At 45.7% G+C, this 71,226-nt stretch overlaps 2 protein-coding genes across 6 annotated transcripts in view; both read left to right on the top strand.

The window, feature by feature from the left end:
- Positions 1-4,208: 4,208 nt before the first annotated feature.
- On the top strand, positions 4,209-40,121 carry WDR74 (WD repeat domain 74). 5 transcript variants are annotated; one of them, XM_033955464.1, is made up of 11 exons: positions 4,209-4,342; positions 22,882-22,988; positions 23,443-23,564; positions 27,321-27,390; positions 32,693-32,836; positions 32,930-33,031; positions 33,241-33,341; positions 33,476-33,531; positions 33,640-33,782; positions 34,465-34,521; positions 39,266-40,121. In XM_033955464.1, exons 1-11 carry the CDS (start codon positions 4,282-4,284, stop codon positions 39,446-39,448), a joined length of 1,146 nt encoding a protein of 381 aa, XP_033811355.1. In that variant the 5' UTR covers positions 4,209-4,281; the 3' UTR covers positions 39,449-40,121. The 5 variants fall into 5 exon arrangements, with proteins under 5 accessions (XP_033811355.1, XP_033811356.1, XP_033811358.1 ...); XM_033955465.1 differs by having other exon boundaries at positions 39,269-40,121; XM_033955466.1 differs by lacking the exon at positions 4,209-4,342 and adding an exon at positions 4,355-4,640.
- Positions 40,122-46,350: 6,229 nt separating this feature from the next.
- STX5 (syntaxin 5) overlaps positions 46,351-71,226 on the top strand; it is a 39,022-nt gene continuing 14,146 nt past the window's right edge. Inside the window, exons 1-4 of the mRNA XM_033955469.1 lie at positions 46,351-46,484; positions 67,083-67,296; positions 67,929-67,999; positions 68,378-68,433. Coding sequence (XP_033811360.1) covers positions 67,102-67,296; positions 67,929-67,999; positions 68,378-68,433 — 322 coding nt within the window. The 5' untranslated portion in view covers positions 46,351-46,484; positions 67,083-67,101. The remainder of the gene's footprint in view (positions 46,485-67,082; positions 67,297-67,928; positions 68,000-68,377; positions 68,434-71,226) is intronic.

Here is a 71,226-nt window from a genome sequence, read left to right on the forward strand (position 1 = left end):
TTAGGACAAATGTCAGGAAATTCTGTTTCACACAGCGCGTGGTGGGTGCTTGGAATGCACTCCCGGAGGAGGTTGTGGAGGAGACTACTATTCTGGGATTCAAACGCAAGTTGGATGCACACCTTCTTGCATATCATATTGAGGGATACGGTAAATCCGGATCTCCAAAAAGGAGTACCTAAATGGGCCGCCGCGTGTGCGGATCACCGGACTAGATGGACCTCGGTCTGATCCGGTGAGGGCGTTTCTTATGTTCTTATGTTTCTTAAGAGCCCTCAGGAGGAGAAGTGGAGCGAGATCGAGGCATTGCTGAATAAGAAGGAGATGTCTCCCTGGAGTACTGGAAAGGGACGTCTGTATTCAACGTAAGAGTCACAGAAGAAGCTCTGATGTGATATAGGCGGAGTCAGAGAGTGCTTACGTTTGAGATGTCTCGATGGAGAGGTCCCAGGAGTATTAGGAACTGAACGTCTCGACTCATGCCTCATAGAAACAGGCGAACAAGCATGCTTCGACAGGAGACCGGGACCTGGACGAGCCTCAAGATGGAGAAGCACGAGGCGTTGACATCTTCGGAGTTCGAGACCTATGCCCGGTTTTGAAGGAGTCTCGATGGGCCTCAAAGAACGAGGTAGAGAAGACTCCTTATCCTTCTTCGAAGACAGGTGCCTCAATGATGAGGAATACTTCAAATGAGACCTCGATCAAGGCTTCTCCACCACCTCTTGAGCAGGTTGAGTAACCGGAGACCTGGACCTGGAAGGATGAGGCAAGGAGTCACTGGAGGACAAAGGCCGAGACCTATGAGGTTTTGCTCATTGTGCCTTGACAGAATGCTCAGACTGGCTTGCAGAAAGCAGGGTTGAGGTCGGGGCAAACTTGGCAAAGACAGAGGTGAGCTGCCTGGTCAATATGGCTTGCAGCATGTCCTCGAAGACAGGCACTGAGATCAATGACTCTGGTCTAGAAGGTACAGCAGTGCGTACCAGTATTCCCTATTTTTGGAGGCACGCTTCAGACGGGGTCTTGTAGAGGCTGGCACGACTGCACTCATTGCCTGGACTGCCCGAGACTCAGCTGGAGGCTTCTTAGCTAGTGTACCTGCGGAGGGAAGAGCAGACTTACCTGAGGACGAGACCTTAGGAGGCATAGCAGACGAGGCATTCATAGACAAGGGCGACTTGCTCGAGGTTGAGGACTTGGCCGAAGACCCTAAACAAAGTTAGATTAAAATATATCTTTAGCAATTAATATATATCAGTTTTTTTAATGTATGAGGCCTGATTGAAAAGTAATGAGATTGTTTTTTATTCAGAATCAGATGACTCCATAGGATCTGAATATTTTTGTTTTTCAAAGTAGTATCCTTCATATTCAGTACATTTTTTGCAGCATTTCAAAAACAATCCAAAGACATGCAGTGGACTGTTTTGCAACATCACTTTTAACATTATAGTAACATAGTAGATGACGGCAGATATAGACCCAAATGGTCCATCTAGTCTGCCCAACCTGATTCAATCTAAAAATTTGTTGAGTTTTTTTTTCTTCTTCTTAGCTATTTCTGGGCAAGAATCCAAAGCTCTGCCTGGTACTGTTCTTAGGTTCCAACTACTGAAGTCTCCATCAAAGTTCACTCCAGTCCATCTACACCCTCACTGCCATTGAAACCCTCCCCAGCCAATCCTCCACCATGCAGCTGTGGTGCTTTTCACTTTATCATCAGTTAATTGTTTTACCACTTTATGCTTGCCGTAACATTTCAAGAGTTTCATTACCACTCTTTCCAAGTTTAACACAAAATTCAATCATACACTTCTGGTGTTCTCTCACATACATTTCATCCTTATCTGCATGATGAAATGTACAAAGTTCTTCCTCTCACTGTGACCCAACAATGAAGACTACTGCTGTCCAACTGCAGGTTTAGAAAAGTCAATGTGTCAGCTTCACAAGAACCAGCACAACATTGCATGGTTCTTGGAAAAACAACAACAACATTACTTTCCTTTCCTCGTACATTTGTTAGAGATGATGTTAGACATGGCTGGGGTCTAGGGCAGAAATTTGGGAATGGGAAAGGACCCCAAAGCCTACTACCAAACAGTGCATTCTTCAGGTTCAAGCAGGCTTGAGGCCTTCTTTGGTCAGAGATTGTGTTAGGACAAAATTTTTATATATGTATATATTTTATCTTTATGGATTCTTGGATAACATGGGAATAGTGAATTAGATGCTGACTTTAAAATGGAAGAAAGTGGAAGTTGTCTTTCTCTGAGATGGCTGACAGGCCCATGTGAAAGTCTAAATGTTGTTGTTGGTTTTTTTAAATGACATTTTCCTTTGATTGCTATTCTGTTGTTGTTGTTTTTCCAAATCACACTATTTGACTAGGAACCTCATTTAATACATGTTCAAGAAGAACTGAGTGAGGCCTAGCCAATGTGGGACACATGTTTCAGAGGGACATGACTTTGTATCTTAAAGTTATAAGCCCAGTGTGACCCAGTTAGGCTACTAACTTCTGGGAAAGGGCAGATGGCCTGTCTGAGCTGGACCAATAAGGTACCCAAAGCCTAGGGGGATTCCAAGGGTAGAACCGGCCTAGGTCAATGAGAAAGGGCCAGGAAGACTGCATTATTAACTGGCCTTAGGACATAAGAACATGAATTTTATGGGGACTTTCCATTCAAATAGCTGTGTGGTTTAAGATATAAAAGACCCTACATTAAGGGATGGGGGGTGGGGGGCACTTTTGTTGGGGTTATTTTTTTCCTTCCCTTTTTTGAGCAGGCTTCCATGAAGCTTGGGTGCCAATCTGAGAGACAGTTTGCTAATACTATTCACAGCTTGTAATCCAGTAATCCAGATATACAGTAACAATTGTACTGTGAAACAATTCATTAATTATTAATTAATACTTCTAAATAAACCATTTACAAATTTCCAGCTAGTGCTTCTGTGTATTGTTATTTTTCAGACCTCTGGGTAAAACATAGCTCGGAGTTGAAAGTTCATTTTTGGCTTAATAGCCAATAAATTCCCATAACAGTTACACTGCCCAGCCCCCACCCCAACACCATCACCAATATCTGCTATCTTTTTATTTTGTGTAGCACCAAGGGAAAATGCATCTCTTTTCCTTTCTCTGGTGTTGTGCTACATATAAAGTTGACTTCATGAGGTTTCAGTTTAATTTTGGTCTACATCTCTTTTCTGGTCAGTTTATCTGTGTTCCTATTTATGTGACTAGGACCAGGCATTCTGTTAGCATGAAGTGATCTGATTAGCATTTAGTGAACTGAAATAACTGGGCTTGTTTAGCTTTCTCAGTCACCAGTGTGGTGTAGTGGTTAGAGCTACAACCTCAGCACCCTGAGGCTATGGGTTCAACCCCATGCTGCTCCCTGTGGACCTGGACAAGTCACTTAATCCTCCACTGCTCCAGGTACGGTATATAAGAAATAAATTACATTACATTACATTACATTAGATAGTCTGTGAGGCCACCAGGACAGATAGTGAAAAGTACCTGTATGTAAACTGCTTTGAGTGTGGTTGTGTAACTACAGAAAGGCAGTATTCAAATCCTTTTTCTAATCAATGGCAATTCTAAACACAGTCAGCTGATAAAATACGCTTTCTCCAAAAAATCTTGTGTTGGTCTATATTGGCCATTATTGTTATTCATTCAATTTTGTCGTTTAAAGGAGGGGGTTTTACATTAATGATCCATCCTGGATGCCAAATATACTGGGTACACCACTGCCACGATCATTTTGTAAAGCTGACTCCTATGCTTTGCTTATTGCCCATGTCCATGAGTAAAAATATGCATGTTGATCACCATACATTCTTTTGCTTGCCTATGGAGAAGTGGAGCAGAGGTCTAGGCATTGCTTAAGTGCCTCTCAAAAAAATTTGCCTTAGCTCCCTCCAAAAAAAGATCAGCACACTTTCAAGCTCAGGTTTTAATCTCTTGCTTCATCACATCTGTGGACTTTTCCTAGAAAATCTGAAACTATGTGGCCTGTGGCGGTAATGAGGCATAAGCAAAACTGGTCAGGCATCAAGGATGACATGAATGAGAGCCGTATACCACCTCCCCCAATTGTTTTTCCTCGCTATTAGTGGTTGACATAGGAACCCAGAAGTACCGCTGGAGTCGGAACTTTGTTACGCCGGAACTTTAAAGGACTTTCTCCTATCTGCACGGACACCGTGACTAGAGAGCCGCCGGAAGTGACGTATGGCCGCTGTCCTGCTTACAGATGCGGAAGCATGGCGTCCCCGGCGCGATGGAACCACGTGTGGGTCGGAACCGAGACTGGTATCTTAAAAGGTGAGGTATGGGGAAAGTACTACCCAGTCTCGGGAGCATTCTTATAACGAGAAGAGAAACGCTCGAGCTGTTGTATTGTTATACATGATAGCCAAATTAAGGTTTGGTTTGGCAGCTAATTGTACTTAAGTAAAGAATAAGGATTCACGTACATGGTTAATAGTGCGACAAGGTGTGGTAACTGTTATTTTAAGATTGGAATTACAATGTAACCAGCAATCAACTCCGAAGCAAGTATATTTAGCGAAATTTCCTACGGATTCGATGGAAAGTAAGAGGAGGCCTGGTAGTGCAATCGGTAGGTCGCTTGCCTACCGCGTCCACTTTCACTTGGGAAGGTAATGGCATGCATAAATTATAAATAACATCCAACTACTAGTCTGCCAAAAGCAGTCATCCACATGGCGGCTCCCAAAAGTAATTTAGAACTTCGTACTACGTTTCAGTCTACTAGAATTCTGTATTTTTAAGACTGCTGTTTAAATTATGTGGTGCTCTGATTATATTATTATTACACATGATCTGTGTTAGGGAAGGGCAAGTTAAGCATTTGTAGCAAGGGGGACCCAGGGCAAGGCTCCTAAGCCTGCCTGCATCTGAAGGTAGAATAGCCTAAAGTAGGTTTTGTGTCCCCTCCCGGTTTCTGCCCTGGGCCTCTATATGTCTTAACACTAGCCCTGTAATAACAATGACGGCAGCAGCTAATATCATCATCACAATAGCTCATGGCCGTTTATAACCAAGAAGTGAAAACAATCTGTTAAGAAAATACAGCAATTAAAATGGTAGCAATAACATAAAACTAGAAATGCAGTAAAATGAGACTAAAAATTTAGTCTATTTATTAAATAACCACGTTTCAATAATTTGCAAAACTTCATATAATCCTACAGTTTTAGGTTGTGTTTTACTATTTGATATTAGTGAATAGATGCACCACTACGTTCTTGCAACTATTCTATGTGTTAGAAATAACTATTTTTGGACAGGGTAATAATGATAGCTGCAATTCAGTCCACTCTACACACACTTGCAAAGTTTTACAGGGTGGCTTTGGTTCCTGAGTATTACGGGCCAGATTTCTAGGACTGCTTTTGTACATCCCACTTGTCTAGAATGACACATCTATTGCACTGGAAAAAGTGATTGTCTTACCTTGATAATATATTTTCCAGAGATAGGTGTGTCATTCTGGTCACTCGCCCTGTCCTTCCTGCACCTGCGTTCTGCCTCATTCTGTTTGTTAGAACTTCTCCAAGTATGTATCTTGGATGCCAGTCAGCCCTTTGGGCCCTGAAGAATGCTGTGTAATACAGGTTGCTAGAATTGACAGGGATCCTCCCTGAGCTCCTTTGATGTCTCTGTTGGCATTTGATTGTTATTTAATTGTTTCAGTGTTATTTGGTTAGAGCAGAACTGTTGTTTGAGAAGTTTCCCATTTTCTTACTTCACCTAATCTCAGAGATGCTCTTGCATGCTTGTGTACTAACTGTAGAGTAGTGCTGCCTGATTCACGATTTGAATCGATTCACCGATTCATTTCGGGTGAATCAGTTCGAATCAATTAAAAAAAAAAAAATCGGCCTCCAGATTCGGCGACTGACCCTCGCCCCTTAAAGCAGGATTGGCAGTGCTACCTCTTGCTGACCAGCCACTGCCACTCCTGCTTTAGATGGCGAGTGGGGAGTGTCAGTCAGGAAGTGCTTCTGTCTGGCTTCCCCCCTGGCCTCCCGGCATCAGTTTACCTAATTTCAGCAGCCTGCATAAGATCGTTAGTGCTAGCGATCTTTGCAAGCTGCTATAGGTCTTCCGAGCTGCCTTTTTCTGCCACGGTCCGCCCCTCCTCTTTGATATACCGTCCATCAAAATTTATCCAGACGGTTTATATTAATAAAAATATTTAAAAACAAGAGTTAAAAAAAAGAAAAAAAATTCCCACCACATGATAATTAAGGGCTCCTTTTACAAAGCCACGCTAGCGGTTTTAGCGCATGCACCGAATTAGCGTGCGCTAGCCGAAAATCTACCGCCTGCTCAAAAGAAGGAGACGGTAGCGGCAAGTGTGTGTGCTATTCCGCGCGTTAAGGCCCTAGTGCGGCTTTGTAAAAGGAGCCCTAAATGTGTAGGTGGGGGAGGTTACATATATTGCTTGAGACTGACATGACGGGAGGAAGGTACAAGAGGTGGTAAAAAATACATTGAGATAAAAATATATATATATATAAAAGAGAGGGGGGATGGATAGAACATAGGAGTTAACTCGTCTCTAAAGAGGTGTTTGGAGTTGAAAACCTGAAATAAAAATTATTCCAGGGAAAGAAAAGGGTTCTTGGATTAGGTATTGTAAGCATCTGTGAATAAAAAAGTTTTGAGGTTTGTCCTGAATAATGTGAAGACTCTTGTTTTATATGCAGAGGAAGAGTGTTCCAGACTAAGCCAGTGGGCATCACGTAGAAGTGAAGTGACATACGTGGTAGATAAGTTTAACGGCAGTATTTTGTAAGATTTGTAGTCTGCGTATCTCTTTTTGATTTATACCCTGGTAGAGGGTATTACAGTAATCGATGTTGGAAATGTTTAGGGAGTGGATGAGAATATTTAGAGGGAGAGTCAAGTAGTGATGTCAAGAGATCAAATGAGTCTTAACTTGTAGAAGCATTTATTGACTACCGAGCTGATTTGCTGGTGAAAAGAGAGATTTTGATCCAAAATGATTCGGAGTATTTTTACCTTAGGCTCCACCATAGTTCAATTAGACATTCTTGATAGGATCACTAGAGCTATCCAATTCAGGAAAAAAAAATTTGATTTCATTTTGCAAATTTTCCTTTCAATACGATTTACTTTCTGTGATATAGCTTTAAAATTAGCTGGCAGTTTATTTTGAAGGCTTTTCACCCAACCCACCCCACCTCCCCTTTGCAATTATTTTTTCTAGCTTTTGTCTGATCATTTTATTATTCAAATCATGTTGGCCCAGGTTCTACTTTCTGTCTTCTGTTATCCTGCTCACCAGATTCTCCTACCCATTTCATATTCTTAGTTCTCCATGCTTACAATCCATCTTCCATCTCTGTACCTTTCCTTCCTGTCCCTTCCTTCTTTCTCTTCTTCCCTTCAGGTCCAACATTCCCCAAGGGTCCAGTCTTAAGAAAACATTTCTGCCTGTCCCCTCTTTTCATATCCTCCTCTGCCCACAGCTATCTCTGGCAGTTTGCGAGGGGCCAGCACCCTCTCTCTTTCCTTCCTTCCAACCCCCCACCCCATGTGGCCAGCACCCTCTTCCCTTCCCACCAGCCTCAACCAGTCAAACCACCCTTCCCTCCGGTGGTCCACCATTCCCTTTCCTTCTGGGCCCCCTTCCAGCTTCCAACTCCCCCTTGCCTGGGTCCATCAGAAGCAGCAACACACACCTCTGCGTGGGTCTAATGGCGGAAGCAGCACATTTAGTACCAGAGGCATAAAATCGAGTCCAATTTTTTTTCCCCAAAACTCATCATATGACCTGGCCGAGCGATATTACCCATCACATAGCCACACTCGGACACCTTTGTTCTCTGCAGTGGCATACCTAGCATATGTGACACAAGGGGCCCATTATTTTTTGGCACCCCCCCTCCATCTGTACGAAAAACATGATTTTTAGTAACAAACCACACGTCACACATGAGTACCTAGGAAAAGGCAGCATCTTACATATTGCAGTGAGCAGTACATCAATACACACATTGTAAAACTAAACAAGCCAGACCAGTACAGATCAATCCTACACCGTCAATCCTAACAGTAAACCATGTCTTTCAAACACACAGAACACAGAAAACACCTTCGCCTAGTATGGAATATGTCATCACAAACTAACCCCTCCCCCTTTTACAAAACTAGTGTGGATTTTAGCCACGCTGGTAACAGCTCTGACGCTCATAGAATTCTGAGCATCAGAGCTGCTATCACCACGGCTGGCGCTAAAAAACGCTCCACAGTTTTGTAAAAGGGGGGATAGAATAGAAATACATAGACAAAAGGTTAAATTGAACCAGCAAGAAGCTGGACTCACCACAGAAACAGTGACATATGTCTCCTAAAGCAATAAATAAAAAGAAAATTTTTGTTCTACCTTTGGTTTCTGCTTTCCTCATCTTCTTGTTACTGTCTTCCTTCCATCCACTGTCTGCCATCTCTCTGCCCCTTCCAGAAACTGTATGCCTCCCCCTTCCATCTCTCCTCTAGACCCCCCCCCCCTTTGGTCTGGCATCCATCATCTTCCCTCTGTTCCCTCATGCCCTGGCATCTTTCTCCTTTCATCTCTCTTTTCCTCCCCCCTTTGGTTTTAGCATCTCTCTCTTCTCATTTCCTCTGCTCAGATCTGATATCTGTCTCCTTCCCCGTTCTCTGGCATCTCTCTCTCTTCCCTTTCCTTCTCTGGTCTTCCTTCTTTATTTTCTGCCTCTGTTTAAATTAAATTCTTTCTTACTATGCAGTCTTCAGTTTCCCTCTTTTCACTATGTCTACCCACAGCGTGCCACCCCTTTCCTTCACCCCTCCACTATCTCACTAACTATCTTCTTCCCCCATCCAGCATATGTCCTTTTTCTTTATCCCTCCTTCCATCCAGTATGTGTTCTCTTTCTCCACTTCCATTCAGCATTTGCTCTCCATTCGCCCCACTTCCATCATCTGACCTCTTCTCTCTCCCCTTTCTACCCACTTCCATCATCTGCCCCCTTCTCTCAATCTCTCCATCCACCACAGGTCCATCTTTCTCCCTTCCTCACCTTTCCGATTTCCCCCCCCCCCCCCCCCCCCGGACAACAGGCCCGGTCCGACAAACCTCCCTGCTCTGTGGCCGGCGATGTAGAAACTGCCTTCTTACAGCAGCCGGAGCGTTGTAGTTGCATATGGCTGCCGTAAAGGTCGTCTCTGATGCAACTTCCGGTTGTGTCAGAGATGACCTTTACGGCAGAAAGACGCAACTTCAACGTTCTAGCTCAGGGGTGCCCATGCTTTTTGGGCTTGCGAGCTACTTTTAAAATGACCAAGTCAAAATGATCTACCAACAATAAAATTTAAAAAAAACACAAAGCACACTGTATGCTGAGAAAATGTTAATTATTATTCCTATTCTGGGTTTTTTCCAAAGAGGTCAAGGCAGATGACTCTATGCACTGTCACCTCAGTAACAACCATACAAAAATAGACAAATATACCCCCTCCCATTTTACTAAACCACAATAGCAGTTTTTAGCGCAGGGAGCTGCGCTGAATGCCCAGGGCTGCTCTCGACGCTCATAGGCTCCCTGCGCTAAAAACCGCTATTGCAAAATATAGACAGCAGATATAAATTCAGACACATTTTGATCACTAAATTGAAAATAAAATCATTTTTCCTACCTTGTCTGGTGATTTCATGAGTCTCTGGTTGCACTTTCTTCTTCTGACTGTGCATCCAATCTTTCTTATCTTCTTTCAGCCTGTATGCTTCCTCTCCTCCAGACCTCATTCTCTCCCCCCCAACTTTTTCTTCCTCTCTCCCTGCCCTTTCTTTCTCCCTGCCTCCCTTTCTTTTTTTTTCTCTCTTCATGCCCCCTTTCTTTTTTTCTGTTTCCTTCTGTCTCCCTGCCTGCCCCTTTCTTTCTCCCTGCCCTCCACCAACCACTGCTGCCGCCATCGGGGAACAGGCCCCAAAGTCGCCGCGGCGGCTGCCCCAAGCTCTCTCTGCTTCCCTGCGTCGAGCCGACCAGCATTCCTCTCCCTGACGTCAATTCTGCCGTCGGAGAGGAAGTTCCGCCCAGCCAGGCAGCGATTGGCTGGCTTGAACTTCCTCTCCAACGGCAGCCTTAGGGGGGGTGCACAGCCAGCCAGGTCCGGAAAATGGTCGATCGCCAAGGCAAAGTGAGTCTATCACAGAGCCCGGGATGGGCTCCGCGATTGACTCATTTTGGCTTGGTGATCGACCATTTTCTGGATCTGGCTGGCTGTGCACCCCCCTAAGGCTGCACCGGGGTGGACTGCCCCCCCCCCTTGGTACGCCACTGGTTCTCTGTAAAACACAATGGGGTTACACACACAGTTCTTAAAACATGTGACCAGGTGTTCCCAACCTGGTTGCCCTGAGGTCCTCTCTGCACTCTTCATTCGCCCGGATCCTCCCTGGACTCCATCTCTCCTAAGGGCTAGATTCACGAACCGGTCCGATCCGGGCAGGTCCGACAAATTCTATAAGCTAAAATATGCAGATGGGGGTGATTGGAGGAATGCCTCCATCTCACAGCACGAATCGCTGTTGTGTGATCCCCACGCATGCGCAGAACATCTGTAGATGGTCTGTGCATGCCCGTCTGAGCCGTAGCCTTTTTTTTTTTTTTTTTTTAAGCAGGAAAGGAACTACATAAAATGCAAAGACAGCAGGGGCAGAACAGAAAGAAAAATAATAAACACTGAACTAGGGTAGACACTAGCAATAATTAGGCTATAGAAATTGAAAGGCCAATTTTAAAAGATGGGTCCTCAAGAAGGTTTTGAAAGACCGCAAAAGATTGTGCAGGAAGGGGAAGAGAGAGGGGGAGCCCTGCGATCCCGTGGTTTTAACCCGCTGGTTAAAACCACAGGCTCGCAGGGCAGGAGAGATTCTGGGAAAGGCAGGAGAAAACCGAGGTGGCAATTCATGGCGAGCAGGCAAGAGAGATCTGGGCAGAGCAGGGCGGCAAGCATGGCAGAGAGCAAGGCTTTCAGTCAGAAAGACGTTTTTGAGTGATCCCCAGCAGTCGCGTCTTGTGTTGATCGGCCAGCCCAGTCGGTTTCAAAAATGTGTTTGGTGAATCGCGTCCCTGTCTACTTTGCATGTGTTCATTTGCGTGCATAGATTGGAAGCAGATTGCAGGAGAGGTAAGTGAATCAGGCCGGAGGGAAATTTGGTTGTAAAGGGGTCGCAAACCGATCAGCACATAAGAATATAAACAATGCCTCCGCTGGGTCAGACCTGAGGTCCATCGTGCCCAACAGTCCGCTCACGCGGCAGCCCAATAGGTCCAGGACCTGTGATGCAATCCTTTATCTGTACCCCTCTATCCCCTTTTCCAGCAGGAAATTGTCCAATCCTTTCTTGAACCCCAGTACTGTACTCTGCCCTATTACGCCCTCTGGAAGCGCATTCCAGGTGTCCACCACACGTTGGGGGTAAAGAAGAACTTCCTAGCATTTGTTTTGAATCTGTCCCCTTTCAACTTTTTTGAATGCCCTCTTTGTGAATCTAGCCCTAAGTCCTTCCTCCGACCTTGTATTGGCCCTGCAGGTCTTCAGCAGCTTCCAATGCTATTCACCGGTCAATCTGCCAGTTGTCTCCAACTTAACCAGTCACTCCACCAGATGCTCCTTAGATCTTGGCCAATACTCCCAGGGTCTCTCAGACTGCTTCACCTGGAGTCCTCTCTGGTGACTTAAGATGCCATCACTGGTCTCTCTGTCGGTTGCCACCGGCTGCACCACTGATCAGCCACCTGACCCCCTCAGCCTAGACTCTGCCAACTCTTCCAGCTGCCTCTTGTGGGGCCACTGCCAATTCTTCACTCCCCGGTCTCTTGAGTCTTTGCCACCTGGATCCTTCTTCACCTGTCCCACCACTGGTCATCAAGCTTGAGTCACTTTCTTGACTCCAGGCTCTCCGACTACTTTTAGCTCTTTCCTGCCAGTATATAGGTCCCCGTGGACCCTCCCACCACAGGCTTCATTCCAGGGCCAGATCTCTTCACCGGTGTATAGAAGCATAGAATATGATGGCAGAAAAGGGCCGACGGCCCAACAAGTCTGCCCACTTGAGAACCCTCCCTCCAACTAGTCTGCCTACTCAAGGACCCTTCCTCCCTGGAGTATCTATCGATTGAGCATAACTCTGTAGTACTCCCACCTGTTTGTCCCATCGACTCTTGAAGTCGAGCACGCTACTGGCCTCGACGACCTGGCGGGGAAGATCATTCCATCGATCAATCACTCGTTCGGTGAAGAAGTATTTCCTGGTGTCGCCATGAAATCTTCTCCCCTTAAGTTTTAGTGGATGCCCTCTTGTCGCTGTGGGACCCTTTAGAAAAAAGATTTCCTCCTCCACTTTGATGTGGCCCATGATGTATTTAAATGTTTCTATCATGTTCCCCCTTTCTCTTCACTCTTCAAGAGAATATAAGCACAGTTTGATCAGGCGTTCTTCATATGGGATGTCTTTAAGTCCTGAGACCATCCTAGTGGCCATTCTCTGTATCGACTCCATTCTCTTCACATCCTTTTGATAATGTGGCCTCCAAAACTGGGCACAGTACTCCAGGTGAGGTCTCACCATGGATCTGTATAACGGTAGTATGATTTTGGCTTTCGGCTGATAAAAAGCCTTCTGATGCAACCCAGCATTTGTCTGGCCTTCGCTGAAGCTTTCTCCACCTGATTAGCAGCTTTCATATCTTCCCAGATGAGAACTCCCAAGTCCCTTTCTGCAGTAGTTCTTGTTAAGTTTTCACCGTTCAAAGTGTATGTTTTGCATGGATTTCCGCTTTCAAGGTGCATTACTTTACATTTCTTGGCATTAAAGTTTAGTTGCCAAGTACTGGACCATTTTTCCAATACAAGCAAGTCTTGCTCAATAGTGTTGGGCCTGGTTTCACTGTCAGGTTTTGAGGCCCTGCCCACAACGCTGCATAGTTTAGCATCGTCGTCAAATAGTGCAATTTTGCCTCGAAGTCCCTGAGTCAGATCCCCAACAAAGATATTAAATAGCATCGGGCCCAAGACCGAGCCCTGCGGCACTCCACTGATCACTCTTTGAAGCCTTCCGCTAAGCCAGTCTTGTACCCATGCTGTCAGTGTTTCTCCTAGTCCTAGCGAGTTCATCTTGTTTAATAACCTTCAGTGTGGAACATAGTATATTTGGACTTACTAAAGTCCAAATATACTATGTCCAGGGACTCACCCTCATCCAGTTTTTTTGTTACCCAATCGAAGAAGCTTATCAGATTGGATTGACAAGACCTTCCCGTTGTAAAGCCATGCTGATGGGGATCCCTTAATCTTTCATCATCCAGGAACGTGTCTAATATATTCTTAATCAATTTTTCCATGAGTTTACTCACTATTGATGTGAGACTCACTGGTCTATAATTTTAGCCTCCGACCTACCTCCCTTTTTGTGGAGCGGGATAACGTTGGCAGTTTTCCAGTCCAGGGGCACTTTTCCCTTTCTCAGGGAAAGATTGAAGAGCACGGCCAATGGCTCTGCCAGGACATCGCACAATTCTCGAAGTACTCTAGGGTGTAGATTGTCCGGGCCCATAGCTTTGTTCACTTTTATTTTTGATAGCTCATGGTAGACTTCGCTTGCAGTAAATTTCATGTCCCGGAATGGGTCTTCAGAATCCCCCCCTTGTTTGTAGCTGAGGACCGGATCCTGGCGCTTCGCAGGTGAAGACTGAGTAGAAGTAGTTATTAAGTATTTCTGTTTTATCTGCATCTGATTCTGTAAAGTTACCGTCGGGTTTCTTTAGGTGCCCAATACCGCTTGTGTTCCTCTTCCTGTCGCTAACATATTTAAAGAAGGATTTCTCCCCTTTCTTTACCTGCCTGGCTATGTTTTCTTCCATCTGGCGTTTAGCCTCTCTGACTGTCGTTTTAACTTTTCTGGATTTTGCCATATAGGATTCTTTAGCTTCAAATTGCTGTGATTGTTTGTAGGTAACGAATGCTTTTTTTTGTTTGTTTTACTAGCTCAGAGATCTCCGCGGAGAACCATTGTGGTTTGTTGTTCCTGCTTCGTTTGCTCACGGTTTTTATGTATATGTTGGTTGCTTCCAGCAGTGTAGATTTCAGAATCGACCATAGTTCCTCTACATTGTCTGTCGTGCTTAGATTTTGCAGCACGTTGTAGACGTAGTCCCCCATGCCTTGAAAATTAGTTCCTTTGAAATTTAGTATCTTAGTCGATGTATTTGACCTAGTGTTTCCTTTCTTGAGGTGGAACCACACCATGTTGTGATCGCTGGATGCCAAGGTGTCTCCCACCGATACCTCTGTGACACTATCCCCATTGGTGAGCAATAAGTCCAGGGTCGCCTGGCCCCTAGTGGGTTCCAGTACCATCTGCTTGAGGCATGCTCATTGCATGGAGGCTAGTATCCTCTTGCTACCGCTGGTTATAGCGGAAGATTCGTTCCAGTCCACATCTGGCATATTGAAATCTCCCACTAGCACTGTATCTCCACGCAGTGTGATGGTCTCAGTGTCTTCCATTAGTTCATCGTCTGCTTGCTCCTTTTGTCTAGGCGGTCTGTATACAACACCAAGATACAGGCATTTGTTATTGTCCCTGGCAAGGTTCACCCAGAGGGACTCTCCCGTATATTTGATGTCTGTGATTTTAATAACTTTGATGTTTTCTCTAATGTATAGAGCTACCCCTCCTCCTGATTTGCCCTCTCTGTCTCGACGGAGTAAGTTATAGCCTGGTATGACCATATCCCATACGTGGGATTCCGAGAATCAAGTTTCTGATATCGCCACTACATCAAGGTCAGCGTTTCTCATTTCCGTTTCCAGTTCTAGTATTTTGTTGCCTTTAGGACAATGCCTTAGAAGCTATGGGCATTAGCATACATGGCTGTCCATTCTTTCATTTTGTATGGAGTGTTTTCTGGTTTAGATAGTTTGTCCCCTTTAACCGTGCCTTTGTCACCCTTTCTGATGTCTCGGTCTCCTTCAATGTCTAAGCGATTTCTCCCCCCTGACGTCCTCCCCTCTACTCCGTCTCTTCCTTTGTCCTCCACTCTACTGACTTTATTGCTTACCCCAGATACTAAGCCTTTGTCTTTCACTCTTCCTTTTTCCCTCCCTCTGTCCCCTTTGGTATTCGCGCGATTTCTTGCCTCTTGAGTTACTCACCCAACTTGTGTGAGTGTGGGTCCCCTCCCCCGGCTCACCTAGTTTAAAGCTTTATGAAGCAAGTGAGCCAGACGTCGTCCCAGGACGTTCTTCCCTCTTCTGGTTAGGTGTAGGCCATCAGGCCCCTGCAGTCCTTGAAGTGCCCCTCCGTGGTACAGGAAGCCGAAGTTCATCTCCCTGCACCAACCCCTTAGCCATTCGTTAGTCCTTTTGATCCGTTCTTCTCTGGCTCTCCCCTTGTCTCTTACCGGTAGGATGGAGGAGAAGACCACTTGCGCTTCTATTAGCTTCAGTTTTTCTCCTAGGGCTCTGAAGTCTTCCTGTATCTGCTCTGGGGAGTTCCTGGCTGTGTCATTCGTCCCAATGTGGATGAGGAGCATTGGGTAGTGGTCTTGGGGCTTGATTATTTTGCCTATGCATGTATTCACATCCTGGATCTTGGCTCCTGGTAGACCTCTCTTGCTTGTAGATCAGGTCTGCATACCGGTCCCTCAGTTCCCCGCAGCATAGAGTCCCCAATGACAACTACTCTGTGTTTCTTGAGGGGGTGCTGATTTGTTACTTCATGATTTGGGGTCATCTGCTGGGTTTCGAGTTTGCATTCCAGGATGTCTTCCTGAATGTCCTTCTGAGTTCTGTTGGCGGGACTTTCTTGTAGGAGTTGAAATCTGTTGCTCAGGGTGATTTGCGGAGTTGATGTAAGGTTGTGCTTGCTTGAAGATAATCTAGAGGAGTTGGACCGCCTTCTGTGTTTGCTTGCCGAAGTAACTAGTTGCCAGGTATCCTTGTCTCGAGTCTCTTCTTGTTTGCTTGCCAAGGTAACTAGTTGCCAGGTATCCTTGTCTCGAGTCTCTTCTTGTTTACTTGCTGAGGTGACTAGTTGCCAGGTGTCCTTGTCTCTAGTCTCTTCTTGTACCCCAGCTGATATTTCCAATGCTGCGGGCCTGACTTCTTGCCCTTGCTCAGAGACCTGGGATAGTTCTAATTCTAGGAGGGCTCCATCGATGAAAGCCTCGCTCTCTCGGATACTTCTTAGCCGCTGCACTTCTTCCCTCAGACTTGTCAGTTCCAGTAGGATGTCGCCGTTGAGCTGTTGCTGGTCGTCTTCCTCCGTCTGCACAGAGACTGAAATCAGGTAGGGTTCAGCTTCGGTCTGTATAGAGATCTCCGCCGTCCATCGGGGGGGGGGGGGGGAGGATTTTCCTTAGTTTGCACGGAGACTGTGGCCTTCATCTGGATCTCTTCTGCAGCCGGGGGGTTGATCTTGATTGCAGCCTTGGTGCTTCTTGTCTTCCCTGCCATTCTTGGTCTTTTTTTTTTTTTTTTTTTTAAATACCTGGGTTTGTATTTCGGTCGTTGGTGTGAGTTGGTTGGTTAGCCTGCTAGTGTTGGTTGCTGTTTATACTATTACTAGTGTTTAAGCCCATTACATTAACAGGTGCTAGAGTAGATATCTGTCTGTCTTTTATTTTCTTTGTCTCTCTCTCCTTGGACGCTGTCTGTCATTCTTTCTGTCTGTGTCTCTCCCTGGCCCCTCCCCACCAAAGCAGCGTCAGAGGGAACATGCTATCAGGTGGGGAGCGGCCTGCGAGGTTTGCTATAGCCAGCCGGCGAGCCTCAGCAGGCTGCTTTGAAGAGGAGCGGCTGCGATTGGTGAGTGAGGGTGGGAGGGGGGAGTTGCCAGAGTGTTCCCTGCCACCGTGTTCTAAAATGGAATTCGGCACAAACCCAGAGATCACGGCGGCTGGGAACACGAAACTCTAAGTGCGCATGCGCGCTTAGAGTTTTATTATAGAGGATAATCAATACATTATTAAACCTTAACCAATACTTGCACTTTTGTAAAGGTTTTACAATACAGTTAGCCTTTTCTGAGTTGGTTCTCAATTCAACCCTCTTATGGCTTTAGTAGTGTTTACTAATCGACCTGAGGCAGTGAAGTAACGACCTACCTGAACCGAGTTCCTGCCTTCTCCTATCTAGGTCCAATTTCCTTCCCACCCCAGCCCTAAATCTCTGCGGTAGTAGAAGCTTTGTTTGCATTGGCAACAGCTGTCTACGTTGCCAGCCGTCCAAACCACCTGGAAGAGAGGGGGAGGAGTTAGAAATTACAGCAAGCAGGCAGCTGCCACGGCGGGTGTGATGTGGAATTTTTCCGCACCACCAAGTGATGCCGCCTCCCTGCGCCCGCGTCCTGCTGTCACCACACCCGATGAAGTTGCAGGTGCACCTCGCCTCGCCGCCCAACCTGACGTAGCACGCGCTAGAGCTGACCCCGAGCCCAGCCTTGATCCACGCAGTACTGGGAGGTTTCACCCTGAGCGCAGCAGCGGCCAGCAATCAGGGCAGTGAGTACGTGGCTTAGGAGACCGGGAAGGTGTTGGCAGTTGGCGGCGGGGGCCTCCTCCTGCAAGGGCTGGCCGTGGCGGCTCAGACGCTCGTGCTGCTTGTCATCTTCCTGCTCTCCAGCCTGGGTAACTGCGCCATCATCCTAGTGATCGTCAAGCACCGGCAGTTGCGCACTGTCACCAATGCCTTCATCCTGTCGCTGTCGCTCTCCGACCTGCTCACGGCGCTCCTCTGCCTGCCCTTCTCCTTCGCCATGCTGTTCCCTGCCGCCATATTCTAAAATAGAATTCGGCCACGGATCAGAAATCACGGCGGCAGGGATCACAAAACCCTAAGTGCGCATGCGCGCTTAGGGTTTTATTATATAGAATTTCTAAATAATACAATAGGTTATACTATTATTTCTAAACAACAGATACCCCCCTTTTTTTTAACAGTAGGCTATACTTTTTGAGTAATAGGTAACTTTATATATAGGTTTATAGTAACAATTTAATAGGTTTTGTTATTATTTCTAGACAATACAATAGGTTATACTATTATTTCGGACAACAGATCCCCCCTCTTTTTTTTGGTTTTTTTTTTTAACATTAGGCTATACTTTTTGAGTAATAGAAACATAGAAATAGACGGCAGATAAGGGCCACGGCCCATCAAGTCTGCCCACTCCAGTGATCCTCGCTATCTATCTTTGCGGATAGATCCCACATGTCTATCCCATCTGGCCTTAAAATCCGCCACACTGGTGGCCTCAATAACCCGAAGTGGAAGACTATTCCAGCGATCAACCACCCTTTCAGTGAAGAAGAACTTCCTAGTGTCACTGTGCAGTTTCCCGCCCCTGATTTTCCACGAATGCCCCCTTGTTGCCGTGGGACCCTTGAAGAAGAAGATGTCTTCTTCCACCTTGATGCGGCCCGTGAGATATTTGAATGTCTCGATCATATCTCCCCTCTCTCGACGCTCCTCGAGTGAGTAGAGCTGCAAATTCCCCAACCGCTCCTCGTACGGGAGCTCCCTGAGTCCCGAGACCATCCTGGTGGCCATCCTCTGGACCGACTCCAGTCTCAGCACATCCTTGCGATAATGCGGCCTCCAGAATTGCACACAGTACTCCAGGTGCGGTCTCACCATGGATCTATACAGTGGCATAATGACTTCAGGTTTACGGCTGATGAAACTCCTGCGTATGCAACCTATGATTTGTCTTGCTTTGGATGAAGCTTGCTCCACTTGGTTTGCCGACTTCATGTCTTCCCTGACAATCACTCCCAAGTCTCTTTCTGCTACAGTTCTTGTCAGGATCTCGCCATTTAGGGTGTAGATCTTGCATGGATTCTGGCTTCCCAGGTGCATGACTTTGCATTTTTTGGCATTGAAACTGAGTTGCCAGGACCTAGACCAGTGCTCCAGCAGAAGTAAGTCATGCACCATATCGTCTGTCATTGCTTTTTTGTCTGTTGTGCTTTTGCTCACTACATTGCACAGTTTGGCATCATCGGCAAACAATGTTATTTTACCTCGAAGCCCTTCTGTCAGGTCTCTTATATAGATGTTGAACAAGATCGGGCCCAGGACGGAGCCCTGTGGCACTTCACTTATCACCTCCGACATCTCGGAGGGAGTGCCATTCACCATCACCCTCTGAAGCCTACCTCCAAGCCAGTTCCCAACCCATTTGGTTAAAGTGTCGCCCAAACCTAAAGAACTCATCTTGTTCAGCAACCTGCGGTGTGGCACGCTATCAAATGCTTTGCTGAAATCCAGGTAGACGATGTCCAGGGACTCACCAACATCCAGCTTCCTCGTCACCCAGTCAAAGAAGCCGATCAGGTTGGATTGGCACGATCTCCCCTTAGTAAATCCATGTTGGCAGGGATCCCGCAGATTCTCCTCGTCCATGATCCTATCCATTTGGTGTTTGATTAGGGTTTCCATTAGTTTGCTCACTATTGAAGTGAGACTCACTGGTCTGTAGTTTGCCATCTCCACCCTGGAGCCTTTCTTGTGTAGTGGAATGACGTTAGCCGTCTTCCAGTCCATCGGGACGTTACCTGTACTAAGGGAGAGATTAAAGAGCGCGGATAGTGGTTCCGCCAAGACATCTCCCAACTCCCTGAGTACCCTAGGGTGTAGGTTGTCAGGCCCCATTGCCTTGTTGACCTTGATTTTTGACAGCTCGCAGTAGACGCTGCTGGGTGTAAATTTGAAATTACTAAACGGGTCTACTGATTTAATCCTTGTATGTGGTTGAGGGCCGATTCCCGGCACCTCGCGGGTGAAGACTGAACAGAAGTATTCATTTAACAGTTGGGCCTTTTCCGAGTCCGTCTCCACATGGTCTCCGTCTGGTTTTCTGAGTCGTACTATCCCGCCTGAGTTCTTTTTCCTGTCACTAATATACCTGAAGAAGGATTTATCTCCCTTCTGGATATTCTTTGCTAGAGACTCCTCCATGCGGAATTTGGCCTCTCTAACTGCTGCTTTGACGGCTCTTGATTTGGTCAGATAATCTACTCTGGAGTCCTGTGTCCCTGATTGTAAGAGATGAATGCTTTTTTCTTATATAGGTAACTTTATATATAGGTTTTATAGTAAACAATTCAATAGGTTTTACTATTATTTCTAAATAATGCAATAGGTTTTACTATTATTTCTAAACAATGCAATAGGTTATACTATTATTTCTAACAACAGATACCCCCCCCCCCCCCTTTTCTTCTTTTTAGACAATAGGCTATACTTTTTGAGTAATAGGTAACTTTGTGCTGGCTAAAAGTGCAGACTCCCTGCGGACACTCCCACCACTGGGTTTTCTACTGCTGCACTAGTCCCCCTGTCAGGACTGGTCAGCCTGGGTACTCTACTCCAATGTTCTTTAACCTTTTTACACCCGGCAGAAATAAAAGAATTATTTTGTGGACCGGCAAACTACTAGGACTAAAATTTAAAAACCCCGTTTACGCCCCATATCCGCGAGCTCGGTCCTCGCAAACCATCTGATCCCATCTGCACAAGCCGCAATTATGATTTTATATTGAACGTATTTTATTAAAGTATAAAAAGAAACAATATTCTGAACAATTGTGATTTTATAAATACAAATATACAGAGCACGGACCAACAAAACCCGTCTCCCCTCCCCTTCACATATATCCTCTCTACTATCAAGAAAACTGAACAAGCCAAGTTATTATAGAATGCTACATAGAAATATCATGCTAGCAGAATACTGCAGTCCCCAGTTATGTCTCTAGCAGGATATATATTTCAAATCTGATATATTCTAATGACAAAATAGAAATAAAATTATTTTTTTCTACCTTTTGTTGTCTCTGGTTTCTGCTTTCATCTTCTTTTCACTCTTTTCCTTCCAGCATCTGCCCGTTCCATCCAATGTCTGCCCTCTCCCCCTTCCATATGTATCTGACTTCTTTCTATGCCCCTCTTCCCTGTCCATCCAGCCTGTTCCTCCTCTCTCCTTTTTACATCATTCATTCCAGCTTCACTGCCTTCTTCATTTTTATCTCTCCTACACCAGATCTAGCATCTTTATCCCTCTCTCATTTCTCTGCTGACCCCCTTTCCAGCATCAGTCTCTCTACTTTCTCATTCCTCTCTCTCCCCTTTCCCTCATCTGATCTCTCCATTCCACCCTGACCCCTTCCCCTCCTGTAATCTCCCTTCCAGCTGTTTCCTTCCTTTTTTCTTTCTCCCTTCCTCCTTTTTTTCCTTCTCCCTTCCCTCCTCCCTCTATCCAACATTAACTCTCTTCCCATCCCTTTCCCTCCTCCCCTCCCAGCAGCTTCTCTCCTTCTTCTCCCTTCCCTCCTCCCTCTATCCAACATTAACTCTCTTCCCATCCCTTTCTCTCCTCCCCTTCCAGCAGCATCTCTCCTTCTTCTCCCTTCCCTCCTCCCTCTATCCAACATTAACTCTCTTCCCATCCCTTTCCCTCCTCCCCTCCCAGCAGCATCTCTCCTTCTAACTCTCTCCAAGTCCAGTAACAGCTCTCCCTTTATCAGGCAGCTTCCCTGCCTCCCACAGTGGCTGTCTCCCCTTCCAGCAGCTCTCAGTACTTGCCTGCAGGAAGTTGCCGGTAAATCACTGCCCTGGCAAATAGGAGAGCTGTCGTATGCCAGACCACTGTTGTGTGTATTTGACTGCTTTTTCAATAAAAATTATATTAAAAAAAAAAAAAGGAGAGCTGGTGGGAGGGAGACAGCCACTGTGAAGGCTCCCCAGGATCTTGCTCGCACACGCTGACCATCTCCCAACACCTGCACCTGAATCTGCAGCTCTCTCCATTCTAATCGCAACTTCCCCGCGGCCTTCTTCAGCAACTGAGTCCCGCCTATTTTGTTTCAACTTCCTGTTTCCGAACAGGTGAACTCACAGAGGGAAGGCCCCGACATCGGCAGCCTGTCTTGATCGCCTGAGGCTGGGAGGAACATTAGTCAGCAGGACCCGCAGTTGGCAGGAAATTTAACTGCCAACTTTATCTCGCCAGCCCTGCACGGACCGGCAGAAATTTTCTGCGGACCGGCGGTTGAAGAAATGTGCTCTACTCCACTGCACCGGGTCCTCTGTCAAGGGTGGTCAGCAGTGAGCTTCAGGGTTTACTGGGAGTTAGGCCAGAGACCAGCATTCCTTCACTTGAAGGAGCTTCTTTTTTGAACTCGCTGTGTTTTCAGCACCACAATCCACTCAGGGTGAGTGGGCAGCTCCCAGCAACACTTGTAGCTCTTATGCAAATCAGCTCTCCTCTCAGGCTCAATGTGCTCCCTCCACTGGCCAGTGACAGGTGCTCCACCCTGTCACAAAAACAATTTGATTCAAATTGATTCAGCCAAACTGAAACAGTAAATAGGGCATCACTAAAGCACACTGTCTGAGCTTCCTTTGAACTCCCTATCTCCACAAAGAGATAGTTCAAATCTTAAACAGTCAACAAGAGGTAGCTCTAATTACTGGGGCTTCTACCACTAAGGCTACAGAAAACCTACAGCACTAATAATGAATTAAATAATTCAGTCATTGGAAACACATGCACCCATAACGTAGTGCCTGTATTTCCATATGACTACACATCATTTTGTGTAGTATACTGAATTCTTTCAGATAGTACATACCATGAAGAGATCACACCTTAGAGAACCATATCATCTTCACCCAATTTTCTGTAGTATCAACAAAAGCTATTAATGCTATGCTAAATAAGTTAGCTCCTCTTTGGACAAGTCTGTGCTTCATCCCCTGGTGCTTTGTCTCCTCAGGTGTGAACTTGTACCGGAAACAGGCCAGTAATTACATGGAGGTGTCTTCCCTGAGTCGGGCACAGGAGGTGTGCGCTATGTGCTGGGGGGATGAGCAGGAATCTGAGGTAAGGAGCACCACTCTTTTTTTTTTTTTTTTTTTTTTCCTTCTACCTTCTGGTACCTGAGCTTTTGCTATGATTGAAATCAGTGGCATAGTAAAGGGGGGGGAGGGCAGACCGTCCTGGGCATCATCTTGCTGGGAGCTCTCTTCCCCCTCCCCCACCACATGCACCTTCTCCCTATACCTCTATTGAGCAGCATCTCCAACCTGCTGCTTGCACTGACCTCGGCTCTCCCTCTGAAGTCACTTCCTAGTTACAGAACCAGGAAGTGACATTAGAGAGAAAGCCGAGGCTAGAGCAGGCAGCAGGGTGGAGATGCTGCTTGTGCCAGTGAAGTTAGAGGTACAGGGGGAAGAGAAGATGTACATAGGCTGGGGGGGGGGCACTACTGCCCTGGGCTCCTCCTATTTGTTACACTGCTGACTAAAACTCTCTCCTTCCTCCTTCTGTGTCTTAGATTTTCCTGGGCTGCCGAGATGGCACAGTGAAGATCTTCAGTACAGAGAAAGGAAAATTCACTGAATTCCGTGACTGCTCAAGAGGAGAGGGGCTCTTCCGAGGCTTAGCTGTGCATGATAGGTAAGGGAAAGACATGGTTACAAGTAGTGTTAAAGCAAAGATAAGGTCACTAAAAGCACCAGAGTGTGAGGTGAAACTAAGGATTGCTAGTGGTATGACACAATCTTGGATTTGATGTACACCAGCCACAAGGGGGCTGTGTATCTCATATTAGAGAAACAGTGTGATGAGATGATGGCCAAAGCCAGACAGGAGGTTAATTACTGGCAGAAAGGTGATAATGCTTCTTTACAAATCATTGTTGTGACCTATTCTAGAACACTGTGTCCCATTCTGTAGGCCTTACCTCTAAAAAGATATGCAAAGGATGAAGGTGGTCAAGAAAAATCCAAACCCATTTTAATGCATGATCTATACCAGAAGCCCAGTGAAATGCGACATAAAGAACTAATTTTATGTACCCCAGATAAGAGATGAATAAATAGGTGGGGAGTTGTTAATATGAGAAAGAAAGCATTAAAACTGAAAGATAGTTTGCTTCTTGTACATTATTTAGCAGTGAAAAAAAGTGCTCAAGAACAAGAGATCACAGTATGAGGTTCAAAGGGCACAAACTAGAGAATGACACGGGGAGCGATCCCCGCAGCGAACCGCTGCGTGGCTGCGGTTTGGCTGCGGGTTATGGTGACCTCATTAGCAAATCGCCGCAGACGCGGGGACAAATCCTTTCACCGACCGCAAAAACGGTGAATAGATTTGTCCCCGCAGGCCAATGTCCCCCCCTCTAGGAACCGCAATTTACCTGTGTTTTCACCGTGCTCCTCATTTGTCAGATCAACCCTTCCTGCCAATAGAACCCCCCCCCCCCCCCCCCCCCGACGATCGCCCTCACTGGTAGGAGGGTGCCCAACCCCTCCTGCCGGCACCCCCAACGGCCCCCTATATCGCCAATAGGAGGGTGCCCAACCCCTCCTGCCGGTCCCTCCCCCAACAAACCCCGCCATCCCGAAACACCACCCTTAGTCTTACTTTCCAAGTTGGACCGGACAGCTCCTCGCTCGTCTGGCCAGCAGGCCTGCTTCCGTCCAAATGAGGCGGGCCCGCCCCTCCCCTCCCCTGCCTAACCCACAGGATCCTAGGGCCTGATTGGCCCAAGCACCTAAGGCCCCTCCTATAGCGGGAGTGGCTTTAGGTGCCTAGACCAATCAGGCCCTAGGATCCTGTGGGTTGGGCAGGGTAGGGGCGGGCCCGCCTCATTTGGACGGAGGCAAGCCTGCTGGCCATACGTGTGAGGAGCCGTCCGGTCCAACTTGGAAAGTAAGACTAAGGGGATTCCGGGGTGGGAGGGTTCGTTGGGGGGGGGGTCCAGCAGGAGGGGTTGGGTACCCTCCTGCCGGCGATCTTAGGGGAGGCCATTGGGAGGACCGGCAGGAGAGGTTGGGTACCCTTCTGCTGCGATTGTCGGGAGGGCCGTTGGGGGGGGTCTACAGGAGGGGTTGGGTGCCCTCCTGCCGTGATCGCTGGGGGGAGGGGAGACTTGCAGCCGTAGCCGCGGTCACTATGCTAATCACGGCAGGGAGATCTTTGCCGCGATTAGGTACAGCGGCCGCGTCTACTTACCATATAGGCTAACATTGTAAGCATTTAAAGTACATGTCGTGTTTGTTTTTGCATTGCTAGCCCCAGGGGTGGTGGAAGATTAGTGATTGAAAAACTGTATGAAAAATAACTATTTTAAATTTAGTGATCAAAATGTGTCAGTTTTGAGAATTTATATTAATTAATTTTTTCTCTGCGTGTTTTGTTTTTGTATAGTTATTAACTAATATTTAACTAAGTTTTAAAGTTTTAAAGAATGTTTCCTTTATACGTAAATAAAGAAAAGTGAATGGGATTGCAGTGGCGGTGACGGGGCGGTGAATGGGGTGGCAGTGGCGGTGACGGGGCGGTGAAGAGGATGGTGAGACGGGGACGGGGCGGTGACGGGGATGGTGAGACGGGGACGGGGCGGGGACGGGGCGGTGATGGGGATGGTGAGACGGGGACGGGGCGGTGACGGGGATGGTGAGACTGGGACGGGGCGGTGACGGGGACCAATTTTTTCACCGTGTCATTCTCTAGCACAAACATAGAAGCAACATCTGAAACCATTTCTTATAGAAAGAAGCACAGATGCACGAGATTGTGAATGCAAAAATAATTTTAAAATTCCAGATAGCCTGAGACAGGTGCAGAATGGCAAACAAGTGAGAGAAAACCTGGGATCCACAGGAATTAAAATTGGGCAGACTATATGAGCCCTGACAGTTTTCATGCACTCTCAGAAGATAGACAGATAATAACCACTTGGTTTATCCTGTCTGCTCGGTTGTGTAAGTTTACATATTAATGTACAGTGAGTGCTCCATACATCTGGAAACGCTATGGAAATAAGTAGTACATATTGCTAAGGATACCGTGTTTCCCCGAAAACAAGACTTACCCCGAAAATAAGCCCTAGCAGGATTTTCAGGGTAGGTTTTAATATAAGCCCTACCCCCAAAATAAGCCCCAGTCCCAGGTTTTGCCAGCCGTTTCCCTTCCCTCCCTCCCGCAACAGGACCCTTGAGCGAGCACCCCCTCCCCCCCCGAGCACCCGCATCCAAATCCCCATCCTTCCCTTCCTCCCATTGGAACCCGGCAGCGAGCCCTACTTACCCCCTAAGCAGCGTCGGGCCGGCAGCACTCCAGCATGCTGCTTCGGCCTTGTCTGCCCGTGAATTCACTGTGCCGCGTTACTGATGCCAGCCTGACGCTGCTTAGGGAAGTAAGTAGGGCTTGTGGCCGGGTTCCGATGGGAGGGAGGAAAGGATGGGGATTTGGCTGTTTCGGGGGAGGGGGGAGTCCTCTCTCAAGGGTCCTGCTGCACAAGGGATGGGAGGAAAGATGCTGCACATGTGGGGGGGAGAGAGGAAAGAGGGAGGAAGGGAGAGATGATCATACCCCGAAAATAAGACAATGCCTTATTAATTTGAGGACCAAAAAAGGCACTAAGTCTTATTTTCAGGGAAACATGGTACATCCCTGTTGCCAGTTGTAGAAGCTTGCAGGGGCATTGCATCTTGTTAAGTCCAGCTTTTCTTTTCCTTTTCCTCTCCCATAAATACTTATTTGAAATTCTGCAAATGTCGTAAAGCCATGCTGTTTGAGCTAGTGAGGGAGAGACTTTTAAGGTGATGTATTATCATTGGTTTAAGATTTTGTCTTGTCTTTGGGGCAGTTTCTCCAGGTGGGTTAATTTTGTGCACAATATGGCAGGAATGAACCTCACTTCTAAGCCCAGGGTGTCTGGAGTATGATCTCAGTCTCTCAAATTTACACTTCTCCCTCAGTATCTGCGGTTTCCATATCTGCGGATTCACTTACTTGCAATTTTTTGGCTGCCGACTCCGCCCCCCCTAATTTTCATCACTGAACCCGGCATTTCACATTGGAAATCGCTGCTCCCGGTGATTCTTGAAGGAAATCGCTGCTCCCGGCGTTGTACGGAGCAAATCGCATGTCGGGTTATTCACGGTTTATTATCTTAATCCTGCTCTGGGGAGATTTGGGACAGATGTTTGGGAAATAATTTGTATTTATGCAATTGTAAGTTTTTTTTCTCATATGTTGCATGTATAATTAACACTTTCTAAATGTTTACCTGCGCATTGTAAAAGCAAATTATCAAACCAAAGAGAAATGTGTTGGTAACGTTACTGGCCATGTGACCAGCATATGTGGACATAGAGACAGTTCTTCTATATAATGCTCCTTCTTGTTTTCTGTTCCTTGCAGTTCTTTGATCACCTGCGTGGAGTCTGGACTTGTGAAAGTGTGGAAGGAAGGAGCCCATGAAGGTGGAAATGTAAAGTTGCATTGCATGCTTTGCCTGTAGTATTTCAGGGCCACATTGGTTATGTGGTTCTCAGATTTGGGTCACTGCTTCCTGTCCTTACCTGCACCAGCAACCTGGACCTCCTTTTTTTAAAAGAGTGTTCTTAACCACTGCAGCACACTGATCTTGAACTCAGAATATAACCCAGGTTTCCTAAGCTCTGCAGTAATTGGAGCTGATATGGGAACCCTTGACAGTAATGCATACTGTGGCAAGGTCAAGCCCCGCTATGCACACTCGGATCTAGTCCCCACAGAGTGCCAATAAGGTGTGCAGGTTTCCCCCAAATAAACAGTCTTTTTTTTCCCCCTTTTTGCACTTTCAAAACCAAAAGATTTATTTTCCTTGGAATTCTTTTATGGAGTGAAACTGGCAGCAAAATTCCCTTTGCTGCTTCCAACTTCAAAAATAAAGCAAACATTTCAAATATCTCCAACAGTTCAGGATTTCAATATTCTTCATTCAAAGACAGCAAACTTATTTTACAGCTTTTGTCCCCTGGGCTGCTTCTTTAACACAGTCCAAGCAGCCTTTGCAAATAGGACCAAAGTTTGCTTCTTCTTGCCCATAGGCAACTCCAGGCAGTGCTCCTGCCTGCTCCTAATTCTCAGATTGCTACTAACATTCACAGTCAAATGAAGAACAAGTTTGCGCCTAGCTCCAAAAAGCTCTCTCATCTTACTGCCCTGACTCTCTCTAGCTGGGCCAGTAGGTGTGGGAACAAGCTCCACCCAATTACAGAAAGATGGACCCTGTACACCTCCCATGTTCTCAATTAATTAGTGTCTCAGGACAGGGAAAAATTTTGGGGCACTTGAAACAGCCTTGGTTTTAAACCTGGCTTTCTCTGCAGTAATACTGGGCTTTCCTCCCCCACTGCACCAAAGCTCTTACGCACTCCTGTCCCCACACTTGGACAAATCTCCATTTCAAATCCCCTTAGTAACAAGGTCCTTGTTTCACTTTTAAACAGGAAGGTTTATTCACACATGCTTTCATCATACATTCCTTCCTCTGGTTCACAACTGTAATCCGTGTCATAGTCTAAAGCAGGGGTGCCCAAAATGTCGATCACGATCTACCGGTCAATCGCAAAGCCAATGCCAGTAGATCGCAGAGCCAATGTTCTCCCTAGCATTCTCCCGGTCACTGTCTCGCCTTTTAAAGTAGTGGAATTATGGCAGCCTGCAGAGTGAACGTAGCAGACTGCCGTCAGCCTCTGTAGCATGTTTCCTCTGCCGCTGTCCTGCCCCCGACGACAGAAGAGGTGCGGGACCAGGCAGAGGGAATGTGCTACAGAAGCCAACGGCAACCTACTACATTCGCTCTGCAGGCTGCCATAATGAACTTTTAATTGTGGTAGGCCCAGAGAGAAGAACAGAGGTGAGGGATCCAGTCTAAGGGAAGCAGCTCGATGATCCAGGGTGAGGGAAGCAGCAGAGATAAGGACACACACATTGGGGTAAAATTGTGCCCATCATGAGGGCCCCGGCGGGAGGGAGGATTGCCTTAGGGACGCTGGATCAGGGAGGGGGGGGAGAGAAGAGACAAAAGGACCTTGAGGGGCAGGAAAGCAGCCATGAACCAAAAGGGAGTGGGAAGATAAGGCAGATCCTAGACTACTAGAGGGGTTAGAGAGCTTGAAACACTCTGAACCGAGGAGAGAGAGATGCCAGATCCTGGGGAGGGGGAAGACAAAGAGTGAGAGACAAAGACCTGGACCAAAGGTGGGAGGACTCAAAATGTTAGCAGAAGGAAGATAGAGAGAGGGAGAAACCTGAAACAAAGGCGAGGCAGAAAAGAGGGGGGTAGATGTTAGATTATGGGAGGTGCACACAGAAGAGACAAGAGGGGGAGAGACCCTGAGGAAGAACAGAGAGATGCAAGATCAGAACAGAAAAGGGAGACATGTTGCCAATAGGGGTGCAGGAGAGAGGAAGAAAAGTTGGACTCCTGGAAGGACAGAGAGAGATGTTGGTTGAGGAAAGGAACGAGGTCTGGAGGACAGAAGAGGTGCACTCGGGGGGTGTGTGTGTGTGTGTGTATGTATATATATATATAGCGAACGCACCATAGTAAAAGAGGGAGTATATGTTTAGTATTTTTATTGTTGGTAGATCATTTTGACTTGGTCATTTTAAAAAGTAGCTCACAAGCCAAAAATGTGTGGGCACCCCTGGTCTAAAGTATTATCATCAAAACCTTGTTTATTAATAATGACAGGGGTTGCCATACAACAAATTACAAAGAATTGGAAGAGGCTTAACTATAGTTTTTGGTGGAGTTCATTGTGTCATACATATAAAATGGAAAGAACATTAGCCATTCAGAAAGGGAATTTAAAAATATTTCAGGAGACTTGGGAGCCATTAGCAAAATATTGTAATGTATAATCATTGTTTTCCCCTATAAACATTTACATCCGGGAAGGGGGAGGTTGGGGTCTGATAGGATAATAAATTTGGATATATTAGTTTGAGGGTCAATATAGAAATTTTATTTGTTGAACATTGTGATTGTTTAGGAGGGAGAAGGGAATTAGTTCTGAAATAGATATTAATAGAGTATTAAGTGTGGTATTGAAGAAAATGTTATTTTATTGTTACACTTATTGTAAGTTTTGAAAATAATAAAGAATTGGGAAAACAGAAAAAAAAAACCCTTGTTCATTCAGCTCCGTAGGAGCTACTTCTCTGCAATGTGGCTCCCCTCTCCCACTCTGGGAAAATCCTCATTTCTCACAGCCAGCCTGTACAAACTTATCCTCAAAATCCTCCCCTTCCCCAGCTAACCTTGCTTTGGGAAATGGATTCCTGCCCTGCCTGGGAGTTCCTAACAGCAGCTACCAACAAGGCAGTGGTACTGGAATGGAAACTTTCTCAATGTTCCCTGAGGTGCCTGGCAGAGTTTTTTCAGCTTTGCAGCTCTGCCTTGCTGTTTCTCCTGCTGCTCTGGCTCTTCCTGTTCCTGCCACTCCTCCCTCCAACTCTCAGCTGTGGAAGCTTTATTCTTCCCGGGTTCTAGCCCTGCTGACTCCTCCCCTTTCTTTAATCCTCTGTGTGTCAGCTTGTAAAGCTGCAGGTTTAAAAGGAGTTTTTACTTCTGCAGTTTTGACTAAGGAATAATAGGGTAAAATGAAGGAATTCTGAGCAGCTGCTGCTGCACTCTGTCCTATTCTCTGCCTTTCTGGTGTGTGAGCTGTCTGCTTGCCAGACTTTACAACTTGCTTTCTTGTTCTGGGAATAGGCACTGATTTGTCAGAAATAGGGTTAGCAACAGTCTCTGAATGAGACAGGGTCTTGCCTGTCCCAGTACTCATCATTATTCTCTGAGAATGTGGTAGTGATTAGAGAGTTGCGCGGGGACAGAAATCCCACCCGTCCCCACCCGTCCCCGCCAAAGTCCCACCCGTCCCCACCCGTCCCCGTGAGGAATCCCACCCGTCCCCGTGAGGAATCCCTCCGTCCCCACCCGTCCCCGTGAGGAATCCCCTCCGTCCCCACCCGTCCCCGCGAGGAATCCCCTCCGTCCCCGCCCGTCCCTATAAACTTCAGAAATAGTTATTTCATTTAATTATGCTACTGAATTAAAGGCTCTGGTAGAAACCATTTACAAATAAGCAAAAAGACTTTATTAATTTGAAAATATTAATTGGGAAGAATACATACTTTGCAAATGGGTTTCTACCAGAGCCTCTAATGTTTATAAATTTTTATCAACACAACTAATATACTACTTTATCCTGAAGCAAAATAAAAAAAAAGAAATATAATTCTTTTCCTACCTTTGTTGCCTGGTTTCTGCTTTCCTCATGTTCTCATTCAATTCCTTCCATCCACTGTCTCTCTTCCTTCTGCATCTTCCATTTGCTCTGTTACTGTGCCTCTCCCTTTCTTCCCCCTTCCAAATTGGTCTGGCACCCATCTTCTTCTCTCCGCTCCCCCCATAGTCTGGCATCTGTCTTCTTCCCTGCCAGCGTCTTCTCCCTACTCTCTCTTCCCCATTTCCTTTCAGCGTCCTTCTCCCCCCATATTCCCCATGTCCTGTCAGCGTCCTTCTCCCCCCTCTGTCTTCCACATGTGCTTTCAGTGTCCTTCTCCCCCCTCTGCTTCCCCATGTCCTTTCAGCGTCCTTCTCCCTCTCTGTCTTCCCCATGGCCTTTCAGCGTCCTTCCCCACCCCTTTGTCTTCCCCATGTGCTTTCAGCATCCTTCTCCCCCCTCTGTCTTCCACAAGTGCTTTCAGAGTCCTTTCCCCCCCCCGCCCTTTCCATGGCCTTTCAGCGTCCTTCTCCACCCCTTTATCTTCCCCATGGCCTTTCAGCGTCCTTCTCCACCCCTTTGTATTCCCCCATGTGCTTTCAGCGTCCTTCTCCCTCCTCTGTCTTCAAGTGCTTTCAGCGTCCTTCTCCCCCCCTCCTTCTCTACCGCCCCGGGTGCAGCACAGCCGGCCAGGTCCCCTTACTTTTGTGGCACTTCCCCGACCGACTGACAACAGCCCCGGTCCGACAAACCTCCCTGCCCTTAACTGCGAATCTAAATTACCTTATTACAGCTGCTGTAAGAAGATAATTTAGATTCGCGGCTACAGGGCAGGGAGGATTGTCGGACCGGGGCTGTTGTCGGTCGGTCGGGGAAGTGCCACAAAAGTAAGGGGACCTGGCCGGCTGTGCTGCAACCGGGGTGTGGCGGGGCGGACCGCCCCGTCCCTTGGTAGCCACTCGAACCGCGAGGCTACTCTCCTCCTTGCCTGCAGCACAGAGCCAAACGGAAGTCTTCCCGACTCAGTCGCGCGGCTCTTCTCTCTACCTTCTCTGCTTGCAGCATAGAGCCGAACGGAAGTCTTCCCGACGTCAGCGCTGACGTCGGAGGGAGGGAGGGCTTTAAGCTTTAAGCCCTCCCTCCCCTCAGACGTCAGCGCTGACGTCGGGAAGACTTCCGTTCGGCTCTGTGCTGCAAGCAGAGAAGGTAGAGAGAAGAGCCGCGCGACTGAGTACATCCAGCCCCGCAGGAACCCCGCGACCCTAGGGGGCGTCCCCACGGGATCCCCGCGACCCTAGGGGACGTCCCCACGGGATCCCCGCGACCCTAGGGGCGTCCCCACGGGATCCCCGTGACCCAAAGGGGGAACCCGCGGGATGCCCGCGGGTCCCGCGGGATTCCTGTCGTCCCCATTCCCGTGCAGCTCTCTAGTAGTGATACGAGTGGAGGATGTATCAACAGAGCTTTCTTTCTGTACAGATACTCATGAACTATCTTTCTGTTTCCTGGTAGACAGAGATAAATGCTGGGCCGAAAATTGCCAAGATGCGCCAAAACCCAGAGATGCGGCATTGCATAGGTACAGGTGGGAAGGAAAATGATCTGAAAGTCTGGGACTTGCAGAGACCAGATCAGCCAATTTTCAAAGCAAAGAATGTGAGTAATGGATATTCATCTTACTTCTCTCTTTTCTCGTTGTGTTTATACCTTTGACTGCTGTCTTATGCTTCTGTCATCTTCTTTGCTTAGGTACGTAATGACTGGTTAGACCTTCGTGTTCCTGTGTGGGTGCAGGACCTACAGTTCCTGCCAGGATCTCAGAAGATTGTGACATGCACAGGGTATCGTCAGGTGTGTGTATCCCCTCAGTGTAGGAAATAGCGAGTATCACAGGCCCTGAGCTCCCAAGAAGTAAAAGGCTCATTGCTTTTGGTACTGTGCTCACTTCTGTCTACAGTTTGTTTGACTTATTTCTATATATACAAGTGAACTAACATGATGGGCCATAGTTCTGTACTCTTACATAGTATAACTCTTCTTCCTGATGTTCTTTTTTCTAGGTGCGGCTATATGACCCCTGCTGTCCTCAGCGCCGGCCAGTGCTGGAAGCCTTGTTTCAGGAATATCCTCTCACTGCATTATCGGTGACTTCAGATGCCAAGTGAGTTTCTATAATGAGTTCACCTTCATCCCTTGGTGCCTCGGTCCTCCTTCAGTTTCCTTCAAGTAGATGTACTGCTCCATACAATTCTCTTTGCAATGTGCTCTGATTTCACCCTTCTTGTTCCTTTGTAGCTGCGTTGTTGTGGGAAATACCCAAGGGAGCATGGCTATAATTGATCTGCGACAGGGTACGTAGGTGCTGGGTTCTGGTGCATGGCAGTTATTGAATGTGTAAGTGCACTATGGTCCAAAGGAAGCAGATAGTACTTTGGCACTGAGTCCATTTTTCTCTTCAGGGCACCTGGTAAAGTGTCTAAAAGGATTTGCAGGCAGCATTCGAAGCGTCCAGTGTCATGCATCCCTTCCACTGGTTGCATCTTGTGGACTTGATCGATTCCTAAGAGTGCATAATATTGAGGACAAACAGCTACAGCACAAGGTTAGTAGTATTGCTCACCCACAGCATCTCCTCCTGGGATAGGCTGGAAACTGCAGTAAAAAAACAAAACAAAGGGAAAGAGAAACCCCTGCAGATAAAAAAAATAAAAAAGAGCAGAGGTTGACCAGTGGACATCAACAGAGTCCCAGAAGTAGGATTGGTATATAACAAACCAAAAAAAAGTTTATTAATAAAAGCCCAAGACCAAAGACTCAACATGGAGCCGTGTTTCGGCCTGCTTCAGAAATCAATTCTGCAGTAGCTATGAATCACCCCTACATACGGCTATTCTGTACCAATGTTTGCATGCTTCCTGATGGTGGAACCTTAAGCCTCTGTCCTGCATGCTGTGTTGCTGTCTTTTTTTGCCAGGGTTGTACCAGATATTCATATTTAATTCAGTTCTGCCCTGAACAGTGTCCCAAATACATTGTTCATATTTGGTAAAATAGTGATTTAAATTCAAATACAAACAATCTGAGGCTCTACTGTGCTAATTCTTATTGAAATAAACATTTGAACTATGATTTTAAATTGCTTATTTTATTTGTTATGTTAAAGCACAATGCCTATTTGTATTCAGACGAATAATATTTTTTTATTATTTGTATTTGGTCAAATAGTAAAATGTATTATTTGATAAGGCTCTACTTTTGACTGAGACCTGTTGCATCTCTCGCAGGTTTTCCTGAAGTCACGTTTGAACTGTCTTCTGATGACTGGGCGGGAGAGGTGGGAGGTGAGTATGGGAGATTTAGACTCAGAAGTCTGGGTTCTGGTGATTGCTTCTACATGATACCACAGAAGTTTACCATTTATAGTTAATTTGATATACTGCCAGCTGGAGAGCCTATTAAAGGGATTTACAAGGTTTCAGTGATATATAAAACCTTGCTTTAAAAAAAGGCATTGAACCAGATAGATAAGATTCAGAAAAAGGTCTGTTGCCATTTGTTCCATGTTTACAGCTGAATATGCCAATCCCTGCTGCAATTAGGTCTCAAAAGCATCCCAATAGAAAGGTCTTAAGACCTTTTCTAAACTGTCATTGGGAGAATTTCATATGCAAATACTGAGGCATATTTTCCAGAACGTGCGCCCAACTACACTGAAAATGAAATTACAAATGATCTCTAAATGTATACGATGAAAAGATGGCATTGTAAGAATATTTTGTTGGCGAGGTCGCAGTACTCATTTATTTATTCATATATTTAGCCTGTCCTCCCAAAGGAGCCCAGAACAGGTTATAAGATGACATTCATAGTATAAGTAAGACAAACTTTGATGGGAAAAACAAACTTGGTGTACATAGAGGTATAAAGTTCAGCTTTTACAGTATAGTCATAACATAGTCTATGGTGGTTTAAATTACATCATTTCCTGTATGGACATAGCCTAACATAGGTAAAATAGCTTTGTAGATTGCGTCATTGAAGTGTGGTGGGTTTTTGGTCCGGTGGTCTAAAAGGTCCCAGGTATACATCTCACTGTTACCCCCCATACTTTGTATGGAATGCCCTCCAAAAATTATCAAAAATCTAACTGTACACACAACAGTAACCCTTATTATACACATAAATATTTTTGAATCACTAATAAACCCCAATAGGAGTTCAATGCGATTTACAAGTTCATAAGAAGCTGGTCATCACCAGGAATTACATTCTTAGATTAAAAATCAAAACATGAACACACTGCTGGTACAGGGCCAATGGACTCTCCAACAGTGAAAATGGTCCATAAACCGTCTGGAGCTGCGAGCCATCCAACTAGCCATAAGGACGTTGGGGGAGACCTGCCTGGAAAGCGAGGCAGGCAGAATGTTCTTGGACAAAGCCACTGCAGTAGCTTATGTGAACCAGACAGGGAGGCATCTGGGAGTGCTCTATTATGTCTGGAGGCTCAGATATTGTTCCAGTGGGCCGAAGCTCATCTTCAGGTGCACTCCACAGCCCATGTAGTGGGAGTGGAAAATGTGTAGATCAACTTTCTTAGCTGACACTCTAGACCCGGGAGAATGGTCTCTGTCCCAAAGAGCATTCAACCATATGGTGTTAAAAATATGAAGGTGACCTGCTTCTATAGCCAAACAGATGAACTGGGCAGTGCAGGGTTAGATGCATTGGTTCAACCCTGGCCGAAAAAGAGCCTGCTTTATGTTTCCACCTTGGCTTATGGTGGGCCAGGTCATCTAAAGAATCACATCTCACCCAGGCCTTGTGATCCTAGTAACCTCAGACTGGCCTCGCCGACCTTGGTATTTTGGTATGGATCTAGTACGTCTCTAATGAGACAAAAGCCTCAAACTTCTGGTTCATGTGGGGCTTCTCAGTGAGGGTCCGGTTCCCATGGAGAACTTGGATCACTTTTGTCTTATGGCATGGCTCTTGAGTGCACAGCTTTATTACACAAAGGTTATTCTTATGAAGTCATTGCTACTCTTTGAGCTAAAAAGCCTTCAACAGTTGCGGCCTATGCTAAGATCTGGAAGGCTTTCCAGCTCTGGTGCTCCAAAGATCATATAAAGTCTTCCAGGGCGCCAATTTCTGTGATCCTTACTTTTCTATAGGCTGTATTAGAAAAAGGCCTGGCAGTAACGTCCTTCAGAGTTAAGGTGGTGGGCCTTTCATGCTTTTGAATTTGAGAGGGGGGAAGCTATTGATATCATCTCATCCAGATGTAACAAGAATTTTGAGGGGAGCGCTCAGGTTGTGGCCTCTGTTTTCCAACCTTTCCCATTGTGAAATCTTAACCTTTTCCTATCGTGTGTCCCGGATGACGGGACATTCCAAAAAAATGGCATGGGACATACAGTACACCTTTAACCTATGATTTGTCCCATCTGTTGGGCCACTGTGTTTACAATAGCCGTAAATGATAACGGTGAATAATACAAAACTTTGCTAAAATAATTACGATTGGAACCAGCATAATGTAAAATTTATTACGATAGGAAAAGGTTAATATTGTCCTTAAGGGCCTTAGTAAGCCTCAGTATGAACCACTGCAAGAGGCGTTCCTCCTGGACCTCACATTCAAGACAGTATTTTTCGTAATATTAATATCTGCAAGAAGGGTCTCAGAATTACAGGCTATTTCATGCAAAGAGCCATGTCTCAGGATCACAGATGCTAGGATTTCCCTCTATCTGGTCCCTCCCGTCCTGCTGAAAGTTGTTTCAGCCTTTCACGTCAACTGGCTTGGTGGTAGGCTTCAAAGGGTAGTGGTGAACGGCACCCCCTCAGAAATGACGGAGGTGATCAGTGGAGTGCCACAGGGCTCGGTCTTGGGCCCGACCCTATTCAACATCTTTATAAGAGACTTGGCAGAAGGGCTTCGAGTTAAAATAGCATTATTCGCTGATGACGCCAAACTAAGTAATGTAGTGGGCAAATGCACAACGGACGAAGATTCAATGCCCGACAACATGATGCACGACCTACTCCTACTGGAGCGCTGGTCTAGGACCTGGCAACTTATCTTCAATGCCAAAAAATGCAAAGTCATGCACCTAGGCAACCATAATCCATACAAGACTTATACCCTTAATGGTGAGATCCTAACAAGAACGGTAGCAGAACGAGACTTGGGGGTGATCGTCAGTGAGGACATGAAGGCTGCCAGTCAGGTAGAGCAGGCCTCATCCAAGGCAAGACAGATCCTAGGTTGCATACGCAGGGGTTTCGTCAGCCGTAAGCCAGAAGTCATTATGCCATTGTATAGATCCATGGTGAGGCCCCACCTGGAATACTGTGTGCAATTCTGGAGGCCACATTATCGCAAAGATGTGCTGAGATTGGAGTCGGTTCAGAGAATGGCCACCCGGATGGTCTCGGGACTCAAAGATCTCCCGTACGTGCAGCTATACTCGCTCGAGGAACGCAGAGAGAGGGGGGACATGATTGAGACGTTCAAGTATCTCACGGGCTGCATCGAAGCGGAAGAAGATATCTTCTTTTTCAAGGGACCCATGGCAACAAGAGGACATCTGTGGAAAATCAGAGGTGGGAAACTACGAGGTGACACCAGGAAATTCTTTTTCACTGAAAGGGTGGTTGATCGTTGGAATAGTCTTCCACTGCAGGTGATTGAGGCCAGCAGCGTGCCTGATTTTAAGGCCAAATGGGATCGACACGTGGGTTCTATTCACTAAGCAAAGGTAGGGGAGGGTCATTAGGGTGGGCAGACTAGATGGGCCGTGGCCCTTATCTGCCGTCTATTTCTATGTTTCTAACCAAGAAGTTTTGTTTGTCCGCGATTCAGCCTACAGGTTTGACTAAGCAAGACAGGTATTGCAGAGCCTGGACATACAAAGAGTTCATTATCTGGAAAGGACCAATGACTTTCAACTTTCTAACCATCTGTTTGTTTTAACCAGCTAGTTTTAAGGCATCTATTGCCAGATGGATTTGTGTGGCAATTTCGTCAACGTACATAGGCTGTGACAAATAGCCACCTATCTCTATCAAAGCTCATTCGACCAGAAATGTGGCATTTTCATGAGCAAAGGCAGCACGGGAGGATGTTGCCTTTAGGTGCTTGGTATTGCTGGTAGGCTCATCTATCCTACCCTAGAAGCCTAACACTGCTTTGGTATGTCACCAAGTGTAGAGACTCCTACGTCTTTGCAACAGAATGGAAAATTAGGTTCTTACCTTGAAAGTAATGAATTTGCTGAGTTTGAAGACTTTTATGTGTTAGGGCTAGTTGCACACAGTAAGTTGGTTCATTAGTACATCTTTGTTGAATGTTCTTCATGAGTTACAGAGCAGAACAGAAATGTATTATGTTCTCAGGGAAGTTCCCCATGTCCCTCCTAATTTTTTTTTCTCATACTGGAGCTCGACCGCTTTGATGCAAACTGAAGAGGATACTATACTCCCACTAGTGAAGAGATATGATTGTCATCCTTCTGCAAGCAACCATGGGATATTCACCTTGTGTACAGACTCCTGTGTCTTTAACAGAAAGAAGATTATCAAGGTAAGAACCTAATCTTCCATTTTGAATAATCTGAAGATGTCTTATATCAATTAATTAGATATTAATCAAACACACATATATGAGGAGTTAAAGCATTTTTGCCTGTTGAATATCAGACCTTTTAGTATTTTCTGGGTTTAATTTCATTTTACGTATAGATGGCCACTTGTTATCAAAGGAAGAAATCTCAGCAGTGAAAAAGCATAATTTCATTTATCTTTTTCATGCTTTTCTAATAGCGCTTAAAGCTTTGTTATAGCATGTTCAATGTCTGTACTTTTTATGTATAATCTGAACCATACATCTTGTGTAATCTCTGAAATAGGTTATGATACAGGAAGAAAAACTAAACATTACATCTTAGTTCAGCTTTTATTTTGTCCTTGTAAATATAGAATCCTAATATTAGCAGTGTAAGAAAAGGGGAGACACAAAAATGGGTTTTAGTGTCCTGAAACGAGGAATGCAACAGGTTCTTATATTTCATTCTTCCTCAGCAGGAGGAGGAGGAGCACCAGGAGAAAATTTGTTCCCTATCCCAAGAAAACATGAAGGAGGAAGAGGAGGATGAAATCTGGACTATGATGGAAACTGTGCAGGACAAAGCTAGTAGAAAACATAGCACAGAACCACCACCACAAAGATGCAGACCATGCAAGAAACCAAAAAAGATTCCCTGATGGCATCTAAGCTACCATCCTAGGTGTAAATTGTGTAAGAAACCCAAGGTGTTCCTCATAACACTTAAGCTGCCACCGCTGTGGCAGGAAAACAGCTGATTTCCCACTTGAGCCATAGATACTAAAAGAAACCTACAGCTTATCTGCTTCTAAATTAGACAGATTGCTGCTCAGTATCTGCCTGTGTTCTAAATCCCCTGTAGAGAATAAAATTCTCACAATTGTGGGTGCAAAATTCAGTTTCCCCTGAAGGAACTCCCATTTGCAGCGGAGTGGAATACTTGAGCCTTCATGTAGGGCTCCTAAGACTACTTTTGTACTGTATGAGAAGTTGACAGCCATGGGAGAAAGGAAGACATGTGATGAATGCACAGTAACTGTATCACCAGATAAAAAGGAAAGGGGTGGGACTTGTATTCTGCCTTTTTGTGGTTACACATTCAAGGTGGTTTATATACATACAGGTACTTATTTTTGTACCTGGGGCAATGAAAGCACATGGACTACACAGGAATACTTAGTCTTTACATGACTAAAGTTCTAAATTTGTCTAGATCGGGGGTCGGCAACCTGCGGCTCCAGAGCCGCATGCGGCTCTTTTCCACCTTTGCTGCGGCTCCGGTAGTGTGTCACGCAGGCATGCACCTTACAAGTCCAGCGTCGCGGCGGGAAATAGCCATGCTGAGCAGTGAGCTCAGCACATACACAGATGAAAGCCTTGCTTGCTGATTGGTCCGGCGGCCCCGCCCCGCCATGCCGCCGGACCAATCAGCAAGCAAGGCTTTCATCTGTGTAGTACTGAGCTCACTGCTCAGCATGGCTATTTCCCGCCGCGACGCTGGACTTGTAAGGTGCCTGAAAAAGAAATCATCCTGGCCGGGATTGGTGTCATGCTCCGGAGATCTACAGCCTTCCTATCTCCCTCTCCCTTCTACCTGCTTCCGGCCACATCCCCTGCTCCGCGGCTCTCTTCGGCAACTCAGCAGCAGCGATCGACACAAGCTTCTGACGTCGGGGCCTACCCTCTGCGAGTCCCGCTTGTTTCAACTTCCTTTTTCCACAAAGGCGGGACTCGTAGAGGGAAGGCCTCGATGTCGGCAGCTTGTCTTGATCACTGCTGCTGACGAGTTGCTGAAGAGAGCCGCGGAGCAGGGGGGTGTTGCCAGGTGCAGGTAGAAGGGAGAGGGCCAGATGCAGGACTCGTGGGTGAGGGAGGAGAAGAGAGAGAGAAAGAGAGAGGGGAGGGAAACAAAAGGAAATCTTTCATACTGGGCTGGGCCGGAGTGGAGGGAGGGTGGAAAGATTCTAGCTACAGGGTGCAGTAACAAAGGAAAAGGGGGGGGAAAGCTGAAAATGGAGATAGTGACACAAAGAAGAGAAAGGGTAAGCAGGACCTACTGAATAAGGATAGAGATACAGAGGGGACATGAAGAGGAGGGGAAATAGAGACATAGAAGTAATGCTGAAAAAGTGGGGGGGGGGGGAGATAAAGACATTGAAAGGGCAAATGGTGAACATGGCGTAAAGATAAGGACAGAGACAAATGAAGATTCTGAAAAAGTGGTGAGATAGGGATATAGGTGAGATGGACACAAAGAAGGGTGATGCTGGAAAATAGGTGGAATGGTAATTCTGACAGACACAGAAGGGAAATGCTGGATCAAGGAGAGATGGGGCTCAGGCTGGATGGAATGAGGAGAAATGCCTTGTTGGCCCGGAACTTCCTCTCCTACGTCAGAATTGACGTCAGGGAGCGGAATGCTGGTCAGCGCAACACTTCTGCAGGGAAAGCTTGGGACGGCGGTGGCTTGGGGGCTGTTCACCGATTGCGGTGGCAGCAAACCGAGTGGCTTGGGGGAGGGCACGGAGACAGAAAGAAGGGGGAACAGGGAGACAGAAAGAAAAAGTTGGGGGAGAGAATGAGGTCTGGAGGAGAGGAAACATACAGGAGGCTGAAAGAAAGATTGGATGCACAGTCAGAAGAAGAAAGTGCAACCAGAGACTCATGAAATCACCAAATAGCAAAGGTAGGAAAAATGATTTTATTTTCAATTTAGTGATCCTGTATATAGCATTAAGATAAGAAACAATATATGCAGTGTTAGATTTGTTTTATAATGGTTTTGCGGCTCCAAGTTTTTTTTTCTTTTCGAAAACGGGTTCAAGTGACTCTTTATGTCTTAAAGGTTGCAGACCCCTGGTCTAGATCTAACCACAAATTCTATCACAAAAAGTTTGTGTCAGTAAGTTTCCTCCCAGTATTTGCAAAGCGGATATTTCAGTGCTGTTGAAACCTGGTAAAGATCCAGCTGCATGTGGTGCCTACAGGCCTATCTTACTTCTAAATGTTGATGCCAAAGCTTTTGGCTAAAGTCCTGGCAAATCATCTAGCCTCGGTGCTTCCCTTTCTAATTCATATAGACCAATCGGTTTTGTTCCTAAACGGTAGATGGCTGGCTTAGGGAAGACCCTGATGATTCAAAACAACCTGAAAATTTATGTATGGCCTTGGGAAAGTTGAAGGGTCCCATTTCCATCTTAAATAGATTTCTCAGTAGGCGGGATATTAGAAAATATACCTATATGACTTCTTAGAAATCAGATGTGGGACTTGAGTTAACATATAATGAATGGAAGAGCGCATTTCATGAAGTACAAAAGATATCTATTTGTGTTTTATTGAAAGAAAATGCTTATAAGGGTCTCACTCGCTGATATTATACTCCAGATAAAATTAAAGCCATGTTTCCCAATGTAGCTACTGATGTATGGTGGAGATGTTTGCAGGAAAAGGGTTCCTTTTATCATATCTGATGAACTTGTGGGAAAATTCAAACTTTTGATCGACAGTTGTATATTATATTGGAGTGGGTTTGGGATCATTGTTTCCTTTAGATCCCAAAGTTTGTCTACTTGGATTGTACAACAAAAGGTCGGCGATGCCAGGTGTCTTCAGAGAATGTGCTTGGTGACTGCTAAATTTGTAATTGCTGTCTAGTGGAAACAGTTCAACAGCCCCACTTGTCAGGATTGGCATATGAAATTACAGTTTATAGTGGAACTCCAAAAGTTAAGATAAACATCATGGTTGTTTTGATCCTAAACAAGAATTATAGACCCAGTTGGACTTGGTCTTACACCTAAGCTAAGCTGAAGGGAAAGTGGACTAAATCAGTTTGGTTGTGAGTGACTTAGCTTTATTGGTTTTTCTGTGCTCTGGTGGGGTGTGAAGTTGAGGGAGGAGATAGAAGTGAGCTGGGGATGTTATGCATATTGAAAGACACTGTTTATTCATAAAAGTTTTGTCCCTGTTTGTATTGGGAGTTATTGTAAGGGGGGAGGAGGAATGTAAAATCTTTTCAGTAAAAATTTATTGATTAAAAAAGTTTCTCTATAAATACTGTTGCATTTTGAGTACCTCAGGGGATTTATTTATTTATTAAAAATATACAAATCTCTAATTACATCAATAGCATACAACATACATAAAAAACAATTCAACAATCTTGATCCCATCATTAACTTTAAAAGACTTCCAAGGTTTTGATATTAATTAACATGGATTAACTGCTCCATCTGAGAGAGCAGCATGATGGCAGTTTTTATTGAAGGAGCCAGTTGCATTGATGAAAAATATTCACAGGCCTGTTCCAAGGCCTTCCTTCTGACGAGTCCTCCTTGATGTAACTTCCCATTACCTGAATACTTCCACAACTAGCATGAACTTTCAGCCCATCACTTACCCCTGAAGTCTGAAAGCACTCGGTGCACTTCTAATGTATTTTTTTATTGTTGTACTGTAAACTAAGGTGATTTTCCCAATAGCAGTATATGAAGTATGAATAACCTACACACTATGCATTGCTTCTGCAACTTGGTCAGGCCTCAGCACCTTTCCACTCACACAAGAAATACTGCAAATAGTTATCACACGTTTTATTCCCATTTACCCAAATAAAAACAAACACTTACAGCTCTAACAGCTACAGTATTTTATTAACAAGTTTGTTCTTCACCATATCAATTCTGCATAACATTAAAAGGATAACTATCTCAGAGTTATTCTTACAAAGGCTTAAGTACAAAGCCTGGGGTGTTTATTTGACCTTGGGCTGCAGGTTATTGGTGTGGCCACACTTCTTGCAACAATTTATTGTGTGACGATAATGGTGGGCATAACACTGTAATGGAAAGAATATATTGATATTTAGGACCAGCAGAAGTAGCAACAAACACAAGCATGCAAAGCAACAGAGAAGATAAACAGGAGGAAAATGAGAGATGAATCGTACATCAACAAGATGTCTTTGGTATATTTGTCCTGGTCAAATAGTGAGCTCTGTGGAGCAGGAGTGCTTCCTTTGTTATTATGGTGATTGTATGTGGCAATTATTACATTCTCTAGATCCAATTATTTGCTCAGATATGTTCCTTATACTGCAATAGAATTGGTAGTAAAAATGTGTAACATATCTGGCTAAAGAAAAAATTTAATGGATTGCTAGACATCTTCACTACACTATTTACAAAAGCTGTGTCTGCAGACAATTCACCTTATTCAGCAGAAGCCAATACTCCTACCTGCATTCCCTCCTTGAATCCAAACCCTTCTCACTTGTGAGTTCATCTAAGGGGGAACTATGTGGATGGACAAGTTAAAAAGTTGAAATAGATATGCTCTCACTGACCAATCTTATTACGCAGCAAGCAACAGCTGCCTGTAAATCCTTTCAAGCTGACCTATTTACAATTATTTCAGCAACATACTACCGTGTTTCCCTGAAAATAAGACACTGTCATATTTTGGGCCCAAAAAAATGCACTAGGTCTTATTTTTTTCATGTACAATTATCTCTCCTTTCCTCTCCACCCCAATTCTTCCGCTTTCCTTTCTCTCCCCCACATGTGCAGCATCTTTCCTCCCCTCTTATTCATCCCCTTGTTCCTTCCCTCTTCATCTTTCTATCCCCCCCCTCGCGCAGCTGAACCCTCGCTGACCCATTTCTCCCTCCCATCCGTACCCCGCTGACTGTGAGACCGATATACATTGCAAATGGCAACGTCAGCATTAATCTAATTAGGCCACTTTGTTACTTCCCACTGGGGCATTCCTCTGCTGCATCACTGATGATGTCATCAGTAACAGAACACCCCCAGCAGGAGAAAGCCGCGAAGCAGCCTGATTAGATTGCTGCCGTTTGCAAGGTATATTAGTTTTCTGGTTGGCGGCATTCTAATGGGAGGGAGAGATGGAAGTGTTGGGGGAGGGGGGTAAGCGCTGCTGCTGGTGACTAGGGCTTATTTTTGGGTGGCACTTCAAAAGCGTGTCTGACATTGGCGTACCGACAATCTTGCATGACATCTGCACGCATGATGAATGTGTGCCGCCGGTTCTGTCACTTTCATGCCTTACCATTATTGTTCTGAGGAAGGTGTGGGGGGATCCCCCCACTACACTTATAACTGCTGAAAACTCCTGAACAGTGAGATAACTGAAGTTTTCAGTGTACTGGGGGAGCACAACCCCCCCATGGGAGCGCAACAGTTTTAAGTGTACTGGGGTTCCATCCCCCTTCAGAATGCTAACAGTAAGGCGTGAAAGCGACTGAACTACTGGCACACAGATGTTGGCGCATTGGTGTACCTATTTTTGAGGTAGGGCTAATATTAAGACCTACCATAAAAATCATAGGGCTTATTTTCAGGGAAACATGGTAGTACCAACCACAAATTAAACAAGCAAAACCCCTCCCAACATACTTATGACAAAGCATTTTGTCACAGTTGTACTTTAGAGCAAGCTGGCTAAGGTATAGCGCATATGATGCCACCACACAGACAAAATGGACTCTGGAAAGTTAACATATGGATTATATTGGTATTTACAAGTGGAGAAAACATGCTGACTAGTTGCAGTTTTTCCTTCAATCCCGCTAACACATTTAGCAGTGTGCTCCCAATATTTTATTTAATTTATTTTTTATCCCGTTCTCCCTAAAGAGCTCAGAATGTTTTACAGGTTAACATATATAAGATAAAGACAATGGTACAATATTTACTGCCTAACTTTATATATACGGAGACATATACATTTCATTTGTTTTAATTATATGGTAATAGGCAGGGGATTAGGTGAAAGGGTATGTTTTTATTGCTTTCCTAAAGTTCATGAGTCCTTCAAGGAATCTGAATCTGATCTGTAGGGGGTAGTTGATTCCAGTAGCTTGGAATGAAATTGTAGTAGGATCATCATCTAGTGCTTGTAGTTGAAAGGCACTGACCCAGGGATGGTTGGAGGTACATATGGAGGGAGTTTAGCTGTCATGTTTTTATCTACCTTCAACTTAAGATGAAAGAGAAGGGCACCTTTGCTTATTGGAAGTGGCGGTAATGTTCTGTTTGACACCACTTACTCTAAATACCAGCTGGCTTCAATGTTGCTATTCTTAAAAATTATTTTCAGATGCTGCTTTAACCTAGCTAGATTTATGTAACCCCCTTTTTTGGTCCATTAGAGAACACGGTTTGGTGTCAATGGACTCAACCGCAAGGATGATGGTCTTCTCATCGTGACACCAATGGGTTACACAGACCTGAGTTACTAGTTACTCACACCAGGCTTTCCTTCCATCCTTAGAAGCGGCCACGCACGTGAAGGCAGCGGAGTCCACTTTCATCGGCTCTTCCAAGCCCATCTCAGCCCCTCCCCTGATACCACTCCAAACCTCAGACCTCGCAACAACCCAGCCACCGAGAGCCCAGAAACGGCCTCTTTACCCATAGCACCACGTGGTGATGCTGCAGGGTGGCAGCTGACGGGATGACACGTCACCGGAAACAGCAGGAGGGTGTGGGAGCGTGCGTCGGAGAGCCGGGAGCGGACGTGGCAGTGACGTCAGTGAGTGCGAGCGCAGCTGTTGGGGATAGTGTCTGTTAGCAGAAGCGAGAGAGCAAGCTGGAGCCGGTAGGAATACGGTAACACTTCAACCTGGGTCAGCGAGCGGCGAGTATATCCGGAGAGCGGCATAAGGACACGGTAATATCTTGGATGGAGAGGGAAGGATAGAGCTGTTCCCTCTGGGATTCGGTTAATACCCAAAGGAGGAGGAAGGATCGTTACATGTTTTTCTTCCCCTCCCCCCTTCCTGGTAACCCCCAAGAATATTTAGCAACGGCGGCCCAGAGTTTTTGGCCTTTATTATAATCCCTCTCTACACTTATGTTTGGTTTCGGTGTTCTGGAGCTCTGTCTTTATGCGTGACGTACACACCCGCTGCCCAATAAGTACTGGTGACTCCGGTTTCAGGGCGGAAGTAAGGGACGAGTTTCCGTTTATCTAAAAAGTAAGGGACGGGGGAATTCCTCAAACTTCTAGTTTCTCCTTTGAACTTCTTTCCCTGGGGAATCCATCCCCTTTCAATCCCAGAGGGACAGTATTGGTTTTCAAGAATATCCACAATGAATCTCTATGAGAGAAATGTGTACGTAATGAACACATGGCATGCAAATCTGTCTCATGAATATTTCTAACTGATATGCTGAAAACGTGACCAGGATGCTTTCAGATGGTCTTGGATCATGGTATTGTTTACTCCCACCCATATAAAGGGGTGCACAAAAGTCTGGAATCATTTGTGAATTTTGCATTCTTTCAGCTTTCTGACCATGTTGGCCCAATAGATTTGTCTCTAAATTTATGAGTTTGTTTGTTAAAGTTGCCATGTTAATTGTTTTTGTGCATAAATCGAGGTATCATCTATCCTATTCATATTCATGTAGGTGGCCTTGAAAAAGGCCATTTTATGTGTCAGTGATGGCTCAGTATTTGGTGGGCCACCCTCTGTTCTTGATCACTTGTCTGCATCATGTTGGCATTGAGTGAACCAATTTGTTGAGGTGATTATGGGTGACAACATGGTTCCAGGCTGTAATGAGTGATATCTGCCACAAAGTTCTCAATAGGATTCAGATCCAGAGATTGGGCAGGCCAGTCAATTGACTTGTTATTCTGATGCTTCCGGTTGATCATTTGTTTGGAGCGATGGCAAGGTGCATTGCCATTTTGAAACAGGAACTGGCCTGGAAACAACTGCTGATGGCACCATGCACTTTTGCAGTATCATGATGTACTTGGTCCCTTCTGATGTGCAGACATCCGACTCCACTGGCAGCCAAGCAGCCTTAGAACACAACCTTCAAAGAATGCTTCATAGTAATGTTGAAACACTCAAGCTTGAACTCCTCTCCAGGAAACATTCTCACGTAGGTATGGGCCTGGTTACTGAACAGACAGAAGGTATTTTCATCTCTGAAAAGCACCCTTTCCCACATTTCCAGATTGAGTGCTTCCACACCCACCTGATGGTTGTGCCTTTGGACATCAGTCATCAGTGGCTTGTTGTGTGCTTTGCAGCCCCACAGACCAAACTGCAGACACTGGCAATGAACTGCTGAGCTGACACTGACATGACACTTGTCTGACCACTCGTGCAGTAGCTAAAGTGAGGTCAACTTGGCAGTTGGATAATGAAATGCATTGAAGTGCACAGTCTTGGTAAATGATGATGCATGTGGATGATCGGACCGAGGCTTGTTTACCACTAAGTCCTTTGCTTTTTTCTTTTGTACAATCTTTACTACCTTGCTGTGACTGCAGCCAATTGTGCTGGCAATCTGATGCTACAAAAATCTTTTCTCACTTTTCACTGACACACAAACATGCTTCTCCAACATCAGGTTCTGAGTTCATGGCTGATGCAAAAGTGTATGTACCTCAAAAAGCCTGCACTCTTTATATTTGCCCTGTTACCTAGATGTCTTGGCTGTGATTGGCTGATGAAAACAGCCTTCTAATTGGTCAGAAATAACGTGTTGATTTGGACAGTTTCAATCCAGTTATGAAGCATGATCTGTTAAAGTTATAGCAGCTATATTCTAGCAACAAAATTGTAAAATTAGAAACAAGTGATCTTAAAAAGTTGATTCTAATAGTCAAATGTATCCCTTATAATGTGGTACACAGACAAATCTATTGTGTCAACAAATAAATTAAAAAAGAAGGTCAGAAAGGTGAAAGAATGCAAAATTCACAAGGTGGTTCTGGCCTTTGTACACCACTGTATTTCTCTTGACTGAGTTGTGTTATGCATAAGGCTTAGTCTAGTATCATCGCAGAAATACAGGGGCTACCGTGAAACCACTGTTCTTTCCTAGTATTCTGTTAAACCTTAACTCTTTACAAGACCCATAAGAACATAAGCCTTGCAAACACAGGACAGATTGAGGGTCCATCAAGCCCAGTATCCTGTCTCCATCAATAGCCCATCTAGATCACAAGTACCTGGCAATATACCAAAAAGAGTAAAACAGATTTTATATGACATCCTAGAAAAAAGCAGTGGATTTCTGAAATCTATCCAAACTCTTTTTAAACTCTGCTAAGCTAATTGCTTTTAACACATTATCTGGCAATGAAGTCCACAGTTTAATTACACACTGAGTGAAAAATTTGTTTTTTTGGTCTGTTCTAAATTTACTATTTAGCAGCTTCTTTTCATGCTCCCTAGTGCTTGTATTTTTGGAAAAAGTAAACAAGTGATCCACGCCTACTGTGGGCTTTCCTTAATCACTGTTCTTCCATTGTAAGGCCAATGTATCACTGGTAGTCATTATTAAATTTAAGTACAGTTCCCTCTGACTCTCTTCTAATATACATTCTCCACCCTCTTCTCTGCCAGCAGTATCTTTCAGAACAGCTGTTCTGTGGTGATATGGTACTGTGAGGATCAAATACAAAAGTTTGGGCTCAAACTTAATGAGAGCAGCATTGTTCAGGAAGAAAATAGAACAAAGGTGGCATCAGTAGCAAACCTAAAAAGAGATTAGGAGGGTGAACGGTGTATGAGCTAATTTTAAGAGGAATGGTGAGGGGAAGGCAGAGACAGCATGATGGAGACTAACTGGTGAAAAAAGTAGATGGGGGTTGAGAAAAAAGGAGGCTCTGGAAAAAAGGAGGCTCAGGGGAGATATGATAGAGACCTTCAAGATCATGAGGGGCATAGAGAGGGTGGATAGGGACAGATTCTTCAGACTGAAGGGGACAACAAGTACGAGGGGGCATTCGGAGAAACTGAAGGGAAATAGGTTCAAAACAAATGCAAGGAAGTTTTTTTTCACCCAAAGGGTCGTGGACACTTGGAATGCGCTACCGGAGGAAGTGATCAGGCAGAGTACGGTACAGGGATTCAAACAGGGATTGGACGGATTCCTGAGGGATAAAGGGATCATGGGATACTGAGGGAGGAGCTGGGATGTAACACAAGTATAGAAAGCTAACCAGGTAATAAGTATAGAAACCCAACCAGGTCGTGCATGTGCAAGACCGGAAGGTTAGGACTTCGATGGGAAGATAGGACTTCAATGAGAAACCAAGGTGGCAAGGGAGCCCCTTCTAGTGATTCAGACAGGTCGTGACCTGTTTGGGCCGCCGCAGGAGCGGACTGCCGGGCAGGATGGATCTATGGTCTGACCCGGCGGAGGCATTGCTTATGTTCTTATGAGATTGTGTGATGCTGGGAGCCAGTGAGCCTTTATTAGAAGAGGAGTAACATGGTCGTTTTTTTGTGTTTTCTACAAGCTTTATTGCAGTGTTTTGTATTATTTGCATGTGCCTTAGTTCTTTTTGGATAGTTCCTTTATAAAGTGCGTTGTAATAATCCAGACATGGGATGATAAGAGAATGGATCACTTCTTCACATAAATTTGTGGAATGGCCTCCTGGTGGAGGTGGTAGAGATGAAAACAATATCTGAATTCAAGAAAGCTTGGGATTACTGTAAGTACAGTATACAGGGTCTCTAAAAAAGTTAAAGGGAGTTTAGATGGCATAGATGGGCAGACTGGATAGGCCGTATGGTCTCTATCTGCCTTCATTTTTCTCTGTTTCTAAGGAATGCACAATAGCTTGTCTGAACCCCAGGAAAGAGGTGGTAAATGTAAGAGGTAATTGAGATTCTGCTCTTTAAACACACTTGAGCATCACTGGCCCTACAGCCACCATTTATATAATTTACTTTATAAAGATCTTTCTAGATCTTATTAATGTCAACTTATTAATGGCCCATCTAGTTTGCCCATCTGCTGTAACCATTATCTCTTTTTCTCTCCAAGAGATCCCATGTGCCTGCCTATCCTAGGCCCTCTTGAATTCAGACATAGATCTCTCTTTGGCTTTCTCAGCATAGGAAACATACACTAAAAAGGTGAGAGAAAGGGGCGATAAAATATCAGAAGAGTGTAAATGTACAAGAAACAAACTTGATTTCAAGGGCAAGAAAATTCTAGAACAGATGGATGCAATATTAGACTATAAAGTGAAAGACTGAGGGGGCAATGTCATGAAATATATAGTTAAGAAAAGGGTGATGAAGGCATGAAAAGACTGGGCTGGGTAATGAAGACTGAATAAGTAATAGAGTTCAAACAAGTAGGAGATAAGCATAAAGGATCCTTTATTGCAAAAAGTCAGGAGATGGTAAAAGCTTGGCCTAGTGGCAGGTGTTTACACCCCTATGCTAGGCTTATTGAATGTTCAGTGAGTTGCTGAGGCTGTAAGAAGGAATAATAACATAGTATGAAATGTTAGGAGGCCACATGGCTGAGTTTGACAGGTTACAGTGGTGGAATCAACTAAAATCTGAATGGCATGCATATATTTAATAATTAAAAGTCAGTGGAAACATAGGTGCTCATGTAGCAAGGTTTATCTGGTAGACTAATTAGCAATTGTTATTAAGGCAGACTTGGGAAAAGCCACTGCCTATTCTTGAAATTAAGTAGCATGGAGTCTTGCCATTTTTTAGGACTCTGCCAGGTACTTGTAACCTGGGCTGGCCACTGTTGGATACTGGGCTAGATGGACTAAAGCACAGTTCTTCAACCGCCGGTCCGCGGACCGGTGCCGGTCCGCAAAAAAATCTTGCCGGTCCGCGAAGGATTCGGTCCCCGCCGCAACGAAAGGCCGGCGTCAGCTGACTTGCAACTTCCTGTTGCAGTCGCGGTGCCGGGACTCCTGCCTTCGCTGGGACTCCTGCCTTCCACCGCGTTTGCCTCCTGCCTTGTCTCCGCACCTCCAGACCAGCAGCGGCAGCTCTGTATATTTTTAACTTCGGCACAGAGCTGCCCCTAATCAATAGTTTAGCACGGTTTCATGAGGCAGCTTGAATCGGGGCCTTTGCTAGGCCGGCCCACATCGCATCATCGAAGCGGACCGGCCTAGCAAAGGCCCCGAAGCTGCCTCATGAAACCGCGCTAAACTATTGATTAGGGGCAGCTCTGTGCCGAAGTTAAAAATATACAGAGCTGCCGCTGCTGGTCTGGATTCTTGGGCCACTGAAGGAGGGCAAAGAGCAGCTGTCCTGGAGGTTTCCCTTCCTCTCGCCTTTGCAGGTCCCTTTTTTCCACCTTTTTTTTTTTTTTCTTCTTCAAACGGCAACGGGCCCCAGCATCGACATCAATCAAGTAAGTTCCACTGTTCCTTGCAAGCGGTTCTGCTCGGCCAAAGCTTCCCCTCTGACATGAGCCACCTCAGGGGAAAGAAAGTGACCCGCAAAGGTGAGGGGAAGGGAGCAGATAATGGAAGTTGGACGGGGGGGGGGGAGAGAGAAGGAGCAGATGATGGAATGGAGGAGATGAGAGAGAGAAGGGGACAGATGATGGAAGTGAGAAGAAGGGAGAGAGAGCAGAAGGCAGATGGATGTCAGTTGAGAGGGAGAGCAGATGCTGAATGGAAGTGGGGAAAGAACACATACTGGATGGAAGGAGAAGGCAGATGGATGTCAGTTGAGAGGGGAGAGCAGATGCTGAATGGAGTGGGGAAAGAACACATACTGGATGGAGAGAAGAAAATAGTAAGGGAGGGTGAGGAAAGGGGTGACAAGCTGTGGTAGACACAGTGAAAAGAGGAAACAGGACTAAATAGTAAGAAAGAATTTAATTTAGATGGAGGCAGAAAATAGAGAAGGAAGACCAGAGAAGAAAAGGGAAGAGAGAGCAGAGAACAATATCAGATCTGAGTGGAGGAAATGAGAAGAGAGATGCTAAAAACCACAGGGGAAGGAAGGACAGAGATGCCAGACCATGAGGGGAACAGAAGGAAGATGATGGATGCCAGACCAAATTGGGGGGGGGGGGGGGCAGGAGGATAGATGGAAGGGGCAGATGCTGGACTGAAGAGACAGAGAAGGTTATCATGCCGCTGTACCGGGCCATGGTACGCCCTCATCTGGAGTACTGTGTCCAGCACTGGTCACCGTACATGAAGAAGGACACGGTACTACTTGAAAGGGTCCAGAGAAGAGCGACTAAGACGGTTAAGGGGTTGGAGGAGCTGCCGTACAGCGAAAGATTAGAGAAACTGGGCCTCTTCTCCCTCGAACAGAGGAGATTAAGACGGGACATGATCGAAACATTCAAGATACTGAAGGGAATAGACTTAGTAGATAAAAACACTATTCACCCTCTCCAAGGTAGGGAGAACGAGAGGGCACTCTCTAAAGTTGAAAGGGGTAGATTCTGTACAAACGTAAGGAAGTTCTTCTTCACCCAGAGAGTGGTAGAAAGCTGGAACGCTCTTCCAGAGGCTGTTATAGGGGAAAACACCCTCCAAGGATTCAAGACAAAGTTAGATAAGTTCCTGCTGAACAAGAACGTGCGCTGGTAGGGCTAGTCTCAGTTAGGGTGCTGGTCTTAGACCAGAGAGCCGCCGCGTGAGCAGACTGCTGGGCATGATGGACCACTGGTCTGACCCAGCAGTGGCAATTCTTATGTTCTTAGGGCAGACGCAGGATGGAAGAGAGTGAAAAGGCAATGAAAGCAGAAACCAGAGACGACAAAAGGTAGAAAAAATAATTTTATTTCTATCTTGTGATTCAAATATATCAGATTTGAAATATGTATCTTGCTAGACATAACTGGGGAGTGCAAAGCCAGGCACTACTACTTCTTTAGCTTCCAGCTGGCTTAGGGCTCTCTCTGACCAGGGGGCAGTTGCCCTAGTTCTACTCCCTAAAACCATTCCTGTCATGTGTGACTGTGGTATTCTATTACATGATATTTGTGTAGCATTCTGTAATAATTTAGCTTATTCAGTTTTCTTGATAGTAGAGGGGATATATGTGAAGGGGAGGGGAGACAGGGGTTTTGTTGATCTTTGCCCTGTATTATTTGTATTTATAAAATGACAATTGTATAGAATATTGTTTCTTTTTATACTTTAATAAAATATGTTCAATATAAAATCATAACTATTTGAGGCTTGTGCAGATGGGATCAGATGGTTTGTGGGACCGAGCTCGCAGGGATGGGGCGGCGATGGTTTTTAAAAAAATTTTAGTCTTAGTAGTTTGCCGGTCCACGAAATAATTATTTGTATTTCCGCCGGTCCACAGGTGTAAAAAGGATTGAAGAACACTGGACTAAAGGAAGCAAGTGCTTCAGTAAAATTTAGGCAGGGCAGAGTTGGTCTGACCCAGTAGGGCAACTCTTATGTTCTAACAATAAGATATATAGACCAGGCTGCGATGATAGAATCAAACTAGCAACTGGGTCTGGCTAACTAGAAAACTAACAGAAACTTACACTTGAGAAAGATGGGGTGCAGGACAGAACTAAAATGGGATCCTGTATACTTTTCTATCCAAGATGGCATACCAAAAAAGAAGAATGGAATGATTAGTCATTGTCTGTTTTAGAAATGTTCTGATTTCAAGGCTCTGGTGTTCTCCCTGGTATTCACTGAAGCTATGTAGTAGTCTTTATCCAGGGGGGGTGCGTTATGCCTGGCCTTATTTTAGAGCGTTTATGAGTAGGCAGTGGATATGACTTACCGTATTTTCACGCAAATAACGCGCACCCGTATAAAACGCGCACACGGGTATAGCGCGCAGAAATCACGATGATATGTACAAAAACTTTGGTATACCGCGCTCACGGGTATACCGCGCATGCTGCCCGACGCTCCTTTCGCCCGCCCTGACTTTCCGTGCGCTTGTCCCGACTCTCCGTTCACCCCCCTGACTTCCGTGCACTGTCCCCCCTTGAAGGTCTGTCCCCATCCTGAAAGCCTGATGCCCCCCCGACGTCCGATACATCCCTCCCCCCGAGGACCCGCCGATCCCCAACAATATTCGGGCCAGGAGGGAGCCCAAATCCTCCTGGCCACGGCGACCCCCTAACCCCACCCCGCACTACATTACGGGCAGGAGGGATCCCAGGCCCTCCTGCCCTCGACGCAAACCCCCCTCCCCCAACGACCGCCCCCCCCAATACCTCCGACCGCCCCCAGCCGACCCGCGACCCCCCTGGCGACCCCCACGACCCCCCCACCGCCCCTTCCCCGGACCGTTGGTAGTTGGGCCAGAAGGGAGCCCAAACCCTCCTGGCCACGGCGACCCCCTAACCCACCCCGCACTACATTACGGGCAGGAGGGATCCCAGGCCCTCCTGCCCTCGACGCAACCCCCCCCCCCCCCAACGACCGCCCCCCCCCAAGAACCTCCGACCGCCCCCCCAGCCGACCCGCGACCCCCCTGGCGACCCCCACGACCCCCCCCACCCCCCTTCCCCGTACCTTTGGTAGTTGGCCGGACAGACGGGAGCCAAACCCGCCTGTCCGGCAGGCAGCCAACGAAGGAATGAGGCCGGATTGGCCCATCCATCCTAAAGCTCCGCCTAATGGTGGGGCCTAAGGCACGTGGGCCATCAGAATAGGCCCTGGAGCCTTAGGTCCCACCTGGGGGCGCGGCCTGAGGCACATGGTGGGTTGGGCCCATGTGCCTCAGGCCGCGCCCCCAGGTGGGACCTAAGGCTCCAGGTCCTAATTCTGATTGGCCACGCGCCTTAGGCCCCACCATTAGGCGGAGCTTTAGGATGGATGGGGCCAATCCGGCCTCATTCCTTCGTTTGGCTGCCTGCCGGACAGGCGGGTTTGGCTCCGTCTGTCCGGCCAACTACCAAAGGTACTGGGGAAGGGGGGTGAGGGGGGTCGTGGGGTCGCCAGGGGGATCGCGGGTCGGCTGGGGGGCGGTCGGAAGGTTCTTGGGGGGGGCGGTCGTTGGGGGGGAGGGGGGTTTGCGTTGAGGGCAGGAGGGCCTGGGATCCCTCTGCCCGTATGTAGTGCGGGGTGGGGTTAGGGGGTCGGCCTGTGGCCAGGAGGGTTTGGGCTCCCTTCTGGCCCGATATTGTCGGGAAGTCGGCGGTCCTTCGGTGGTGGGGTGCGAGTGTCCTGCCGGGGGGGGGTGGGGGGATGTATCGGACGTCGGGGAGTCTGGCCGGGCAAGAGGGGCTTGGCTCCCTCTTGCTCCGATCGTGGAATGGCGGATGCGGGTGGGAGCGCGTGCGAGCGGTCGTTCGGGGTGGGGGGTGAGCGGTCTGGCCAAGGAGGGGTGGGCATCCTTCTGGCCGGCCGATATTGTCGGGAAGTCGGCGGTCCTTTCCGGGGTGGGGGTGCGAGTGGTCCTGCCGGGGGGGGAGGGATGTATCGGACGGCGGGGAGTCGGCCGGGCAAGAAGGGCTTGGGCTCCCTCTTGCTCACGATCGTGGATGCGGGTGCGGGTGGGAGCGCGTGCGAGCGGTCGTTCGGGGTGGGGGTGCGAGCGGTCCTGCTGGGGGGGTGAATCGGGTGTCGGGCGGGGTGGGAACTATGTTTTAAAACTTTTGTATACCGCGCTCACGCATATAACGCGCGAGGGGTATGCGCGGTAGGTAAAAACGCGTATAACGCGCGCGTTATATGCGTGAAAATACGGTAGTTGTCTAAGCAGTGGCTTCAATTCCCACTGCAGCTCCTTGTGACTCTGGGAAAGTCACTTAAAACTCCATTTCCCCAGGTACAAAATAAGTAGCTGTATATAATATGTAAACCACTTTGATTGTAACCACAGAAAGACGGTTTATCAAGTCCTATTCCCTTTCCCTTTCAAAAGCTTCGTAAGTCTTAGTTCTTTATGGTAGTTTATGAATGTTGCTTGCTTGAATTATTACCTGTTATTTTAATTTCATTTGATCTTCATCTATCCAATCCAGGTGCCTGGGTTTAAGCTGTCCTGTCAGACAATAAAGACTGAGAACTAGTGGTTTAATGACATCAACCTGTATAGGGTCCTGTGGGTTCAAGTCAGGACTGATGAGGCCAGTCCAAAACTTTAGTTTTATTTCTCCTCAGCTATTCAGATGTAGACTTGCCTTTATGTTTTGGATCATTGTCTTGCTGCATAATCCAGTTCTGCTTCAGCTGCAGCTCAAGAACAGATGATAAGACATTCTTAAGAATTTTTTTAGTACACAGCAGAATTCATGGTTCCTTCAGTAAAGACCAATATTGTCCATCCAATCTGCCCAACAAGATAAACATATAATATATGTTCTAGTGTAACAGGAGTATCAGTCTTGACTACAAAGTTTGTAGAGAGCCTAATTTATATATACTTCTACTCTTTCTTCTCTCACTCTGGGCTGTGCTGAATTTCCTCAGTCTTACTCTCTACAGTGAAGTAAGAGCTTCTCTGTTCTGCTCAAGTTTAATTTCTTCCTGTGGGTACTAACTCGGGCTCTGTATGAGCCCTTGGAGGAGGCCTTACTCATGGAGTTAACAATCAAGACCATGTTTTTAGTGCCCATGATTTCGGCCAGAAGGGTATTTGAATTGCAAGCTCGGTCCTGCAGGGAACCTTCTTCAAGATTTCGGCGACTGGTGTCTCATTTCGAATGGTATTGAATGGAGCTGTTTTGGACACTGTCCAGCTCAGAGCATTCCTTTCTCAACAACGTCTGGAGGCTCTTCTGCAACTTTGTCACACAGTGTCTTCCCAATCTTCCATCTCGGCGAGAAACATGATGGTTCTTCTGGGTCATATGGCCTCCACAGTACACATGACTCCTTTTGCCAGACTTCACCTCAGAATACCTCAGTGGACCCTGGCATCTCAATGGACGCAAGTTTGCGATCCTCCTTTCCGACACATTTCAGTCACTCCTTCCTTCAAGAAGTCTCTCCGTTGGTGGATGCTCTCTTCCAATCTTTCCAGAGGCTTGCTTTTTCAAACGCCTCCTCATCAGAAGGTCCTCAAGACAGACTCTTCGACCTACAATTGGGGCACTCATATCGATGGTCTCCGTACTCAAGGCCTCTGGACCAGTATGGATCGTCAGTGTCATATCAATCAGTTGGAACTCAGAGCGATCCTCAAAGCTCTCCATGCTTTTCAACATCTCCTTCACGACACAATAGTCCTCATTCGCATGGACAACCAAGTCGCCATGTATTATGTCAACAAACAGGGGGGGGGGGACAGGGTCTGCCTCCCTTTGTCAAGAAGCTCGAGGTTTGGGACTGGGCAATCCGCCACAACACCTTTCTCAAAGCTGTCTACATTCAAGGGGCAAAGAATTGCTTGGCGGACAACTTGAGTTGTCTTCTGCAACCTCACGAATGGACTCTCCATTCCTTGCCTCTTCATCACATTTTTTTACAGTGGGGAATGCCACAGATAGACCTCTTTGCAGCTCCCCACAACTACAAACTGCCTCAGTTCTGCTCCAGGATATACTCTCCTCACCACCTCGAGGCAGATGCTTTTCTTCTGGAATGGACAAATTTTTTCCTCTACGCATTTCCTCCATTCCCTCTCATTCTCAAGACTCTAGTCAAATTGAAGAACGATCATGCCACCATGATTCTAATTGCTCCTCAATGGCCGAGACAACCATAGTACTCCCTTCTACTTCAACTCAGCAGCAGGGAGCCATACCTTTTACCAGTTTTTCCTTCTCTGCTTACACAGAGTCAAGGATCTCTGCTTCATCCCAACCTGCAATCTCTACACCTGACAGCCTGGTACCTCTCAACATAACTCCTCTTCAGTTTTCTCAATCTGTCAGAGACGTTCTAGAAGCTTCTAGAAAGCTTACAACTAGACAATGCTATCACCAAAAATGGACTAGATTTTCTACATGGTGTTTTTCTCATCATAAGGAGCCTCAGCATTCCTCCTTATCTTCTGTTTTGGACTACCTGTTGCACTTATCCAATTCTGGCTTCAAGTCTACATCTATTCGAGTCCATCTCTGTGCAATTGCAGCTTTCCATCAGCCTATTGAAGGGAAACCCCTCTCTGCTCATCTAGTGGTTTCCAGATTCATGAAAGGACTTTTCAATGTCAAACCTCCTCTCAAACCACCTCCTGTGGTTTGGGACCTCAATGTTGTCCTTACTCAACTCATGAAGCCTCCATTTGAACCAATGGATAAGGCTCATCTAAAGTATCTTACTTGGAAAGTGGTATTTCTCATTGCTCTCACTTCTGCTCGACGAGTCAGTGAGCTGCAAGCTTTAGTCACTGATCTACCATTCACGGTGTTCCATCATGACAAAGTGGTTCTTCGTACTCATCCGAAATTCCTACCTAAAGTGGTCTCAGAATTTCATCTCAACCAATCCATCGTCCTTCCAGTCTTTTTTCCTAAGCCTCATTCTCACCATGGAGAATCAGCTCTTCATACTCTGGACTGTAAATGTGCTTTGGCCTTCTACTTGGAACACACCAAACCACATAGAACTGTTCCTCAACTTTTTGTCTCCTTTGATCCAAAAAAGTTGGGACATCCTATCTCTAAGCGTACCATCTCAAACTGGATGGCGGCTTGTATCTCATTCTGCTATGCCCAGGCTGGATTGCCTCTTCACAGTAAAGTCACAGCCCATAAAGTCTGAGCAATGGCAGCTTCAGTAGCTTTCCTCAGATCTACACCTATTGAGGAAATTTGCAAGGCTGCTACTTTGTCCTCAGTTCATACCTTCACTTCTCACTATTGTCTGGATACTTTCTCCAGACGGGATGGACAGTTTGGCCAAAGAGTATTACAAAATTTATTCTCCTAAATTGCCAACACTCCCACCATCCCATTCTGGTTAGCTTGGAGGTCACCCACATGTGAGAATAGTCTGCCTGCTTCTCCTGGGATAAAGCACAGTTACTTACCGTAAGCACAGTTACTTACAGTAACAGATGTTATCCAGGGACAGCAGGCAGCTATTCTCATATGTGGGTGATGTCATCCGACGGAGCCCCGATGTGGACGCCTCACAAGCAGACTTGCTTGAAGAAACTAGAAGTTTCGAGTCGCCCGCACCGCGCATGCGCGAGTGCCTTCCCGCCCAGTACACAGGGCGCGTCTCCTCAGTTCAGATAGCTAGCAGAAAAGTCAACCAGGGGAGGTGGGTGGGTTGTGAGAATAGCTGCCTACTGTCCCTGGATAACACCTGTTTCCTGTTTACAGGAAAAATTATTAGCAAAGGTAAGAACCTAATCTTCCAGTATGATGTGATACTATATATGTACTAGTGTTAAAGCCCGTTATATTAACGGGTGCTAGAAAGCAGCCCCCTTTCCCTCTCCCCCTCCAGTTCCTCCCTGACTGTCTCTCTGTGGCCCCCTTCTGTCTCCCCTCTCCCAAGCAAAGCTGTCTGCCTCCCAACACACCCCTCCCCCCAAAGCAGCCTCCTTTCCCTCTCGGCCTCCAGTTCCTCCCTGACTGTCTCTCCGTGGCCCCCCTTCTGTCTTCCCCCCAAGCAAAGCTGTGTGCCTCCCAGCACACCCCTCCCCTAAAGCAGCCCTCTTTCCCTCTCCTCCTCCAGTTCCTCCCTGACTGTCTCTCCGTGTCCCCCCTTCCGTCTTCCCCCACCAAGCAAAGCTGTCTGCCTCCCAGCACACCCCTCCCCAAAAGCAGCCCCCTTTCCCTCTCCCCCTCCAGTTCCTCCCTGACTGTCTCTCCGTGGCCCCTCTTCTGTCTTCCCCCCCCAAGCAAAGCGGTCTGTCTCCCAGAACACCCCTCACCCCAAAGCAGCCCCCTTTCTTTCTCCCCCTCCAGTTCTTCCCTGAGTGTGTCTCTGTGGCCCCCCTTCTGTCTTCCCTCCCCCAAGCAAAGCTGTCTGTCTCCCAGCACACCCCTCCCCCAAAGCAGCCCCCTTTCCCTCTCCAGTTCGTCCCTGACTGTGTCTCCGTGGCCCCCCTTCTGTCTTCCCCCCAAGCAAAGCTGTGTGCCTCCCAGCACACCCCTCCCCTAAAGCAGCCCTCTTTCCCTCTCCTCCTCCAGTTCGTCCCTGACTGTGTCTCCGTGACCACCCTTCTGTCTTCCCCCCAAGCAAAGCTGTGTGCCTCCCAGCACACCCCTTCCCAAAAGCAGCCCCCTTTCCCTCTCCCCCTTCAGTTCCTCCCTGACTGTCTCTCCGTGGCCCCTCTTCTGTCTTCCCCCCCCAAGCAAAGCGGTCTGTCTCACAGAACACCCCTCCCCCCAAAGCAGCCCCCTTTCCCTCTCCCCCTCCAGTTCCTCCCTGAGTGTGTCTCTGTGGCCCCCCTTCTGTCTTCCCTCCCCCAAGCAAAGCTGTCTGTCTCCCAGCACACCCCTCCCCCAAAGCAGCCCCCTTTCCCTCTCCAGTTCGTCCCTGACTGTGTCTCCGTGGCCCCCCTTCTGTCTTGGCCCCCCTTCTGTCTTCCCCCCCCCAAGCAAAGCTGTCTGCCTCACAGCACACCCCTCCTCCAAAGCAGCCCCCTTTCCCTCTCCCTCTCCAGTTCGTCTCCCTCTCCAGTTTCTTCCCCCCCTAAGCAAAGCTGTCTGCCTCGCAGCACACCCCTCTCCCAAAGCTGCCCCCATATCGGGTCCTGTTCTCACCATTTAAAGAAAATCAGTGGCTATATTTCAACCCTCTGCTCCCTTAGTCCCTTGCTGCCCCCTTCCCACGGTCCCGACAAACCGTGCATGCGCACTCCCACTGCGTGCGTCCGTTTTCCGTGAGATGTAGGGCACCTCAGGTAGGATTGCGCATGCGTGCGAATCTCTCTGGCTGGTCGTCGGCGTCTTCTTCGCTCCTCTTCCTGGCATATCCGAACCCCTGTTCAGCATCTCATCCAACCCTCCCTTCGGCTCCCTTAGTCCCTTGCCGCCGCTCCTCTTCTTTTCCCGCCCCGCGATCCCGACAAACGTCCTTACTCCAGCAGGGGCTGCAGCACTCTAAACACGCTGCTTCGCGGCCTTCTACTGGCCTGATTTGTGAAGCCTCGTGTTTAGAGTGCTGCAGCCCCTGCTGGAGTAAGGACGTTTGTTGGGATTGCGGGGCGGGAAAAGAAGAGGAGCGGCGGCAAGGGACTAAGGGAGCCGAAGGGAGGGTTGGATGAGATGCTGAACGGGGGTTCGGGTATGCCGGGAAGAGGAGCGAAGAAGATGCCGACGACCAGCCAGAGAGATTCGCACGCATGCGCACTCCTACCTGAGGTGCCCTACATCTCACGGAAAATGGACGCACGCAGTGGGAGTGTGCATGCACGACTTACCGTTTTATTATATTAGATACTTAACCTGGATTTGTCCTTTCTGTTTTCAGAGCATAGACTAGAATTCTGCTTGGCTTGCTTTCCAATTACTGGTGTTGCCATCTAATCACTAAGCTTGTTTTGGTTTTATGCCATTCGTATAAGATTTCTTTGTGTTTATCCCACATATTTTTGAATTCTGTTACTTCATCTCCAGCAAGAGGGCATTCCAGGTATCTCTCCCCCCTTTCCATGTCAAAATATTATTCCAAAAGACTTGGGGATCATCCAGGTGTTTGTTTGCAAATGTGACACAAGCACTGATGTTACTTTTAGCAGTGGTTTCCGCTTTGCTACTCTTCCATGAATCCCATTTTTGCCTAATCTCTTTCTTATTGTGGAGTCATGAACTCTGATCTTTGCTGAGGCTTGCTGTTTGTTGAATGTTCTAGGAAGTTTTATGATTTCCAAGATGAGTTGTTGCTATTCCTCTTGAGTAATTTTGGTGGGCCAGCTGCTCCTGAGAAGATTCTCTACTGTTTCAAGTCTTCTTTGTTTATAAATAATGACTCTCACTGTGGCTTGGTTAAGTCCCAGAGCTTAAGAAATGGCTTTGTAACCTTTTCAGACTGATATTTTTTTTCATCTCTTCTGGAATTTCCTTTGATTGTGCCATAGCATTTTTGTAGAAACTTTGTGATGACTACATCACTTTAATGGTGAGATTAAATATATAGTGAGGTTTATAATCAACAGGGCTGGCTGCACTTATGCATGTTCAGTCAGCTAATGTGGTCAATTGGTTGATTAACTAAGGGGTAGTTACTTTTTCACATGGTTAGTATGGGTGTTGAATAACTCTGTTCCTTAAATAAATGAGATTATACTTTAAAGATGTTGTGTTTACTCAGGTTTTCTTTGCCTAATAAGATCAGGAACCATTCACTGTGGCATGTATGCAATAATAGGGAAAACCAGTAGGAAGGAAATATTTTAAAATCCTTTTCCACATTACTTTGTTGGAGAGGTGAAATGGAGGGTTGTGCCAGGGGAACATAGAGGGTAGGAGGATTGTGTTCTTTGGGGGGTGATCAGGAGAAATGTGCCTAGGAGGTAGGTAGGTAGGAGGTATGGGGTGAGGCTACGCTCAGAGTATGTGTAGGGACACAGAAGAGAGCTGTGGGAGTGTCACAACAGGATTCAGGAGGAAAAAAGTATGGGGGAAATAGAGAGAGCTATAGGGTAGTAGGTTTTGAAAAAGATAGGTGTGGGGTCTGTGAGGCAGCCATTTTGGAGTTAGTGCTTTGGCAGTTGAGAAACATGGGGGTTCAAGTATATGTGCAGGATGAGGTTTCAAAAAAAATGGGTGTTTGTGTATGTTGTGCATGTTTGTGTATGGGTGTTTGTGTATGTTGCATTGAGATTGACAGAGATTTCAGGGAGAGATGTAGGGATATAGAAACATAGTCGATATGGTCCTCATCTGCCTTCATTTTTTTCTATCTAGCCTGCCTAACCATGCCATCTACTCCTCTCTCATAGAGATCCAATGTACTTGTCCCAAGCTTTCTTGAATTCAGATACACTTTTTGTCTCCATTTCCCCTGGAGGCCATTCCATACATTCACTAGGTACCTTTTATACTTTAATGATTATAAGTAAGATTGCCAAGTGATTTGTTTAAACATTATTATTTTTTGATTGTTTATTATACACTTGTTGTAAGATATGAAAATGAATAAAGATTTATAAAAAAAAAAAAAGTATTCTCTGATGCTACTTCTGAATCTATCCCCTTTCACCTTCACCTTATGTCCCCTTATTCTAGAGTTTCCTTTCAGTTGAAAGAGACTCATCTCATGCATATTTATGCCATGTAGATATTTAAATGTCCCCAGTTTAGATGAGAATGCACCGCTGGGATCCTTAATCCATGACCAAGAATAGAGTGAAGGTACCCTAATTCAATACTTCCAGTTACTTGTGTAATATATCTGTACCTTCAATACAGTCTAAATATACCCCTCCAACATACAGCCTCTAGCGCCTACCACTAGTCTAACATCTCCAGTCAAATTGTAAAAGCACCTATATAACCCTTAAATCAAATTCTCCAATATATTGTGAATATACCCAAAGTTATGTCTCCAGAATATTGTAAACGTATTACTGTAACCAGTATGCTGTGAATGTACCCAAAATATTGTGAATATTATACTATAACCCATTCTGGGCTCCTGGGGAGGACGGGTTGTATAATTTTTTTTTTTTTTTTTAAATTCTTTATTCAGTTTTAACTCTTGCAACAAGTGTACAAAATTCAATCAAATAATTCGTACAAATCACTTGACATTCTAACAATTATTGTCAAATGCATATAAAAAAGACCCCTCCCCCACCCATCCCATTCATCAGGAATAAACCCATTAAATCACATAACATACCTCCCCATCCCACATTAAATATAGTCCTATGTAATAAAAAGGTGTCCAAGGTGTCTAATCATTAGAATATGCAATCAATGGCCCCCAAATCTTTTTAAAACTATTATAATTTCCTTGCTGTATAGCAAGCACTCTCTCCATTTTATAAATATGACAAACTGAATTCCACCAAAAGGTATAATTAAGTTTAGTATAGTCCTTCCAATTTCCAGTAATATGTTGAATGGCAACCCCCGTCAGTATTAACAAAAGTTTATTGTTATTTGCTGAAATTTGACTCTTGAATCTCATAGACATTCCAAATAAAATAGTATCATAGGATAGGGCAACATGATTTTCTAACATTGAATTAATTTGGGACCAAATTAACTTCCAAAAGGCATTGACAAAGGGACAGAAAAAAAGTAAATGATCTAGAGTCCCAGCATCTAAATTACAATGCCAGCATCTATTAGACCTAGAGCTATCCAACTTTTGTAAATGAACTGGGGTCCAAAAAGCTCTATGTAACAAAAAGAACCAAGTTTGTCTCATAGATGCTGACCTTGTACTTTTTAATCTCCAAGACCAAAGTCGTGGCTATTGAGAAGCAGGGTTGTATAAATAAATAAATATCATCTCTCTCCTCACCTGCCTTTCCTTCAAAGTACAAATATTGAGATCTTTAAGTCTGTCCCTGAGCCTTATGACGAAGACCACGGTCCGTTTTAGTAACCTTCATCTGGACCAACTCCTGTTTATATCTTTTTCAAGATACAGTCTCCAGAATTGTACACAGTGTTCTAAATGAAATAATAATAATAACTTATATCCTGTCATACCTTTTCAGTTCAAGACGGTGTACAACAAGAGGAGCTGTAAGACAGGAGGTGGCATTATATCAGTTAGATTTGAGAAGGAGTGGAAGATAGTTGAGTGACAGGGCGGTTCATTCCATTAATGTTTTTCTTTCTTACTTGATCAGCATTGTAACTTTTCCCCCCTTCTTCCCTCACGACTCACGTTAGTTTTACCCTATACTGTCAACGTCACTTTGTACGTCAGCACCTGATATTTATTTGTATATTTTTTATTATATTGTACATCTCTTAGTAAATTAAATAAGCGATTCATTAAATACGAATAAAAACTTGGAAACTTGGTATAAGATAAGGTAGGTGATGCGCAGAATTGAAGGATCAGATATACTTGTCGAATAAGTGGGGTTTTAGTATTTTTCTGAATGAGTAGTATATTAGTGCGTTCAGGTCGCTTAAGGTGCTGTTCCATATCCCTGCTTGAAAGGAGAGTGTCCTGTTAAAGAATCTTTTGAATTTGCATCCTTTGGGAGAAGGAAATGTGAACAGTAATGTTCTGTGAGAGAGGTGGAGTTTGTCCTGTAGGGTGAGGTGATGTAGGAGGTAGGTGGGAGCAAAGCCAAGGAGGGTCTTAAAGCAGAGGCACCCAAATTTGAAAATTATTCTGGCCTCGATAGGTAGCCAGTGAAATTTCTTGTAGTACAGGGTGATGTGGTCTGATTTTTTTGTCTGTGTTCTGGATGAGTCTCAATTTTTTATTGTTTTTTTGTGAGATCCTAGGTAAATTATGTTGCAGTAGTCCAGTGTGCTCAAGACTAGAGACTGGACCAACAATTTGAATGAAGTGAAATCGAAGCATGGTTTTAGCATACGTAGTTTCCATAATAAGTGGAAGCATTTTTTAATTAGGATGTTGGTGTGGGCTTCGAGTGTCAGTTGCTGATCTAGGGTGACTCCTAGGATTTTGATGGTAGGATTGACTGTGAAGTTCCTTCCATTTAGATTGATAGTCGATTCTGTTGGTTTGTTTGTTGGGGAGGCCATGAAAATCTTGGTCTTTTCTGGATTTAACTTTAGTTTGGAATTTGTTGACCATTGTTCTACTTGGTTGGTGGCTGATGAGATAAATTGTCTGGTTTCGTTAGACAGTGTAGAGAAGGGAACAATGATTGTGATATCATCCCATAGATGTATGATTAGAGGTTCATTTTGGATAGTTCCTGGCCTAGGGAAGACATGTGATTGAATAGGTTGGGGGATAAAGGGGAGCCTTAGGGGACACCACAGGGGTTGGTCCAAACCTGGGAGTAGGTTTGCTCGCTGGTGACTTGGTAGGATCAGTTTTTTAGGAAGCCTCCAAACCAGTTGAGTACATGGCCTGAGATACCTAGCCGGTTGAGGTCCACCAGGTCGAAGGCGCTGCTAAGGTCGAATTGGAGGATTAGTGCGCGTTTCCCTAAGCTGAGTAGTTGTGCAATGTGATGGAGGCTAGGGCTGTTTCGGTGCTGTGCTGTGATCGGAATCCTGACTGGTATTCATGAAGTATTGAGAATTTATCTAGGTAGTTCGTAAGGGCAGTGTTGATCAGCCCTTCCATCAGTTTGGTGAAGATGAGGATGTTGGCTATTGATCTGGTTATACAGGAGTGTCAGTACCTCCTTTTTGTGTGCCAAAGGGGTATCTGAGAAAGAGGGGAATGGGGAGGGGGTAGCTATGTATAGGTAGAGGGCAAAAGAAGGCTGTTGGAAAGGGGGGGGTGAATTCTGCAGGGGGACAGAGATAAAGTCTATGGAGAGTTTCAAGCTAAGTTGGGAGTAAGTCAGCTGGGGGAGGGAGATATCTAACCTAGGCAGGGAGAACCCTAGCCTTTATGGAGAGAACTCTACATGCAAAATTATAGTGTGGAATTTTACAGAATCATGCACTGAATTTTCAAAATGTTTGTGTTACATGTGACATCATTCTGATGGAATTGTGCAGGGGAGAAGAAAAGGGTGCACCTGTCTGACCAACTCTTTGTCTCTTGCAGCCAGATGCTCTGAGTCTCAATGAACACACGGAAACGTCACGGTTCCAGAAACACTGAGGAGGGAGTTTATCTAGGGCTCTCTCAGACACAGGTGTTTCCCCCTGAAACCACTGTCCCTGTTATCTCCGCACCCCCTGCTACTCAAGATACCATGTCATGTCGTGATAGAACTCAGGAGTTCCTCTCTGCCTGCAAATCTCTCCGCAGTCGACAGGTAAAGTGTGGGATGAAAGGGAGAGGGGATTGTGAAGTCTTGGCATCTTAGACATATGATTGGAGGGGATGTAGTTTGATGCTGGGACTAAGTGTGGAAGGTGATGCTAGGTTTGCTCACTGTCACTGTTGGCCACTGTCAGGAGGGAAAGAATCCTATGTCCTATTTTTCCCTTAGGTATGTTCAACATGCTTATATTTCTCAGCCTTCTATTTGACACTACCTTGATATAATTTTCTACTCTTTCTTCTCTCCCTGACCTATATTTTGATGAAGTTCATTTCTGCTCAGGTTAGTTATTTTGTATACCATTTTTCACACAAAGGACAGTAAGCATAAACATTTGGTGTCTCCCTAGAACATCCAGATGGGTTATATGTAGTATTTGAGTGGTTTGGATATGCAGGTGTGTTCATCGCTATGCAGAGGGAGGTTGAGCTGTTAGGTTTACTGGGTTTCTTGTAATATTGTATTAATGCAATTAGGTATTGTAGTTTATTATGAAGTATTTCATTATTGCATTCCTATAAACTGCTTAGAGTTGTATTTTTGTTCAAAAGAGAAATTATGTGAGTGTAAATGTACATTGTGTAGATATTGTAAGCAGTTTTTCCTCATTTTTTTTCTTTCAGAATGGGATCCAGTCTAACCAGCATGCCCTGAGCGCTGTCCGGCAAAGGAGTGACTTCACTCTGATGGCCAAGTGAGTATTCTGCAGGGAAGGGGGTGTTTGGGAAAGGAAGACAGGATGAATCTAAGCACACAGTGGAGGTGGGGGAGCATGGTCCTGAGGTCATGTATGGAGAGGTAGCACATAGGTATAGGATTCAAATATAAGAGGGACTCGGGCTGTGTGTGAAAAGTGGGTATAGAAATGGGGTTCAGTTACAGGGGATGCTTGATGTTTATGGGAAGGGTCAGGGAGGGTTTCTGTGAAGGGGAAACTGAGACTATGTGGGGGAGTTTTAGGAGTGGATATTATCTGCAGAAAGGATTCAGTTAAAAAGGGATGTAGGAGTGGGGGGTAACGTTTCCAGCCTGTTCAGTATTGCTATAAAGGTGCTGTTTCTTTTCCTCTTAGGCGCATTGGGAAGGACCTCAGTAACACATTTGCAAAACTGGAGAAACTAACAATCCGTAAGTACATTATGGAGTTCAATTTCAAAACAGACACACAAAGTAACATAGAAACCTATAGTATTTTTGTGTGTCTAAGTGCTTTGAAAATGAGCCTCTATATCACCCAGGTAGAGTGCAAGACAAACAGCTGATATGTGTAGGCCTTGCTCCTCCTGCTTTTCTTTCACCAGTCCTGCATCCCCATCACCTTCCCTTGGAAATCCTGCCTCTCTTTCTTTTCCTTGCAGGTCCTATTTTTCTGTCCATTAGAGAATGACAAGGGGAAAAAATTTAGCCCCGTCCCTGTGAACTCTGACCCCATACCCACAAGCCTCAAATAGTTTTATACTGACCTTATTTTATTAAAGTATAAAAAGAAACAATATCCTGTACAATTGCCATTTTACAAATGAGAGTTCTGGCTGCCGAACTAGAAGAAGAGATGGCAGGGTTTTGTTTATAAACGTTTATCAAACACAGGTACAATACTACTTTTATCCTAAAGCAAAAAGAAAAGAAATAGAAATTCTACCTTTGTTGTCTGGTTTCTACTTTCCTCATCTTCTCATCATTCTCTTCTTTCCATCCACTGTCTGTCTTCTCTCTGCCTCTTCCATATTTATTTATTATTATTTTTTTATTTTTATTTTTTTTAAATTCTTTATTCATTTTAAAACTTTCATCAAGTGTACAAAAATTTATAATAAATAAAATAAATCTAAGCACTTGTGCATCTTATCATTATATCTTATAATTAAAAATATAACCCTCCCCCTCTCGAATCCCTCTAATTATTATACTTTCATATAATGGAAACCCACCCCCCACCCAACCCTAAATCTTACATAATTAATAGAAAAGTATTAGAAAAATGGCATCAGTCATGACAAAAGGACGCTAATGGCTCCCAAATTTTAATAAAATTTTTATAATTTCCATTCTGTACCACTATTGATCTTTCCATTCTATATATGTGACATACTAATTCCACCAAAACTTAAAACTGAGCCTACTATGATTTTTCCAGTTATTAGTAATATGTTGGATGGCAACTCCAGTCAAAATCAATAAAAGTTTGTTATTACATATTGATATCTGATTCTTTTTTCTCATAGACATACCAAAAAGCACAGTATCATAAGATAACGCTACATGGTTTTCCAATAAACAATTTACTTGATCCCAGATTGAGTTCCAAAAGGCTAAGATATGGGGACAATAGAACAAAAGATGATCCAAAGTCCCTACATCCAGATTACAATGCCAGCATCTATTAGACAAAGAACTATTTAACTTTTGCAATCTAACTGGGGTCCAAAAAGCTCTATGTAACAAGTTTGTTTCATAGACGCTGACATTCTCCAAGACCAAATTTATGGCCATTGAGATGCTGAAATATTATGTTTAATCTCAATGCTCCAAATATCCCTAAGAGTATTTTTAGGCTTTTTTTTAACCAAATCACTAATAGTTTTATACCACTGCGCGGCCTGATGTCCCAGAAAGTCCGCCTGAAAACATAAAAATTCTATACCTTTCTCCCAGGGGAGCTCAGAACGGTTTACATTAATTTGTTCAGTTACTCGAGCATAGCTCCCTGTCTGTCTCAGTGGGCTCACAATCTATCTAATGTACCCGGGGCAATAGAGGGATTAAGTGACTTGCCCAGGGTCACAAGGAGCATCTACTCTATTTCTATGCATCTACCAGAAACTGTGCCTCTCCCTTCCATCTCCCCCCCCAACTAATTGATCTGACACCCATCTTCTTCCCTCCACTCTGGCATCTTCTTCCCTTCCATCTCTCACTCCCTCCCCCAGGTGGTTTTTAGAATCTTTCTCCTCCTTTTCTCCTTTCAGATCTGGTATCTGTCTCGTCCCCTCCCCCAATGCTCTGGTATCTCTAGCTCCTCTCCCTTTCCCTTCCTTTTCTTTTCTGCTCTTCTTTCTCAATTTGTTTTCTACCTCTTGTCTACTTTCTTACTTTCCAGTCCTCAATTTCCCTTTCATTGTGTCTACCTACACCTTGCCACCTCTTTCTCTCACCCCTTCCAGTATCTCACTTACTCTATCCTCTTCTCCCAATCCAGCATGAGCCCTTTTTTCTTTATCCCTTCCTTTCTCCACTTCCCTTTAGCATCTTCTCCTCTCTCTCTCCTTCTCACTTCCTTCCAGTGACTGCTTCCCTGTCTCCTCTCCACTTCCATGCAGCACCTGCTTCCTCCTCTCTCCTCCCCTTTTCCCTTGTGTCTGACTCTCTTACCTCCCCCTCTCTTTCCACTTCCCTTCAGCGTCTGTTCCCCTCTCTCCCCTCCCTGCTTCCATCCAGCGTCTGCTCCCCCTTTCCACTTCCCTTCGGCGTCTTCTTCCCTCTCTCTCCTCACTTCCATGCGGCGTCTGCTCCCTCCTCTCTCCTCCCCATTTCCCTTTGGCATCTGTTCCCCTCTCTCCTCCCCTTCGGCGCTACTCGACCTCTTCCCTTTGTCGGGCCATCTCCCTCCCTTCCCCTCACATTCGTGGCGCATTTCAGAATCAGGGTTTTCTCTCTCCAAGCAGCCCAGACACCATAGCCTTCTCACAGGTTGCGTGACTACCCTGAAACTTCTCCTCTGATACAACTTCCTCTTTCTGCCTGGGTGGCTCGTGTCAGAGAAGTTTTGGGGCAGTCACACTCAACTTGTGAGAAGCTATGGCGTCCCGAGAGAGAAAACTTTGAAAAGTGCAAGCGAAGGTGAGGGGAAGGAAGGGAAATGACCCAACGAGGGGAAGAGATGCCCAGACCGTGGCAATCGGGAGGGGGCTGCTGGAACGT

This window comes from Geotrypetes seraphini, chromosome 8 (assembly GCF_902459505.1).
Source record: "Geotrypetes seraphini chromosome 8, aGeoSer1.1, whole genome shotgun sequence".
Taxonomy (NCBI): domain Eukaryota; kingdom Metazoa; phylum Chordata; class Amphibia; order Gymnophiona; family Dermophiidae; genus Geotrypetes; species Geotrypetes seraphini.

Bases quoted from the DNA above. Each gene is read 5' to 3' on its own strand.
- WDR74 (XM_033955464.1), top strand. From the start codon at position 4,282: ATGGCGTCCCCGGCGCGATGGAACCACGTGTGGGTCGGAACCGAGACT. The intron at 22,989-23,442 runs GTAAGGAGCACC...TCTGTGTCTTAG, and splicing joins GGGATGAGCAGGAATCTGAG to ATTTTCCTGGGCTGCCGAGA. The intron at 33,032-33,240 runs GTGTGTGTATCC...TCTTTTTTCTAG, and splicing joins CATGCACAGGGTATCGTCAG to GTGCGGCTATATGACCCCTG.